General features: G+C 48.4%; 2 protein-coding genes across 4 annotated transcripts; one reads left to right on the plus strand and one right to left on the minus strand.

The window, feature by feature from the left end:
• Positions 1-13,857: 13,857 nt before the first annotated feature.
• PAGR1 (PAXIP1 associated glutamate rich protein 1) lies at positions 13,858-16,064 on the minus strand. 2 transcript variants are annotated; one of them, XM_075319604.1, is made up of 4 exons: positions 15,957-16,064; positions 15,386-15,807; positions 14,575-14,657; positions 13,858-14,377 (listed from the first exon to the last, which is right to left on the minus strand). In XM_075319604.1, exons 2-4 carry the CDS (start codon positions 15,805-15,807, stop codon positions 14,193-14,195), a joined length of 690 nt encoding a protein of 229 aa, XP_075175719.1. In that variant the 5' UTR covers positions 15,957-16,064; the 3' UTR covers positions 13,858-14,192. The 2 variants fall into 2 exon arrangements, with proteins under 2 accessions (XP_075175719.1, XP_075175718.1); XM_075319603.1 differs by having other exon boundaries at positions 15,917-16,049.
• Positions 16,065-16,424: 360 nt separating this feature from the next.
• KIF22 (kinesin family member 22) lies at positions 16,425-42,631 on the plus strand. 2 transcript variants are annotated; one of them, XM_075318559.1, is made up of 15 exons: positions 16,425-16,509; positions 34,523-34,601; positions 34,773-34,975; positions 35,073-35,200; positions 35,272-35,423; positions 35,498-35,707; positions 36,774-37,004; positions 37,187-37,340; positions 37,433-37,553; positions 37,633-37,801; positions 38,895-39,138; positions 39,253-39,308; positions 39,445-39,642; positions 40,126-40,185; positions 40,316-42,631. In XM_075318559.1, the coding sequence occupies exons 3-15, from the start codon at positions 34,785-34,787 to the stop codon at positions 40,343-40,345; spliced, it is 1,944 nt and encodes a 647-aa protein (XP_075174674.1). In that variant the 5' UTR covers positions 16,425-16,509; positions 34,523-34,601; positions 34,773-34,784; the 3' UTR covers positions 40,346-42,631. The 2 variants fall into 2 exon arrangements, with proteins under 2 accessions (XP_075174674.1, XP_075174675.1); XM_075318560.1 differs by having other exon boundaries at positions 38,895-39,084.
• The last annotated feature ends 29,149 nt before the right edge of the window (positions 42,632-71,780 follow it).

The following is a 71,780-nucleotide window of genomic DNA, read 5'->3' on the forward strand; positions in this document are numbered from 1 at the left end:
GACTAGGATTGCAGACTATGCTGCAGTCCAGATACTGTAAACAGCAGTTTAGGACAGAGCTGATGGGCCCGACAAGACCGGTACCCACAGCTCCTCCCAAAGGGAGGAGCTGTGGGTACCGGTCTTGTCGGGCCCATCAGCTCTGTCCTAAACTGCTGTTTACAGTATCTGGACTGCAGCATAGTCTGCATAGTCAGCATAGTCTGCAATCCTAGTCAGGAACCAACAGATTTTAATATACTATATGTTGTCCTGGTCGTCTCACAATGCACCTGGTGGTGGTGGTATAGGTCAGTGGAGTACAGGGATATATAGGGACAGCCACCCGGAGCGGGGAGTGTTCAAAACTTTACAACACTCTCCGCAAGTAGGCAGGAGGAGTTGAGGAGTATTGTAGTCCCTCCTAGTTCACTGAGAGCCATTAAACTATCAACTATCTATCTTTGCACGCTCCCTCTGCTCTCCACTAGGCCGTATTTGATCACTGTGTTTTCGTGTCTATGTCAGATATTTGGTGTCGTATATTTTTCTACCATTAATTTGAATAATAAATTATTTTTATAGAGGTGTGTTTAAGTGGTTTTCGCAATTCCATAATTGGCCTGACTATAAGAGGGGCGCTAGAGAGCGCGTCACGTGCTCGGTCTGTCGGGTGGTGGAAAGGTGGGCTGTAACTTCCACTTCCTACCCCCCGTTTCGTGACAGAGATGTGAAAAAATGTTTGTCTCAAATGGAGGCCCAATGGATATGGCGCCTTGATACGGTGCGTCCATATGGATTAAATGAAGTCCTAAGTTTTGTTCCCTTCCTTGGAGGTGTTCTTGGTGAAGTCCTATCCTTCTTTCTTTTAGTGTGTTGTTTTTGTGTGTTTTTAATTCATTATTATTGTTTTTATTCAGTACTAATATTTTTTCTTTTGTATTTTAGTGTCCTATATATTGCATATGTCTGATGACTTTGATCATTCGGAGGTTTTCAGAGGGGGAACCTTGCATTTATGAACTTCTTACATTTTGATGTTTTTCGTTGTCTGTGTTATGTTTGTGTTTTATCTTTTCTATTTATGGTGTCTTGTACACTTTAGACACAATATTTAGGGTTTTCACACATGCAGTTTTAATTTTACTAGGCATATGTACACTCACATATATGACTACTTGGTGGTCTTACAATAATAAATTATATAAATTAATTTGTTATTTTTTTCAAACAGGGTATATATATATATATATATATATATATATATATATATTACTAGCTGTACTACCCGGCTTCGCCCGGGTTAATAACTGCTGTTAACAAAATAGAATGTATTAACAAAAATGTATTCTGCACACAAACACCACAAAACAAATAGATAGAAATGTAATTATAATGTCTGTCTCCCCCTCTGTATATATCTGTCTCTTTCCCTGTCTGTCTCAATCTCTTTTCCTGTCTGTCTGTCTCTTTCCCTGTCTGTCTCTTTCCCTGTCTTTGTCTGTCTCTTTCCCTGTCTGTCTCTGTCTCTTTCTCCGTATGTCTCAATCTCTTTCCCTGTCTGTCTGTTTCTTTCCTTGTCTGTCTGTCACTTTCCCTGTCTGTCTCTTTACCTGTCTTTGTCTGTCTCTTTCCCTGTCTGTCTCTTTCCCTGTCTGTCTCTGACTGTCTGTCTCTTTCTCCGTCTGTCTCAATCTCTTTCCCTGTCTGTCTCTTTCCTTGTTTGTCTGTCTCTTTCCCTGTCTGTCTCTTTCCCTGTCTCTTTGTCTGTCTCTTACCCTGTCTCTCTTTCTCTGTCTGTTTCCCTGTGTCTGTCTCTTTACCTGTGTTTGTCTCTTAACCTGTCTCTCTCTTTCCCTGTCTCTTTCCCTGTCAGTCTGTCTCTTTGTCTGTCTCTTTGTGTCTGTCTCTTACCCTATGTCTGTTTCTTTCCCTGTCTGTCTCTTTACCTTTCCCTGTCTGTCTCTTTGTCTGTCTCTTTACCTGTCTTTGTCTGTTTCTTACCCTGTCTCTCTTTCCCTGCCTGTCTGTTTCCCTATGTCTGTCTCTTTGTCTGTCTCTTTACCTGTGTTTGTCTCTTAACCTGTCTCTCTCTTTCCCTGTCTCTTTCCCTGTCAGTCTGTCTCTTTGTCTGTCTCTCTGTGTCTGTCTCTTTCCCTGGCTGCATTGTGACATGCCAACATTCAATATAAGGGCGTGGCTGCGCATTCTTCTGAAGTTCTGGCTGCACTGTGGCTCCCAGCTCCATACGCTTTAATGGAGGCAGGTTTTTTGGTGAATAACTGTAAAGCGCGGGGTTAAAATTTCCCCTCAAAACATAGCCTATGACGCTCTCGGGGTCCAGAAGTGTGAGTGTGCAAAATTTTGTGGCTGTAGCTGCGACGGTGCAGATGCCAATCCCGGACACACACACACACACACATTCATATATTAGATAGATATATCTATTTTTTTTCACTTCAATTAATTATCTCTATCACATGTAGATCTATCTCGATTTTTTTATACATATATACACATTTATTTATATTAGGTGTATGTAAAAAATTCTCTTACTTTGAGGGATATAGTATTTTTGTATTTTTCATGATGCACTTTGTTTATATTATTGTAATTTGCTTTCACATATTGGATTTCATAATAATGATAGTTTAAATGTTTTATTAATACATTTTTTTACAAATATCATATACAGTGCCTACAAGTAGTATTCAACCCCCTGCAGATTTAGCAGGTTTGATAAGATGCAAACTTCAAACAAGAGCAGGATTTATTAACAGATGCATAAATCTTACAAACCAACAAGTTTTGTTGCTCAGTTAAATTTTAATAAATTTTCAACATAAAAGTGTGGGTCAATTATTATTCAACCCCTAGGTTTAATATTTTGTGGAATAACCCTTGTCTGCAATTACAGCTAATAATCGTCTTTTATAAGACCTGATCAGGCCGGCACAGGTCTCTGGAGTTATCTTGGCCCACTCCTCCATGCAGATCTTCTCCAAGTTATCTAGGTTCTTTGGGTGTCTCATGTGGACTTTATTAAGTGGAGGGGATGGGGATGCACAGCAAAAGATGAGAGCATATGAGTGCAGCCCTATGTGTAAAATAGCATATCAGACAAAAAGAAGGGAAAAGTGCACATAATATGGGCGCACATCAAAATCATACAGCGTTTAATATATAATATATTTTATTGGATCAAAAAGGGACAAGGACATGATATAAAAAACCTTTAAAATACACACATAACATATGACCTCACTAGTACTCCAATTCAATTATGGGCCATTATTGACATAATAATTAACCCCTTCACGACCTTGGACGGATCTATCCGTCCAGGATCGTGTCCCGTTAAGCCCCGCCCCCTGCCGCGGGCAGGCGGCGTGGATCGGCACACATATCAGCTGTTTTCAACAGCTGACATGTGTGCCTGCTAGCCGCGGGTGGAATCGCTTCCACCCGCGGCCATTAACCCCTTAAATCTTGCTGCCAAAGTCTGGCAGCAAGATTTAAATGCGCGCGGCCATGTTTGTTACTCACCGCCGCCCCCACCGGAAGTCACGTGTGTTATCACGTGACTATCGGTGGTTGCCATCGTAGCACAGGGTCATGTGATGACGCCTGCTGCTACGATGTTTCACTTTCATTTTCCCTCGGCCGAGAGCAGAGGGAAAACCAAAGTGACTGAATCTGCTGATTACAGCGGTATTGCTGTGATCAGCAGATAGCGATCAGCAATCGGATTGCTGATCGCTATAGCCCCCTAGGGGGACTAGTAAAATAAAAAAAAAAAGTAAAAAAAAAAGTTTTAAAAAATAAAAAAAAAACAAAAAACCTAAAAGTTCAAATCACCCCCCTTTCCCCCCATTGAAAATTAAAGGGTTAAAAAATAAATAAATATACACATATTTGGTATCGCCGCGTTCAGAAATGCCCGATCTATCAAAATATAAAATCAATTAATCTGATTGGTAAACGGCGTAGTCGCAAAAAAATTCCAAACGCCAAAATTACGTTTTTTGGTCGCCGCAAGTTTTACGCAAAATGCAATAACAGGCGATCAAAACGTAGCATCTGCGCAAACATGGTACCATTATAAACGTCAGCTCGAGACGCAAAAAATAAGCCATCACTGAGGCATAGATCCTTAAAAATAAGAACGCTACGTGTTTCGGAAAATGGCGCAAAACGTGCGCCACTTTTATTGGACAAACTTGTGAATTTTTTTTAACCTCTTAGATACAAGTAAACCTATACATGTTTGGTGTCTACAAACTCGCACCGACCTGAGGCATCACATAGATACCTCAGTTTTACCATATAGTGAACACGGTGAATAAAATATCCCAAAAACTATTGTACGATCACACTTTTTTTGCAATTTTTCCGCACTTGGAATTTTTTTGCCGTTTTCCAGTACACTATATGGTAAAACTTATGGTTTCATTTAAAAGTACAACTCGTCCCGCAAAAAACAAGCCCTCATATGGCAAGATTGATGGAAAAATAAAAATGTTACGCCTCTCAGAAGAAGGGGAGCAAAAAACAAAAACGCAAAAACGGAAAGTGCCCGGGGGCTGAAGGGGTTAATCTATTGCTTGAGCATGACCGTGAATTATTCTCCAATATTAAAATGGAGATTAAGAATAAGGAGAGTGATCTGAACAAATTTGACAAGGTTTCACAGGTACAGCCATTTTTGACACAAATGAAGGATTCCTTGGACAAATATGAGGATGATGTTATACAGAGGAAAAAACATGAATTGAATAGGGATCGCAGTGATTTTGAGAAAGGGGTCGCTTATAAATGGAAACACCATGGCAACTCGAGACGGGGGGCACAATCTAACCCCAGGAATTTCACACCCCGCGACAATCTTACCAATGATCCCAGAACTAGCGAGGAATTTTTATCCAATACAAGCAGCGACGTAGACACCGGGTCAGAAGGGGCAGAAAGCACAAGAAATCTCAGAAAGAGAAACATCAAACCTCGAGCCCAGAACTCCTATCGACCGAACAGGAGTCACAGACGTCTATGACCATGACTTCTCCCAGTACCAGCACGGCTGTTCCTGCCATCTCTGATACAGGTAATATTGTTTCAGATGACTCGCTACAGATTATTAATTTGTCGGATCATAATCTGTCCACCTGTGAAATCTCGGTTTTACAGAGGGGACTAACCTTCGTGCCAATGAATACCCTTGATAAATTTACCTTCACTAAGGACTTATATTTATTTTGTAGGAATTTGGTGTTCAAAACCATGTACAAAAAGCCTGATATTATTGACCATCTCCCTGAAACAGATCGTCAGACCTTCTATGATCTTCTTGACCTTCTTCGTGAGAGCGAGAATCCCATGGGCAGGAGGCCATTCCCACTGAAACGTAAGTCTACAGCCACACCACCGCTATCCCTGGCCCCTGCCATTAAGACATTTTTTGAGGTAGTCAAATATGACATCTCCAGACTACCTGCTGATCCGGGCACTGGCCAGAATCTAAGCCCCCCCGAGAGAAAGGCCATACAACAACTCCACAGTAACACCAATTTTATTATTAAGGAAGCCGACAAAGGGGGTAACGTGGTTCTGTGGCCAGTGAACATGTATCTGGGGGAAGCCAAGAGGCAACTTGACAACACAAGGTTTTATTTGAAGATCCCCTCTGACCCGACCCCGATTTTCTCCAAAAAGCTAAAAACTCTTTTGGACAGGGCGTGCACCTTGGGTGTTATAACAATCAAAGAGAAACAATTTATGTGGGTTGAGCAACCTGTGACCCCCACATTTGATGTTACCCAAGGTGCATAAGAGTGTCGACACGCCCCCTGGTCGACCTATTGTGTCGAGCATAGGTAGTCTTTGTGAGATGGTAGGGACTTATTTGGACTTCTTTTTGCAAACGATGGTGCTGAAGCTGCCCTCACACCTGCAGGACTCTACAGAATTCATCAAATGTAGTACATCTATTATGATTCCATCCGGGTCCCTTTTGGTAACCTGTGACGTAGAGGCTCTGTACTCGAACATCGCGCACCAAGATGGCATCCGAGCACTAACGTATTTTTTGGATGCACAAACTAACTCCGACAGAATGCATGATTCCTTTCTGTTGGATCTCTGTTCCTTTGCCCTCAACCACAACTATTTTTTGTTTGACCGTCAATACTATAGACAAACATCCGGCGTGGCCATGGGGGCGCGCTTCGCACCATCCTATGCGAATTTATTTTTAGGATGGTGGGAGGCAACTGTTGTCTATCCCTCCGGACTCTATGAACGGTTTGTCACTCATTGGAGAAGGTTTATTGATGATGTGATATTCATCTGGACTGGTCCTGAGGAATTATGTCATGATTTTCTAAGATCTTTAAATGATAATGGCATTAATATCTTCCTCACATATACTATTTCATCATCTACAGCCACCTTCCTGGACCTCTCAGTCAGAATTAAGGATGGACGTCTTGAAACTGAGCTATATCGGAAACCCACGGCCACGAATAGTTTACTCAGCTTCGACAGCTTCCATCCTTTCCACACCAGAAGAGGAGTGCCGATCGGTCAGTTCTTAAGGGTACGTAGGAACTGTACCTTGCCTGAGGACTTCTGTGTACAAGCCAATGACTTAACTCACCGTTTCAGAAATCGCGGGTATCCTCGCAGCATCATCTCCAAGGCTTTCAGGAGGGCGAGAAACGAAACCCAGCAATCTCTTATCAAAAAGCAAACTGTGAAGGGAGATCAGCCACTCCGTCTGGTTACGAATTATAACAATCAATGGAAGCAAGTACAACAGATCCTGTCAAAACACTGGACGATTCTCACCTCGGATCCTCAAATTTCATCATTGGTGAGTGATACCCCACTCCTTACGGCACGACGTGCACCACGACTCAGAGATATGCTCACCAGCAGCCACTTCCGTAGGCCTACGGTTAAGCTGCGGAGAGGCATTATTCTGAAGGGTTCGTTCCCTTGTGGCACCTGTAGCGTTTGCCCCCATATGCATCCCACTAGGGAGCGCCTCGTGAATCCCCTTGATGCAAAACAACATAATTTATATGCTTATATCAACTGCAAAACTATTAATGTCATCTACGCTATTATTTGTGACTGTCCTAAGGTGTACGTAGGTCAGACGTCTCAGGAGCTTAGAAAGCGAACTCAAAAACACATTTCCACCATCAATTTGGCAGCCATTGATCTCAAGAAAGGTAAGACCCTCACTTCGATAGCATCCCATTTCTTGAGATTTCACTCTGGCTCCAGCAGAAACCTGCAGGTAGTGGGTTTGGAGAGGGTCCATGAAACTGGCAGAGGTGGCTCCCTTCACAAAGCCCTTCTTCGAGCAGAGTCAAGATGGATATTCCATCTCGACTCACTCACTCCCCATGGGCTAAACGAGGAACTACTGTATACTGGCTTCTTGGGTTAGGTGTGATGTGCTTGCTCCCGGGGTTTTGGCTTACGGTTTTGCTTTCAATTGTTGTTCCTCTGCAGCCCATTATCCAGTGGCATTGAACCAAGACTTTGCGCTAGGAATCCCCTTCAAAAGGAAGATGATGGTAAAAGAGGATAGAAGGGAGAAGATAAAGTAAAGAAAAGATCAAAGAAAAGGAAAAAAGAAGATACCAGGCCAGAATCCTCCTACAGATCTTTTGATGAACTTAAGGGGTTGATATCCGCTGGGACTTTTTTCATGACTTTGGGTGCCGTGTTAAGGTTTTTTACACATTTGGATTTCCGTCTCCACAGAACTCCTCATGGGGTGCATGATTTGTGTTCTCTACTTTGCATCCAACATTATCTGATTAGGCTGCGTCGATGCATTGTGGTTTCCACCCTTTTATTCCGTATTTTGCAGAGATACGGGAAGAGTCCATCTGTACCTGAACTTTATCCTATTCTATACCGCTCTCTCTGACTTATGGGGATGGTGCGTAAACTAGGGACCATTAATCATTTAACTCCTTATATGATGGCACATGATTAATCTTCGGATAAGTACAATTGGCTTTCCGGTGCTGTATGGGGATTATGCTGCATTGTTTTGTGATCGCTGGATCTGTACCCTATAAATTTATTTTCATCTAATGGTGATGCTAGTGCTTTATACTTGAGCCCTCTCAAAATGATGCAGACTCGATTCTAATCCTATATGCATCATCGCCGCTCCATAGGCGTTCACTATTTGTTCATTTAAACATTACTGTTGCTATACTCCATTGAAATTTGCAGTATGTGCTGTTTATACTTTTGAGCACCGACATGCCGCTCCATTTACTATATACTCTTATACAGCTAACTTGTGTTTCTAGGTCTTAGCCATAGCCTGTGTTCAGGCTGTCATTTTGTTCCACCTATGTGAATGTCCACCCATGCGATTTTCTGCTCATTCGAATTGGGGTGATGGTTCCCTTTTCTGCAGTATTTGTGCATACGTAACCGTGTGTCCCATCTCTCTATATGCCGTGTTCGATATGCGTGACCGCCTGTGCTGTTGTGAGGGACGCCTCCTTCCATGCACGGCTCACGCATGCGCCGTACTATTTGTTTACAAATCATACTTCCTGGCTTTGTGCACGTGGCTACTGGCGTCGTCACGTGCACACTTAGACTTCCGGTTTCATCGGCGCAAGTGCTATTATGTATTGTGCGACCCCACATCTCCCTACAAGGTAAACGCTATGGCTTCTAGCGTATTGAGGCAGCTGCTACCACTTAAACGTCAACTGGCAAGTAATTATCTAATTGCTATTTACGTATATATATGTGTGCTTTGGGTCTTTTGTTTTATACTTCCCCTGACGAAGCTGCTAGTCAGCGCAACGCGTTGGGCTTTTTGCTGACCTCACTTTACTCCTCTGCATAACCTGTGCATGCTACCTTCTGACCACACCGGGCCCGGCTGGTAATCACACCTGTTTCACCCTCACATTGTTTGAGTGGTCAATGGGTATGTTCTTGTGATCCTCTCTCATTTCAGGAGTATCCCCTCCCATGTGCCTGACCTTAGGCACTTTGTGTGTGTGGGGGATCTCCAGTATTTTGATATATATCTACATCGGTATAAGTGGATCTTGGCATTATCTACCGCAGATTGCCATGGTGCAAGGATGACGGGCTTGCCTTGCATGTGGTTGCTTCAGATATAGTTCCTGGCTGGGGCTTGCTGTTTTATATGATTATCTTTGATGTCCAGGCTATTTATATCTACTTATATAACTGCTTTCAGCTCATCTATTGTCTGGCCACCCCTGATGTATAACATCATCTCACACCACTGCTGATGTGGCTCTCACCACCACCTGACACACAGCGCTAGGTAGATATGTGGATGGGCCGTACCTGTATATTATTTACATAGGCACGGTTTCTGGTCAAGTTACATCCTTTGTACTATTACTTTGAGGTCCTCATTTGTTAACATTCCGATATTATTCACTACATTGGGTGTTTGGCCTCGAATAGCTATTAAGAATGGTCATTTGCATGCAATATATTGTTTATTTATTGATAGAGCTATTTTTTGTCGATCTGTACTAAATCCTATTTACTACAATTGGAGTACTAGTGAGGTCATAAGTTATGTGTGTATTTTAAAGGTTTTTTATATCATGTCCTTGTCCCTTTTTGATCCAATAAAATATATTAAACGCTGTATGATTTTGATGTGCGCCCATATTATGTGCACTTTTCCCTTCTTTTTGTCTCATGTGGACTTTAATCTTGAGCTCCTTCCACAAGTTTTCAATTGGGTTAAGGTCAGGAGACTGACTACGCCACTGCAACACCTTGATTTTTTCCCTCTTGAACCAGGCCTTGGTTTTCTTGGCTGTGTGCTTTGGGTCGTTGTCTTGTTGGAAGATGAAATGACAACCCATCTTAAGATCCTTGATGCAGGAGCGGAGGTTCTTGGCAAAAATCTCCAGGTAGGCCGTGCTATCCATCTTCCCATGGATGCGGACCAGATGGCCAGGCCCCTTGGCTGAGAAACAGCCCCACAGCATGATGCTGCCACCACCATGCTTGACTGTAGGGATGGTATTCTTGGGGTCGTATGCAGTGCCATCCAGTCTCCAAACGTCACGTGTGTGGTTGGCACCAAAGATCTCGATCTTGGTCTCATCAGACCAGAGAACCTTGAACCAGTCTGTCTGAGTCCTCCAAGTGATCATGAGCAAACTGTAGATGAGCCTTGACATGACGCTTTGAAAGTAAAGGTACCTTACGGGCTCGTCTGGAACGGAGACCATTGCGGTGGAGTACTTTACTTATGGTATTGACTGAAACCAATGTCCCCACTGCCATGAGATCTTTCCGGAGCTCCTTCCTTGTTGTCCTTGGGTTAGCCTTGACTCTTCGGACAAGCCTGGCCTCGGCACGGGTGGAAACTTTCAAAGGCTGTCCAGGCCGTGGAAGGCTAACAGTAGTTCCATAAGCCTTCCACTTCCGGATGATGCTCCCAACAGTGGAGACAGGTAGGCCCAACTCCTTGGAAAGGGTTTTGTACCCCTTGCCAGCCTTGTGACCCTCCACGATCTTGTCTCTGATGGCCTTGGAATGCTCCTTTGTCTTTCCCATGTTGACCAAGTATGAGTGCTGTTCACAAGTTTGGGGAGGGTCTTAATTAGTCAGAAAAGACTGGAAAAAGAGATAATTAATCCAAACATGTGAAGCTCATTGTTCTTTGTGCCTGAAATACTTCTTAATACTTTAGGGGAACCAAACAGAATTCTGGTGGTTTGAGGGGTTGAATAATAAATGACCTCTGAATAAACTTTTCACAATTTAAAAAAAAAAAAAAAAAAAAAAAGAAATAACATTCTTTTTTGCTGCATTTCACACTTCCAGGCTGATCTACAGTCCAAATGTCACAATGCCAAGTTATTCCGAATGTGTAAACCTGCTAAATCTGCAGGGGGTTGAATACTACTTGTAGGCACTGTAAACACTATATATTATTATATATTAATATTTCATAAATCTTGCACGTCACTTTATAGCATTTTTTGCTATACAAATATATATATATATTTTCACTTTAATTGTTTCCATCACATGTCGATCTATCTCGATTTTTTTATACATATACACACATTTATTCATATTAGGTGTATGAAAAAAAAAATCTACTTTGAGGGATATTATTTTTATATTTTTCATGATGCACTTTGTTTACATTATTGTGATTCCTTTTCACATATTGGATGTTATGATAGTTAAATTAATGTTTTATTAATATATATATTTTTTTACACATTATATAAATACAATATATATATATATATATATATATATATATATATACTAATTTTTCATATATTTTGCACATCACTTTATAGCATTTTTGCCAATATGGTTCTTACTATATTACTCACTTCACATTTTCACGTTTTTTACTTTGATTTTGCATATTTGTTTTGTACACTTGTGTGTAGATGTAGATTTTTATACATCTTTCCGATTATATTTCTATTTATATATGTGGTGGTTTATATATGTGTGTATATGTATGTATAGTCAATAATCTATATGTGGTCTATTTATGTCCTCTCCGTATGTTATTATTATTTATTATTATAGCGCCATCAATTTTCACACAGAGTATATATATATAATATAAATTTATTTTTTTTTTCACTTCAATGAATTATCTCTATCACATGTAGATCTATCTCGATTTTTTTATACATTTTTTATACATATATACAAGTTTATTTATATTAGGTGTATATAACTGGTGATCGCTACAAGCACACTGCTAATGTTATCTTTTTGGGATGCGGCTTTTTTTTTAAATATAGACACTAATAATTTTTTTGTATATATTATTTTTTGTATGCATTAATGTGTGTATACACTATTTCCGATATACTTGCGGTGTTTCCCGAACTCACGGTTCCTCTTCTCTGCCGGTCAGCATCATGCTCTTTGATTCTTGAGCTATTGCACTCATGCAGGCGGGACGTTACCTCGGCGCGTGCGGTGGCGGGCATGCCTCTCCGTGTGACGAATTCCGGGTGCGTCGGGATTCTGATTCTGACCGCAGCGTGGTGCATTGCCCCGGTGACCGCAATTTCCGACATCACGGCGGTTTGTTGAGACAGCTGATTGGCTGTGTCTCATATAAAGAGACACGTTGGCCACACTAATAACCACACCCCTTCTGAAGAAGCGGTGGCGAAACGTACGTCAAGGGGGGTCCCTGCGGTAAATATAACTAATACTATTGTTCCATGTGACCACATGTGGTGGCGACTTAATCCCTCTTTGTATTGTCTTAGGCTTTAATTACTCTATCTTTGGCTGTGGTCTCTTGATCTATACTCCATGTGGAGCGAGACTTCATCTGTGAGGACCCTGTTAGTATTTAAATTTCCCTGACTTTCCATGCTTTTTTACTAAAGATTGGGTATCTATTGCCACCTTGTGGACTCTAAGTGTATTACACCTCATATGCAACCATGTCTTTGATTATTTATGGACAATATTTATTAAAGTGAATTTTTCTATTATCACTACTGCATGGACCAAGGTATTTCTTGTGTCCACTTTTCCTCTGGTTTTTAACCCCTTTTTTATTGTTATACTTCAATAAAGATATCTATTTTATGTGAATATATTTGTGGAATCTTTCTATGTAGGTTCTATTGGGGCCTAAGCTCCCTCATACTGACCTAAGGTTGGGTTACCTCCTGACACTAGCATATGTCTGTCCCCTGCACTCCCGAACATCCCTAAGCGGGTCCTTTCCCCCCCCCCCCGCCGCCATCACTTACCTAGTCCCTGGCTGTCCCTCCACTCACTCTGGCAAGGCTGGTGAGTGCACTAGACTTCCCCACTGTAGTAATAAAACACAGGGGAAGGAAGACAGAGGGGGACATAGATAGGATACAACAAACATATTTGCACCAGGGCTGCAGATGGCGCAGCTCCAACAGAAGATCTGCAGCAGCAAATTACCAACAGCTCCTAGACACCTCTTCCCTATAGAGCGGTCAGAACAGAATTAATCTATTACTGACAACAAAGCAGGGGTCATGTGACTATTTAAAGGAAAGGGGAATGGTCACCAACAAGCTGCAGCTGAGAAGAACTAACCAGGAGCTAGCAAGGAAAGGGTTATTAACTCTTGCTTCACTAACTTGATTACAAGCCAGATGGTCCCTCTTCTTGATAACAAGCCGGCGTCATTAACCCTTGCTGCACCAACCGAAAGCAAAAATAATTAAAAACACCAAACAATAAAAAGCACAGAACCCAGCTCTGTCACAAGTCTCTCAAGGCCGGGAGACACTTGTGGCAGCTCCTCGATAACAAGCTGGATGGTCCCTTCTCCTCGATGACAAGCTGGATGGTCCCTTCTCCTCGATGACAAGCTGGACGGTCCCTTCTCCTCGATGACAAGCTGGACGGTCCCTTCTCCTCGATGACAAGCTGGACGGTCCCTTCTCCTCGATGACAAGCTGGATGGTCCCTGTCCTCGATAAGTTGGATGGTCCCTCTCCTCGAGTCCACAGGACACCTCTGTGGTTTCTATAAAGATATTCACATTTTGATTTGACCACAGAACAGTTTTCCATTTTGCCTCCTCCCATTATAAATGATTTTCGGCACACAGAGGACAGCAGCGTTTTTGGATTGTGTTGATATTTTTTTTCTTCTTTACATGCTGGAGCAACACACACACACTCCTGTCCCAAGACCACCACATCCATCACTAAAGTGGTGCAGATCCCAGCCATTAACAATGCTGAGCCGCTGAGTGGGCGGGGCTGTGGGATGATTGACAGTTCTGCCACAATCCTGCTCACACGATTCGAGACCGATCACCCTAAACAGAAATTAAAAATCACATTTTAAAGAGGAAAAGTCCATTTATTTACACAATAAGAGAATAAAACTGAGGGGGCAGAGCGCGGCTTCCGACACAGTCGTCATCTCCGGCCGTCCTGAATTGTGGAACTATAAGTCCCAGGTGTCCGGCCAGTGAAGGCATGCTGAAGTCTTTGTCACTTTTTGTAAGAAATTCATGAGTGAAATGGTTAAATACATAAAGCAGCCGGCGGTGGCGTCAGAGGGTGAGCGACCAGAGAACTGCAGCATGAAAGGGTCCACAAGGTGGCGCTGTATAAAGCCACCAGTCGATGCTGCGCTCAGTCCTGCTGCGGGTATAGTCCAGCTGTTGGCGCTCAGTACTTTCGCTGGCGGGGAAAGATAGCGGACGAGCGTTTTGGGGTAGGCACAGAGTCCGGGTCCATGTCGAACAGATCACGGCCGGTCTTCAGGATCTGCTCCTCGATCTTCTTATGTCGCTTCATGTCGGAGAGGACCTTGTCCATCCGCGCCTCTCTCTTCTGACTGCGGCCTGAGCTCCCTGGAAAGCAGAAGTTAAAGAGTAAAAATACATAAGGGTCGCACATCACTACATGCCTGATCATAACACGCCACATACACCAGAAGCCCACGCTGTGCTCCGACGAGCCCTCCTGTCTGATCAGAGGCCAGGCTGCCACTTCCCCACCATGCTTTACACTGCAGTCCTGTCACACAGTTCCCCTCCTCATCACTCACCGGGCGTTCGCCTCCTGTCAATTAATGAGTTTTTCGGAGTGACCGGTTCATCATCGAAGTCGAACTCTGTGGGGATGGGCGGCCTGCGGGGAAAAAACAAGAGGTCAGGGGTGACATGCAGGAGGAGCCGGCTTTTTTCCTGATGCCTCTTGCTCTACATACGACGTTTTAATTCCTTATATTTTTTAGGGAAAGCAGCGATGATAGATATTTCCAGTATTTTCCCATCGGTTTTTACGTTATATTTTGAGAGATTTGAATTTCTAGGACGCGATTAGAAATTTACATTTTTCAGGTCTTTACTTTAGAATGTGAAGAAAATAAAACTAATAAAGACCTGCGATTTCCTTGCAGTATATGGTATAGAGGACGTTCCCCTAGGCTAAGCTGCACAGGAGGACCAAGATGGCGGCCACCGGAGGACCAAGATGGCGGCCACTGGAGGACCAAGATGGCGGCCACTGGAGGACCAAGATGGCGGCCACTGGAGGACCAAGATGGCGGCCACTGGAGGACCAAGATGGCGGCCACTGGAGGACCAAGATGGCGGCCACCGGAGGACTGTCAGACGGCCCTGACTGCCATGGTAACCCCTCAGTTGTCAGTGAAGGACTCTGCCAGGGTCATGGTTATTGCTCAGCTGTGCCCGGTGAGGTGCAGACTGAGCTCCTGATCCCGCAGTGACCAATGAAGACGTAGTCACAGGGCGGTGACGGTGTGTGTGTGTGTGTGTGTGTGTGTGTGTGTGTGTGTGTGTGCGGTGGAAGATGTGGGGGCTATGTGCTGCTCCCGGCCGACTCCGGTCACTCACGTGTCGTCCTCCTCCTCCTCTTCCTCCTGCTCTTGGTCGGACTCCTCGTCCTGGGTGTCCGGCTCGGGGGTGGGCGGCCGGCGGAGCAGCAGGTCCACCTGCAGGGGCAGCGTCTTCTCGCTGGCGATGAGCTCGTACAGGCGCTTGATCTCCTCGGGCGCCGGCGTCCATCCGTCCGTCTCGTCCAGGTCGTCGTCGCTGCACGGGATGCACCAGTCCTCGTCCTCCTCGTCGTCGTCCTCCTCCCGCTGCTGCTGGTCTCCATCCTCCTCCTCCTCGTCGTCTTCAGCTTTCTCTCCTTCGTCCTCCTCCTTCGGTTCCTCCTCGGCCTCTCCCGCCTCCTCCTCCTCGTCTTCCTTCACAGCCAGAGACTCCATGCCGGACGTCACCTTCTCCTCGCTGTCCCCGGGAGCCTCCTCCATCTATGTACAGAGCAGAGACCACACATTAATAATGACAGACAAATGGCGCGGGTCAGGAGACCTCACAGGAATATTCCGCCTAGAGACAGATCTATGGTCAGATAATAACCATTATAAGCCGATAATGCGCTCCTGCTGACGTCACTCACATCACTCCCTGTCACTGATGTCCCGGCTGATCACAGACAGGAGGAGGCCGCCATCTTATCCCGGCTCTGTTTACCCCGCCAGGAGCACGTGACGTCACATCCGGTCTCCTCCCCCACACCGTGGCGCTCTTCCGATGAACCTGCGGCGGCCATCTTTACTCTTGCCCGAAGCTCCTGTAGAGAAGACATCTAACGACTCTGGTGAAATTCTCGGCGTCTAACGGCAAAGTGAAATATTAAAGAATAATAAAGCAAATCCGACTACCTCCAGGTAATTATAGCCGCCAGTCAGTGCCCACAGTAAACATGGCGCACCAGTCATGTGACCTTTGCAGACTCGGCTTAGGGTTTTTTGAATCAGCCAATGAGGAGTGGTTTGCGTTTCATGCCTCTCGTTCGGCACAGAGTTCAGCGTCACGTGACGCGAAGAGGGCTTCCCATTGGCTGTTAATGAAGGCGGCCGCCAAATACGAAATAGAGATCGAGTAACTGATGGTTTCCAGTGAAGTAGCTGAGGCCTGAAGCGGAGGAAGCGACGGAACCGGGGAGAGAGGTGAGGGGGAGCGAGAGGCGGCCGGAACCGGGGGAGAGGGAAAGCGAGAGGTGAGCGGTGAGGGGGAGCGACGGCCTGCAGCGGGGAGAGCGGTGAGGGGAGGCCGGGTAATCTGCAGTATATTCTGCGTTCCGGCGCTGTTCTCTGCGGTGCACGGGGCTTCTTGTCGCCGCGGCTCTTCCTTATTCTATAGTTTGTCGTATTCTGCCCCTTCTTGGAGGAGGCTGTTGCTAGGCGACCACCTAAATTCAGCCCCTGCAGAGACCAGAAGGGGTCAAGCGCAGAGCCGCTATCAGCACAAGACGTATAATGTGAGGGAAGGCATGATGTAGGGGCTCAGCCCCTGATTCCACCGCGGTCACTTACTGAGCTGCTTGCTGCAGTTTTCATAGTCAGTTTGTTCTCTGAATGCTGAGCCCTGTATAACCTCCCCCACACCACTGGCAGCTTTCTGCCTATACACAGTGTACACAGCTGTCCATCAGTGCTGGGGGTGTGCTTGGACCAGGAGGCACAAGACACCTAGTCCTGAAGTGATAAGCTTCTGATGATAAAACGCTGATTATACTGAAACAATAGCATCTCTGGAATCGGGGTCTCGCACCACAGCCTGCTGATCTGTGCGGGCATTATCAGCAGTGCGAGTTCTGTTTACTCAGCATAATGTGCTGCCGAGCTGCACAAAATATTGCACAAAACTGGCGATCATCAGCCTTTTTATACTCCTTGAGGCACAGGGACGCAGCGCCACTTCTGTGTTCCTCCTGTTCTCAGAGCAGAATTGCATGCTGTTGTGATATTGGCCTTTTCAGTGATGCACTGAGGACGGGAGAAGCCGGTGCACTCTTCTGGGTGTTAGGCTGTGTGCCCATGTGTGTGCGCTCTGCACCGCAGCGTAACGTCGCTGCATGTGCGCAGCTGAAAAGCTCCGTTCTGAAGCTTTGGTGACTGCAGATTTCGTGCGCTCTGCATGCTGTCTCTCCCTATAGACAGAATGGAGACAGCATGCAGAGCGCACCAAAGAAGGTACATGTTGCTTTTTAGAACGCAGCGATTTGGCAGCATGGAAAACTGCGTTCTAATACGCCACGTGGGCATGGATTATGCACAATCTCCATAGATTGTGCTGGGGACGCAGGATGCATGCAGTGTGGGGCAGATCGCAGCATAACTGCATGCAATACGCACATGTGGGCACAGAGCCTGACAATGTATTGAGCGGAGGCCGCTTTGCCTCGGTGCGCACACGCTGCGGTTAGGATTCGGGCAGCGTTCGATCTGGCTGAGTGAGCGCTGGGGACCCGGAGGAGCGCGAGTCTCCATTAGTGACAGCCTTGTCTCTTGTGCACATGGCTTTCTCCACAATCTCAGACCCTTGTGGTCTCTGCTGTAGACGGACCATGTTCATTGTCTTTGTAATTTTACATTGAGGAACATTTTTCTTTTTTTTTTTTTTTTTTTTAGCCGCCGTTGTTCTCAGATCGGTGACGTCCGACCATCTTTGCTTGTGAGAGACTCTGCCTCTCTCCTGTGCTTTGTTCACCGTCATGTCACTTAGTTGTACATTGACCGTCAGGCTTTTTAGCTTTAGGGCCACTTACTTTTCCAACCTTTTGTTTTCATGTTAATGGATTGCTTTAACCCCTTAGTGACGGAGCCATTTTTCACCTTCATGACCAGGCCAAATTTATTTTCATTCTGACCAGGGTCACTTTGTAGTAATAACTCTGGAACGATTCAATGGATCCCAGTGATTCTGAGATTTTTTTATGTCACATTATACTTTGTGCAGGGCATTGTGAGCGATGGTAAGCCAAACCTCCGACTCCCACATATATTGCTTATAGCTAAGGGTACTTTCACACATCCGGATTTTTGCTCTGCGGCACAATACGGCGTTCTGCAGAAAAACCGCAACCGGCTTTTGTAACGCCGATTGCGGTTTTTTTTGCATTGACTTACATTAGTGCCGCATTGTGCCGTAGGGGCTTGCGTTCGGTCCGGTTTTTGCCGCATGCGGCAGATTTAGCCGATGCGGCGGCCGGATCGAACGTACCCTGCAACGTTTTTTGCTCCGGCAAAAAACACCGCATCGCGCCGCATCCGGCCGCTGCGGCGCATTTTTCAATGCATCCCTATGGAGGCCGGATGCGGCGCGATGCGGAAAAAACCGCATCCGGTCGCCGCATGCGGTATTTTCCACTGCGCATGCTCAGTAGCATGCCGCAACCGGAAAAAACCGGACCGGCCGCATGTAAAAACTGATGCAAAGGATGCGGTGTTTTCACCGCATCCGTTGCATAGTTTTCACAGCCGGATTGAGCCGCAGGGCTCAAACCGGATGTGTGAAAGTAGCCTAAGTGAGAAATGTATTGTACAACGTGAACATCAGACAATCATTTTTATGATACAATCATCAAGATATATATGTAATACACTATGTAATATATATTTATATATATATATATATATATATATATATATATATATATATATATAATTTACAATTTATTACAGTTTTTTGTGTTCTAAAGATGTATCCAATAACTATACTTTATGTTCTATCTAAATATCTTGATTATTGTATCATAAAAATGATGAAACGTCCGATGTTCACGTTGTACAATACATTTTTCACTTAACATTTAGTATATTGCTTATATTTATGTTGTTGTTACACTATGTAAGTGGCAAAAACAGTTTATTACATAGTGTTATATAGTGTATTATAGTGTTAGTTAGTTTTATATATATATAATATATATATATATATATATATATAACTAACTATGTAATAAACTAAGTGGCAAAAAAACAGTTTTCAACAAAAACATAGTAAATACCATTTGTGCAGTCCATGAATTTGTTGTAAGAGATAGAATTGCCTCCATCAGATCGTCCTGCGCAGATGACCTCAAATCTGACCTAATAATAATAAGGCTGGAGAACGACCTCTCTATAGTGACTGGGTCTGGAGGCAAAACCGTAACCACATGGGAACATCTCTAATAATTTCCGGGTATAAAGGAATGGCCTCATGCACAGTCAGTTTTGATGAACGGTTGAATTTTTATATTATTTGAGAGCAGGTGAAAATTTTTACTGACATCTGGCCAATCTGCCGCTAGAGGAGACGCAGTGACATCTGGACAATCTGCCGCTATAGGAGACGCAGTGACATCTGGCCAATCTGCCGCTATAGGAGATGCAGTGACATCTGGCCAATCTGCTGCTATAGGAGACGGAGTGACATCTGGCCAATCTGCCGCTATAGGAGACGCAGTGACATCTGGCCAATCTGCCGCTATAGGAGACGCAGTGACATCTGGCCAATCTGCCGCTATAGGAGACGCAGTGACATCTGGCCAATCTGCCGCTATAGGAGACGCAGTGACATCTGGCCAATCTGCCGCTATAGGAGACGCGGTGACATCTGGCCAATCTGCCGCTATAGGAGATGCAGTGACATCTGGCCAATCTGCTGCTATAGGAGACGGAGTGACATCTGGCCAATCTGCCGCTATAGGAGACGCAGTGACATCTGGCCAATCTGCCGCTATAGGAGACGCAGTGACATCTTTTTCCTTGCGGCGACGCTTTGCTGCTCCATGTCATACAAATACTTGTAAAAGTTAAACTCCTCATCTGATGAGGATGAAGATACGGCAGCAGTAGCACTGTCAGGCCCCAAGTCCTCTTGCGCCTGGCAGTCCTGTAGCCGCTCATCCTAACTGCTACCTCAGTCAGAGCTTCTTTTCTTTAGTAAGCTGTTGATCACCAAGCAGTATACGATGACTTGGGTCCACATAAACAGCTGCCAGAAGAATGTTATTTCCAATAGCTGTGTCTCTCTCCGTTTCATTGAAGCAGAAATGCCATCTGCGATTAAACCTCCTCTTTGGGACAGGCAAAATAGCAAGTTCTTCCACTCCCTTATGAAAATGCCAGGAGTTAAATCCTCAGCTTGTAATTTTTTTAGTCACAGTAAATGGGTGATTAAGCAATTCCTGCAATTCAGCCACCTGTGTCCATTGACCTTCATTTAGAGTTGCCTGAGGGTTCACCATATCTATAAGAAACGGTTTTAGTTCATGCAATCGCTCAGTCATTAAACAAGTGCTGCCTCACCGAGTGACTTGATCAACAATTGCCCCTTTCCCAGCACGTCTCTTCAAGATGGAATCAATTTTAGGGGTTCTGGCAGCAATAACCAATTTCCTCACTTTTCCAATCAGATTTCCAGCATGTCCGCCCAGTTCCACACATCCGGCTTTTCGCTGGTTTGGCGGATAGGGCGCATTCCAGTACAGTACGATACAGTACACTGGCAGCGCCGCAACTTCCAGGCTGCAGTCACATGACAGCATGTGACCGGCGTTTGTCGCGCTGCCACTGTACTGTATACACTGTACTGGAGTGCGCCGCATCCGCCAAACCGGCGAAAAGCTGGATGTGTGAAACCGGGGTCCCTCTTGCAGACTCGTATTGCCAGCTGCAGCGTGTGCACAAGACAGCGCATGTGATGAATAGGAAAGTGTTCTGAAGCAGCTTCAACAAGAGCTAATCCTAAAGTATCATTTTGCTGTTCTTCTGTTGTAATATCTGCTTGTTCCTCAGTTACATGAGCAGCGCTGTGGCTCCATCTCACACATACTGAATCCTAATTACCTTCTAGCTGTTGTTCATTCCTCTCATTCATCAGTGTAATTGTACTTACAGTCATATGAAAAAGTTTGGGCACCCCTATTAATGTTACCCTTTTTTCTTTATAACAATTTGGGTTTTTGCTATTTCAGTGTCATATCTAATAACTGATGGACTGAGGAATATTTCTGGATTGAAATGAGGTTTATTGTACTAACAGAAAATGTGCAATCCGCATTTAAACAAAATTTGACAGGTGCATAAGTATGGGCACCTCAACATAAAAGTGACATTAATATTTTGTAGATCCTCCTTTTGCAGAAATCACAGCCTCTAGTGGCTTCCTGTAGCTGTTAATGAGCTCCTGGATCCTGGATGAAGGTAGATTTGACCATTCCTGGTTACAAAACAATTCCAGTTCAGTTAAGTTTGATGGTCGCCGAGCATGGACAGCCGCTTCACATCATCCCACAGATGTTCAATGATATTCAGGTCTGGGGACTGGGATGGCCATTCCAGAACATTGTAATTGTTCCTCTGCATGAATGCCTGAGTAGATTTGGAGCGGTGTTTTGGATCATTGTCTTGCTGAAATATCCATTTCCTGCGTAACTTCAGCTTCGTCACTGATTCTTGCACATTATTGTCAAGAATCTGCTGATACTGAGTTGAATCCATGCGATCCTCAACTTTAACAAGATTCCCGGTGCCGGCATTGGCCACACAGCCCCAAAGCATGATGGAACCTCCGCCAAATTTTACTGTGGGTAGCCAGTGCTTTTCTTGGAATGCCGTGTTTTTTTGCCTCCATGCATAACGCCTTTTTGTATGACCAAACAAGTCAATCTTTGTTTCATCAGTCCACAGGACCTTCTTCCAAAATGTAACTGCCTTGTCCAAATGTGCCTTTGCATACCTCAGGCGACTGTTTGTGGCGTGCTTGCAGAAACAGCTTCTTTCGCATCACTCTCCCATACAGCTTCTCCTTGTGCAACATGCGCTGTATTGTTGACCGATGCACAGTGACACCATCTGCAGCAAGATGAAGCTGCAGGTCTTTGGAGGTGGTCTGTGGATTGTCCTTGACTGTTCTCACCATTCTTCTTCTCTGCCTTTCTGATATTTTTCTTGGCCTGCCACTTCTGGGCTTAACAAGAACTGTACCTGTGTTCTTCCATTTCCTTACTATGTTCCTCACAGTGGAAACTGACAGTGTAAATCTCTGAGACAACTTTTTGTACCTTCCCCTGAACAACTATGCTGAATAATCTTTGTTTTCAGATCATGTGAGAGTTGTTTTGAGCAGGGCTGTGGAGTCGGTAAGCCAAACCTTCGACTCAGACTCCGACTCCGACTCCTCAAATTCTCTTGCACCGACTCCGGCTCCGGCTCCGACTCCGACTCCGGCTCCTACATATATTGCTTATAGTTAGGTGAAAAATTTATTGTAGTACATGAATATGTGTATGTGAACATTAGACATTTAATAATTTTTATGATACAATAATCAAGATATTTGGATAGAACATAAAATATATTTATTGGATACAACTTTAGAACACAAAAAACTGTAATAAATTGTAAATATGTAATACACTATGTAATATACAGTAGATTACATATATATCTTGTGTGTGTATATACACTGTGTATATATATATAATATTACATATTTACAATTTATTAGTTTTTTGTGTTCTAAAGTTGTATCCAATAAATATTTTATGTTCTATCCAAATATCTTGATTATTGTATCATAAAAACAATTAAATGTCTGATGTTCACATTGTACTACAATAAATTTTTCACTTAAATATAAGCATTATACTAAATGTTATTATTTAGTAAAATATTCAGCACATTCTGCATTGCACTCCTGTCCCCAATTTATTATATATTTTAGGAGTCGGTGCATTTTATACCGACTCCGACTCCACCAAAATGAGCTCCGACTCCGACTCCACGACTCCGACTCCACAGCCCTGGTTTTGAGGAGCCCATGATGCCACTCTTCATAGGAGATTCAAATAGGAGAACAACTTGCAAGTGGCCACCTTAAATACCTTTTTTCAAATTTAGTTTAAATGCGGATTGCACATTTTCTTCAGCGCTCTATTGGGAGACCCAGACGATTGGGGTATAGCTACTGCCCTCTGGAGGCCACACAAAGCACTACATTAAAAGTGCAAGGCCCCTCCCCCTCTGGCTATACCCCCCCCCGTGGTATCACGGGTTCTCCAGTTTTAGCTTTGTGTGCGAAGGAGGTCAGACATTCCATGCATAGCTCCACAGATTTTAGTCAGCAGTAGCTGCTGACTATTTCGGATGGAAGAAAAGAGGACACATATAGTGTCCCCAGCATGCTCCCTTCTCACCCCTGGATGGTGTTGTAAGGTTGAGGTACCTATTGCTGGTACAGGGCTGGAGCCTGACATGCTGTTTTCCTTCCACATCCCCTGGTAGGGCTCTGTGGAAGTGGGATCCTGCCGGCCTCAAAGCTCTGACGCCGGGCTCCATCCACAGACCCATTAGAACCTGATGGAGACGGAGCAGGAGTACGATCAGGGACAGGCCCTGCATCATACAGGTACTCTGTGTCCCCGGCAGGCACAGACACACTCCGGGCTGGCTGGGTGTTGTAGTGCGCCGGGGACCGCAACGTTGGAGCTAGTGTCCCTACAGATTACTGGGGGATTTTTTGTGTATGGGAACGCAGCGCCGACCCCCTCTGGACCGGGCGGCGCTGCTGTGACTTGTGGTGCGCCGGGGATCCGCCGTCCGCGCTTTTACGGCGGCGGCGGTTATAAATTGAGTCCCCGGCTTTTTGGGCCTAGGACGCCGGCAGCTCCGATTCGTTCCCGCCCCCACCCTGTCATTCAGGGTAGGGGAGAGACGCTGTTCGCTAGCAGCGACGAGGGCTGGAGCCTGATTTACATGCTCCAGCCCTCACACTAGGCACAGAGGGAAGCAGGCTTCCCGCTCTTAGCCAGGAACGCCCAGGGCCCGCCCCCCTTCTCTCTCAGGACGCCGGCAGCCATTACATGCAGTCTGGCTGGAGGAAGGACGCAAGGCTCTGGGAGACCTGGACTAGGGGCTATCTGGCGACCACACACCCGCTTTTTAAGCGGGCGGTAAGCGATTTTTCTGTGCTGGTCCCTCTAGTGCCTCACGGTGTATCGGTGTACTGTGTAGGATATAGAGATATTGTATTTCTTGCACTGTGAGGTCGCTTCTGGCTGCATCTCCCAGATCACTCTGTGGAAGCAACAACATGCCATCCTCAAAACGCAAGGCTGCCAAGGCTAGGGCTGTGTATACTGCGTGTGCTGCATGTGGGGCTAATCTACCAGCAGGCTCTGATGACCCCCATTGTGTGCAATGCTCCGACCCGGTGCTGCTTCGCCAGCCGGAGTCAGGAGGGAGAGTGACCCAGGCTGAGACGCCTGTAAGTCCTGCCCCGGTGACAGGGACAGACTTTGCAGTTTTTGCTGATAATATGTCTGTCTCTATGGCAAAAATCCTTGAAACCTTGCAATCTATGCATGGGGCTCAGTCTCTGGGCACGGCGAGGCCTCTGTCCTCAGGTCCCCCTCACTTGGAATTAATCCAGCCCACAGGGGGGTCCCCGGCTTCACAGGCCGAGGATTATGACTCAGATGATAGCCCCAGCCACCCTAAGCGAGCTCGCTGGGAAAGACCCTCGATGTCATCACACTGCTCAGGGTCTCAGCGCAATCAGTCTCCCTGTGATGTGTCTGATGAGAGTGATCAGGAATCCATTCCTGGAACCCCTCTCAACCTGGATACCCCTGATGGGGATGCCATGGTAAACGACCTTATCTCAGCCATCAATAGGCTGTTGGATATTTCTCCCCCAGCCCCTTCAGCAGAAGAGGCGGCTGCGGAGCAGGAGAAGTTTCGTTTCCTTTATCCCAAGCGTAAATTGAGTGCTTTGTTGGATCACGCTGACTTCAGAGAATCAATCCAGAAGCACGACGCTCACCCAGAAAGGCGTTTCTCTAAACGATCTAAAGATACGCGTTTCCCTTTCCCCCCTGAGGTGGTCAAGCGCTGGACCCAGTGTCCAAAGGTAGACCCCCCGATTTCCAAACTCGCAGCTAGGTCCATAGTTGCAGTGGAGGATGGCGCTTCACTTAAAGATGCCAATGACAGACAGATGGACCTTTGGTTAAAATCTGTCTATGAAGCTATCGGCGCGTCGTTTGCTCCGGCATTCGCAGCCGTATGGGCACTCCAGGCTATTTCAGCTGGCTTAGCAAAAGTGGATGCTATCATACATCCAGCAGTGCCGCGAGTGGCGCACCTTACCACGCAGATGTCGGCGTTTGCGTCTTACGCTATCAATGCGGTCCTAGAATCTACCAGTCGCACCTCAATGGCGTCCGCCAATTCGGTAGTTTTGCGCAGAGCCTTGTGGTTAAAGGACTGGAAAACAGATGCTGGTTCCAAAAAAATGTTTAACCAGTTTGCCTTTATCTAGAGATAGACTGTTTGGCGAGCCATTGGCTGATATCATTAAGCAGTCCAAGGGTAAAGACTCCTCTTTACCACAACCCAGAACAACCAAACCTCAGCAGAAAAAGTGGCAGCAGAGGTTTCAGTCCTTTCGAGGTTCGGGCAAGACACCATTTACCTCGTACAAAGGGACTCAGAGGACGCAAAGAAACTCAGATTCCTGGCGGGCTCACACGCGCCCCAAGAAAGCAAATGGAGGTACCGCTTCCAAAGCGGCTACCTCATGACTTCCAGCCCCCTCCCTCCGCATCGCCGGTCGGGGGCAGGCTCTCCCGCTTTTCCGGCATTTGGATGTCACAGGTCAAAGACCGGTGGGTGACGGACATTTTGTCTTGCGGGTACAGAATCGAGTTCAATTCTCGTCCTCCAGCTCGGTTCTTCAGAACCTCCCCACATCCAGACCGAGCAGATGCTCTGCTGCAGGCGGTGGGCTCCCTAAGAGCGGAAGGAGTGGTGATCCCAGTCCCTCCTCAGGAACAAGGGCAAGGGTTTTACTCCAATCTCTTTGTGGTTCCAAAAAAGGACGGCTCGTTCCGTCCTGTTCTGGACCTAAAACGGCTCAACAAACATGTGCACGCCAGGAAGTTCCGGATGGAAACCCTGCGTTCTGTCATTGCCTCAATGTCCAGAGGAGACTTCCTTGCCTCAATAGACATCAAAGATGCTTATCTCCACGTGCCAATTGCTACAGAACATCAACGTTTTCTACGTTTTGTGATAGGAGACGACCATTTTCAGTTCGTAGCTCTGCCATTTGGTCTGGCGACAGCCCCACGGGTCTTCACCAAGGTCATGGCGGCGGTGGTAGCAGTCTTGCACTCTCAGGGACACTCGGTGATCCCTTACCTAGACGATTTATTGGTCAAAGCTCCCTCTCAAGAGGCATGTCAGCACAGCCTGAATGCTACGCTGGAGACCCTACAGTCTTTCGGGTGGATCATCAACTTTCCAAAGTCGATCCTATCACCGACTCAATCACTAACGTATCTTGGCATGGAGTTTCATACTCTAGCAGCGATAGTGAAGCTTCCGCTGAACAAGCAGCGGTCCCTACAGACAGGGGTGCAATCTCTTCTGCAGGGCCAGTTGCATCCCTTGCGGCGCCTCATGCATTTCCTAGGGAAGATGGTGGCAGCCATGGAAGCAGTTCCCTTTGCGCAGTTTCATCTGCGCCCACTTCAATGGGACATTCTCCGCCAATGGGACGGGAAGTCAACGTCCCTGGACAGGAAAGTCTCGCTTTCCCAGATGGCCAAGGACTCCCTACAATGGTGGCTCCTTCCCACCTCATTGTCTCAGGGAAGATCCTTCCTGCCCCCATCCTGGGCAGTAGTCACGACAGATGCGAGTCTGTCAGGGTGGGGAGCAGTGTTTCTCCACCACAGGGCTCAGGGGACGTGGACTCCGCAGGAGTCCATCCTTCAGATCAATGTTCTGGAGATCAGAGCAGTGTATCTTGCTCTACTGGCCTTCCAACAGTGGCTGGAAGGAAAGCAGATCCGAATCCAATCGGACAACTCCACAGCGGTGGCATACATCAACCACCAAGGAGGGACGCGCAGTCGGCAAGCCTTCCAAGAAGTCCGGCGCATTCTAATGTGGGTGGAGGACAGAGCATCCACCATATCCGCGGTTCACATCCCAGGCGTAGAAAACTGGGAAGCAGACTTCCTCAGTCGCCAGGGCATGGACGCAGGGGAATGGTCCCTTCACCCGGACGTGTTTCAGGAAATCTGTCGCCGCTGGGGAGTGCCGGACGTCGACCTAATGGCATCCCGGCACAACAACAAGGTCCCGGCATTCATGGCGAGGTCGCGCGATCAAAGAGCTCTGGCGGCAGACGCCTTGGTTCAAGATTGGTCGCAGTTTCAGCTCCCATACGTGTTTCCGCCTCTGGCGCTCTTGCCCAGAGTGCTACGCAAGATCAGATCCGAGTGCAGCCGCATCATACTCGTCGCTCCAGACTGGCCGAGGAGGTCGTGGTATCCGGATCTGTGGCATCTCACGATCGGTCGACCGTGGTCACTGCCAGACCGACCAGACTTACTGTCCCAAGGGCCGTTTTTCCATCAGAATTCTGCGGCCCTGAACCTGACTGTGTGGCCATTGAGTCCTGGATCCTAGCATCTGCAGGATTATCTCAAGGAGTCGTTGCCACAATGAGACAAGCTAGAAAGTCGAATTCGGCTAAGATCTACCACAGAACGTGGAAGATTTTCTTATCCTGGTGCTCTGCTCAGGGAGTGTCTCCCTGGCCATTTGCATTGCCCAAGTTTCTTTCCTTCCTGCAATCGGGGTTAGAAAAGGGCTTGTCGCTCAGCTCCCTTAAAGGGCAAGTTTCGGCACTATCCGTGTTTTTTCAGAAGCGTCTAGCACGTCTTTCTAAGGTGCGCACGTTCCTGCAGGGGGTCTGTCATATTGTGCCCCCGTACAAGCGGCCGTTAGATCCATGGGATCTGAACAGGGTACTAGTTGCTCTCCAGAAGCCGCCCTTCGAGCCTCTGAAGGAAGTTTCCTTTTCTCGGCTGTCACAGAAAGTGGCGTTTCTTGTTGCGATCACATCGCTTCGGCGAGTGTCTGAGCTGGCAGCTCTGTCATCCAAGGCTCCTTTCCTGGTGTTCCACCAGGACAAGGTAGTGCTGCGCCCTATTCCGGAGTTTCTCCCTAAGGTCGTATCCTCTTTTCATCTTAATCAGGATATATCCTTGCCTTCTTTTTGTCCTCATCCGGTTCACCGGTATGAAAAGGACTTACGTTTGCTAGATCTGGTGAGAGCACTCAGAATCTACATTTCCCGCACGGCGCCCATGCGCCGTGCCGATGCACTTTTTGTCCTTGTCGCTGGTCCGCGCAAGGGATTGCAGGCTTCTAAAGCCACCCTGGCTCGATGGATCAAAGAACCAATTCTAGAGGCCTACCGTTCTGCGGGGCTTCCGGTTCCTTCAGGGCTAAAAGCCCACTCAACCAGAGCCGTGGGTGCGTCCTGGGCATTACGTCACCAGGCTTCGGCTCAACAGGTGTGCCAGGCAGCTACCTGGTCCAGTCTGCACACTTTCACAAAGCATTATCAGGTGCATACCTATGCTTCGGCGGATGCCAGCTTAGGTAGAAGAGTCCTGCAGGCGGTGGTTTCCTCCTCGTAGGGGAGGGCTGTTTTGCAGCTCTAACATGAGGTATTTCTTTACCCACCCAGGGACAGCTTTTGGACGTCCCAATCGTCTGGGTCTCCCAATAGAGCGCCGAAGAAGAAGGGAATTTTGTTACTTACCGTAAATTCCTTTTCTTCTAGCTCTTATTGGGAGACCCAGCACCCGCCCTGTTGTCCTTCGGGATGTTTTTTTGTTGTTTGCGGGTACACATGTTGTTCATGTTGAACGGTTTTTCAGTTCTCCGATGTTATTCGGAGTTAATTTGTTTAAACCAGTTATTGGCTTCCTCCTTCTTGCTTTGGCACTAAAACTGGAGAACCCGTGATACCACGGGGGGGTATAGCCAGAGGGGGAGGGGCCTTGCACTTTTAATGTAGTGCTTTGTGTGGCCTCCAGAGGGCAGTAGCTATACCCCAATCGTCTGGGTCTCCCAATAAGAGCTAGAAGAAAAGGAATTTACGGTAAGTAACAAAATTCCCTTCTTCTGTTAGTGCAATAAACCTCATTTCAATCCAGAAATATTACTGAGTCCATCAGTTATTAGATATATGAAACTGAAATAGCAAAAACCCAAATTGTTATAAAGAAAAAGGTTACCATTAATAGGGGTGCCCAAACTTTCTCATATGACTGTATGTTTGAAGCATTGCTCGTTACAGTGGCAAGAACCTGTTCTTTTTTGCGTTCCTAATCTTGCAGAACGTTTTCCACCAAGACCTGGAGAAACTGGCTGCTGTGATGAGCTTTACTATCTTTGACTGCCAGTGTCTTACTAAAGGCCGCTTTACACGCTGCGTTATCTGTACCGATATCGCTAGCGTGGGTACCCGCCCCCATCTGTTGTGCGACACGGGCAAATCGCTGCCCGTGCCGCACAACATCGCCCAGACCCGTCACACTACGTACCTGCCCGGCGATGTCGCTGTGACCGGTGAACTGCCTCCTTTCTAAGGGGGCGGTTCGTTCAGTGTCACAGCGACGTCACAGCTGTCACTTAACCGCCGCCCAATAGCAAAGGGGTGGAGATGAGCGGGACGTAACATCCCGCCCACCTCCTTCCTTCGCATAGCGGCCGGGAGGCAGGTAAGGGGAGCTTCCTCGTTCCTGCGGTGTCACACGGAGCGATGTGTGCTGCCACAGGAACGACGAACAACTACGTTACTGCTGCGGCAACGATATTAGAGAATGGACCCCCATGTCACCGATGAGCGATTTTGCACGTTTTTGTGACGATTCAAAATCGCTCATAGGTGTCACATGCAACGGCATCGCTAAAGCGACCGGATGTGCGTCACAAATTCCGTGACCCCAACGACTCCGCATTATCGATGTCGTAGTGTGTAAAGCCCCCTTTACAATTTCTTTCTTGTCACAAACATATCGAACATTGATGGCAAAATAATTCCGTGAGATGTAGTGACTCTGGAAATAATGCAGTGAGATGCAGTGACTCTGGAAATAATGCAGTGAGATGCAGTGACTCTGGAAATAATGCAGTGAGATGCAGTGACTATGGAAATAATTCAGTGAGATGCAGTGACTCTGGAAAGAATTCCGTGAGATGCAGTGACTCTGGAAAGAATTCCGTGAGATGCAGTGACTCTGGAAATAATGCAGTGAGATGCAGTGACTCTGGAAATAATGCAGTGAGATGCAGTGACTATGGAAATAATTCAGTGAGATGCAGTGACTCTGGAAATAATGCAGTGAGATGCAGTGACTCTGGAAATAATGCAGTGAGATGCAGTGACTCTGGAAATAATGCAGTGAGATGCAGTGACTCTGGAAATAATGCAGTGAGATGCAGTGACTCTGGACATAATGCAGTGACTCTGGACATAATGCAGTGACTCTGGACATAATGCAGTGACTCTGGACATAATGCAGTGACTCTGGACATAATGCAGTGACTCTGGACATAATGCAGTGACTCTGGACATAATGCAGTGACTCTGGACATAATGCAGTGACTCTGGACATAATGCAGTGAGATGCAGTGACTCTGGACATAATGCAGTGAGATGCAGTGACTCCGCCATCCAGCAAAGGCAATGGGTGAAAAGAGGACATTCAGCGTGTTGTGCGGCTCCTCGCACAGAATGAGCAGTTTGTGGCGTTTTTCTAATCGGCTTTTGCTATTGAAATCATTATTTATGAGCTCAGAAACCTGTCCGCTGATGCGGCTTTATAAAGCTGATCTGCTTTTGCAGCTGAAAAATGTATCCTCAAAAAACGCAGCAAAAACTGTGTGTGAATGCAGCCTTAGATCAGGAACAGAACAGACATTTATAGGACATTTCAGAACTTTCCCAAATTCCTATGAAAAAATATTCCGCACATTCTGCACTGACCGCTGGAGACAATTTATTATATGTTTTAGGAGTCGGTGCATTTTATACTGACTCCACCAAAATGAGCTCCGACTCCGCAGCCCTGGGTATTACACAGGATTTGATAACAGTAGGTCGCCATATTGCAAATATTCATAATGGGTTTTTTTCTCCCCCACAATTGCTGCTTTCTCCTTTCTCCTTTTTTTTTTTTTTTCGTTTTGCAAGGGGCAAAATGGAAATGTGGACTTCACAGTTTGTTACCCACTTTCTTATCAGCGCGGTGATACCCCACATGTGGCCAAAAAGTTCTGCTTGCACCCACGGCCAGGCTTGGAAGTGAAGGAGCAATATTGGAATTTTTGAAAGCAAATTTAGCTGAAATAGATTGCGGGCACCTTGTCGCATTGGCAGAGCCCCTGAGGAACCTGAACAGCAGAAACCCCCCACAAGTGTCACAGTTTTGAAAACTAGACCCTCAAGGAATTTATGTAGCAGTGTGTTGAGCTATTTTAACTCCTAAATTCTTAACCTTTTTAAAATGTGAAAATATTTATTTTTTTTTTCCCTCTAAAATGTTTTTACTCCCAGATTTGTAATTTTGACAGTGGATAATAGGAGAAAACCCATAATTTGTGTACAATTTCTCACAGACACAGCGATACCCCATACATGGTTAAAAACTGATATCTGGGCACCAGTCGGGGCTTGGAGAGCGAAGAGCGCTACTTGATTTTTGGAACATAAATGTGGAGGTGTTGCATTTGCGGAGCCCCTGAGGTGCCCAAAATGTAGAAACCCCCACATGTGACCCCCATTAAACAAACTAAACCCTATAATGAATCCTCCAATGGTGTGGGGATTTTATTAGATTGGGCTGCGAAAATTAAGTTGGATTATACTTGAGTTTCAGAAGTTTAATTCACACAAAGGCTTTTCTATTTTTACACAAAAATGTATTTTTGCCCTGTTTTTGAGAGCTGAAACTTTTTTTTTATTTCCGAATGAGCCGTATGAGAACTTGCATTTTAAAGGATTGTTTGGTGGATTGTTTATTTTTTTTATTTTCATGACTTTTTTTTTTATCGCTTTTTATTCACTTCTTGTGTAAATGATGAAAAAATGACACTTTGGGCTTTTTTATTTTTACGATGTTCGGCATAAGGAATAAATTGTGACTGTTTTATAGATCGGGTCGTTGCGGATGCGGCGATACCTATTGACTTTTCTTTGTTTTCACACACAAGCTGCGTTTTTAGTGGGGAAATGAGATTTTGTCATTTTTGGGCAGTTTTTTTCTTTTTATACATATATTTACTGTATTACTTTCTCAGTCTTCCTGTGGGACATGAATATTTTTCCCTTTGCTCGCTGCTCTTGTTCTGCAGCACATCAGACCTGTCAGTGTCTCATTAACTGTGCCTGTTAGACTCTGCCTATTATAGCAGGATCTAACAGGCCACCGTACCCTGGGGTCTTCAGATGACCTGAGGGTACCATAGTAACGATCGGTACCCACAATTACTATCGTGGGAAACTGATCCTGCCAAAGGAGGGCTTTTAATTTCCTTTTAACCTTTTAGATACCACTGTTGCGACTGACAGCAGTGATTTCGATGTTAATCGGCCCAGATCGGTTCCAAAACTGGTCGGGGCCGACATCCACTTATGTCAGTCGTCATATAAAGCTGTCGCCTGAACTAATTTTGCCAGCGGGGCAACACTATTCACTTATTCCACAGCGCCATCAACAAGCCCCGAATGACGACCATTAAAAAGGGTATCGTCAGTCGTTAAGGGGTTAGACAGCGTGAAAATAAGCAAGTGTGGAATTGACTTGCTTCTTCAATCTGCTGTCATTCTCCAGCTGTGAGAGCTTTTATCTTTCATAGTCTACAGCTCGTTTCCATGGTGCTCGATCGCTGCCATAGTTACATTTCAGGAGAGGTGATAACTCCTAACATCCCAGTTTTCTGTTCCAGCCCAGTGATCTCTGTACAGCAGCTATCTGCTCACCTCTGCTCCTGACTGGACTCTTATCAGCCCTGCATAATCACAGGATCATTTTTACACCCTCGGTGATAATTAGAGCAAATCACTATGACTCCTGATCTCTGTGGCTTGTATCATTTGGATCCCATCTCTGCTCTTTGGGTGGATCCCGTCTCTGCTCTTTGGGTGGATCCCGTCTCTGCTCTTTGGGTGGATCCCGTCTCTGCTCTTTGGGTGGATCCCGTCTCTGCTCTTTGGGTGGATCCCGTCTCTGCTCTTTGGGTGGATCCCGTCTCTGCTCTTTGGGTGGATCCCGTCTCTGCTCTTTGGGTGGATCCCGTCTCTGCTCTTTGGGTGGATCCCGTCTCTGCTCTTTGGGTGGATCCCGTCTCTGCTCTTTGGGTGGATCCCGTCTCTGCTCTTTGGGTGGATGCCGTCTCTGCTCTTTGGGTGGATGCCGTCTCTGCTCTTTGGGTGGATGCCGTCTCTGCTCTTTGGGTGGATGCCGTCTCTGCTCTTTGGGTGGATGCCGTCTCTGCTCTTTGGGTGGATGCCGTCTCTGCTCTTTGGGTGGATGCCGTCTCGGCTCTTTGGGTGGATGCCGTCTCGGCTCTTTGGGTGGATGCCGTCTCGGCTCTTTGGGTGGGTGCCGTCTCGGCTCTTTGGGTGGGTGCCGTCTCGGCTCTTTGGGTGGGTGCCGTCTCGGCTCTTTGGGTGGGTGCCGTCTCGGCTCTTTGGGTGGGTGCCGTCTCGGCTCTTTGGGTGGGTGCCGTCTCGGCTCTTTGGGTGGGTGCCGTCTCGGCTCTTTGGGTGGATGCCGTCTCGGCTCTTTGGGCGGGTGCCGTCTCGGCTCTTATCGGGGCGGGGTGCCGTCTCGGCTCTTATCGGGGCGGGGTGCCGTCTCGGCTCTTATCGGGGCGGGGTGCCGTCTCGGCTCTTATCGGGGCGGGGTGCCGTCTCGGCTCTTATCGGGGCGGGGTGCCGTCTCGGCTCTTATCGGGGCGGGGTGCCGTCTCGGCTCTTATCGGGGCGGGGTGCCGTCTCGGCTCTTATCGGGGCGGGGTGCCGTCTCGGCTCTTATCGGGGCGGGGTGCCGTCTCGGCTCTTATCGGGGCGGGGTGCCGTCTCGGCTCTTATCGGGGCGGGGTGCCGTCTCGGCTCTTATCGGGGCGGGGTGCCGTCTCGGCTCTTATCGGGGCGGGGTGCCGTCTCGGCTCTTATCGGGGCGGGGTGCCGTGGGTTTCTCTTCGTGCCTATGATAGTTCTTCTTGTCAGGCACATCGCTAGTGTTATAGCGGTATTATTAGTGACTGTCCCTCTGCATACTGTCGTTCTCCTCACTCTGCGGTTGCCGTTTTTCAGGTCCTTTTATCAGATTTGGGGACCTGGTATCGGAGAGGAGAAGGGATCGGTCAGTGCGGCCTCGACGCGTCCTCTACAGGTGAGCTTGGGAAGCTGTCACAGGTCCTAAAGTCTAATCTTTCGGTTCTGGGGAGGGGTGACAGGTGAGGGGGGGCCCCCCCGGTGACAGGTGAGGGGACCCCCCCGGTGACAGGTGAGGGGACCCCCCCCAAGGATTTATTTGATGTGCGTTTATTTGTCATTAATCAAGGCTGGAATAAAGATGGCGAAGAGGGTGAGCGTCATGGACAGTCAAGGGGTGAATAAGAAGCCCTCGCCTTCCCGCGTGCGGGTGTCGGTGCGGCTCCGGCCGTACATGGAGAAGGCGGAGGAGAAGGCCTGTGTCCGGGGCCTGGACTCGCAGTCACTGGTGATCGTGAACTGGAGGAACCAGTTGGAAACCATGCAGTACCAGTGAGTGACCAGTAATGTGCCGTCTGCTGCAAATGTCGCCAATGACCGGACACAACCGGGGACTGTCACAGACTTTCCCTCTTCTTCTGCTCCTCAGGTTTGACGCTTTCTATGGGAACAAGGCCACGCAGCGCGAGATCTACACCGGCTCCGTGTATCCCATCCTTCCTCACTTGTTGGTAGGACAGAACGCCAGTGTTTTTGCCTATGGGCCGACAGGAGCAGGTACGTAGTGTCCTGGGAGGTTGGGGGGTTATATAGCCCCTGGACTCCGTGTAACGAGCTGTCCTCTCCAGGTAAGACCCACACCATGCTGGGGAACCCGCAGCAGCCGGGCATCATCCCGCGAGCTGTCAGAGACCTGCTGCAGATGACTCGCGGGACGGAGGAGGAGGAGAACTGGAGCTTCTCCATCACTATGTCCTACGTGGAGATTTATCAGGAGAAGGTGGGTGACGACCTACGGCGCCGCTCGAGACGGACCATATCCCCCCGATGTGGTGTTAACCCTTCCCTTCTCAGGTGATGGATCTGCTGGAGCCCAAGAACAAGGATCTTCCAATCCGAGAAGACAAAGACCACAACATCCTCATCCCGGGAGTGACCCATAAGACCATCACCTCCTTCTCAGACTTTGATGAATATTTCATTCCCGCCAGTCAGAATCGGACCGTCGCCAGCACCAAACTGAACGACCGGTCCAGCCGCAGCCATGCCGTGCTCCTCATCAAGGTGAGGGGGGGGATGATCTGGTAAATCACTCCGGGGGGGTCTGGCAGTAGGAAACTATACACTTGTCTCCCTGCCATTACTAGTAGGTGCCACCTCATTACCAACATGAGAGGTGACCAGGTGAGGCTCTTGTAGTCGCAGCCATGTCCAGCTCCTGCAGTAATGATTACCTCTGACATGTAGGGTCTGGAAAGCTGGGGGTCCGCCCATACAAGTCCTGTACAGGGTCACAGTTGTCACTTTTGGCTAGTGAGCAGACCAGTTGTTTTTACACTGCGGGTTCTGCTCCAGGCCCCCCGCACAGAGCAGGCTCCTCAACCCCCCCCACCCCCCTCCCCTCCTCAGAGCGGACATATTCCTCTCGCACAGAGCGGCCGCCCCACCCAAACACGGCCCGCTCCTCCCACCGCACAGAGCGGATGCGCCCCCCCTACAGAGCGGGCTCTCCCCCGCACAGAGCAGCCTCCCCCCCACACCCTCCTACAGAGCGGGCTCTCCCCCGCATAGAGCGGCCTCCCCCCCCCCCCCCCCCCCCCACCCTCCTACAGAGCGGGCTCTCCCCCTGCACAGAGTGGACGACCCCTCCACCCCCCTACAGAGCGGGTTCTCCTCCCCCCCACCTGTACAGTGGACGAACACCCACCCCCCACCCCCCTGCGCAGAGCGGACACCCTTTTCCCCCCAGAGCGGAGCCCCCACCCACCGAGCGGCTACCCCTGCACGTCTCTACGGGCTGCACGAGGGCGAGCGCTGGTGATGGTATTATAGCACATTAGCTTTGGAGTCTGCAGGAGCGTCCCCGTGCTCCTTCCTCTGGGTGTAGACGCCACTTATGAGTGTGCAGATTTTCCAGCTCGTCGTTGACTAATTGAGCAGGGCCATGGCGGCTGAGGTGGGTTACTGAGCCCAGTAGGGGGCGCCACTGGTCTGTGACGGGGATTCCTGCTGGCTTTTGCTCATTTTTAGGCGTTACGGTGGTGTCACGTTTTGGATTACAAGGATTTCCGGATCTCGTCAGTCTCACACTTTCTACGTGGACGTTGAACGTTTCATTCCTGTTCCTCAGGTGCAGAAGAGTCAGCAGATTCCTCCGTTCCGGCAGCTGACCGGAAAGCTTTACCTCATAGACCTGGCCGGATCGGAGGACAACCGGCGCACCGGAAACAAAGGCATCCGCCTGAAGGAGAGCGGCGCAATCAACTCCTCCCTGTTTACCCTCAGTAAGGTAGTGGACGCCTTAAATCAGGGGCTGCCCAGAATCCCCTACAGAGACAGCAAGCTGACCCGGCTCCTGCAGGTGAGGCATGGTGGGCCCGGTCTCCCGTTATATAGGGGTTATGATGCCTTGTAAAGCTGGGGTCTCCTGTGCTGCTCCGTGGCACCCGCCGTCCGGACCTTACAGTCCCCGTGGCCGGTCTCCTCAGTGCCGCCGGGCCCTTGGGTCATTATCACACGTCTGATGATGCTGGTTTCTTCCAGGACTCGCTCGGAGGTTCTGCCCACAGCGTAATGATTGCAAACATCGCCCCGGAGCAGCATTATTACTTTGACACTCTCACTGCCCTCAACTTCGCTGCCAAGTCTAAGCAGATCATCAACAAACCCTTCATCCAGGAGACCACCCAAGCACCAGGTAGAGGGGTCTCCTCCAGGCTGACACGGGGTGTAAGGGTGGCAGAAGATCTGCTGAGAAATGTCCTCTCACTCCTTCCTTTCCTTTCTCAGTTCAGCCCACCATAAAGAGACCTCGGGATGACCTGGAGAATATGGTGCCACCGCGACACCTTAAAAAAGTCAAGACTGAGTCCATAGAAGAGTCTCCGAACTTGTCCAAGGAAGCAGCCAAGTGCGATTCTCACCTGTGGGGTCTGTCTCTGCTGTGGGTTATTGTCGGGCTTGTGAGACCTTTTCTGCTTTGTTTACAGGAGTAAACTCCAGATCGCCGACTTAGACCCTGCGGTGGTGGAACGGCTGCTCAAACTGGACCGGATCCTGATGGAGAAGGGAAAAATGGAAACCCAGCTACTGAGCACCCCCAAACGTGAGCGTATGGCCCTCCTGAAGAAATGGGAAGAGAGCCAGATGGAGATCGAGGTGAGACAGCGGCGGTCCATGATGTGCGGTGCAGCAGTGATCTGTATTCTGCGCTGCTCCATTGAAACTACAATTCCCAGCATGCACTGTCAGAAATTGCTAGGAGGAGTTTTACAAGTGGGGTGGTGATGATAGCGTATCCCTGATTATCCAGGGGTGCGATGTTGATTGACATATGTCTTACCACACCAAAGTGACAGGGCAGATACGCCATTACTTACGTAGCACTCACTGAATACAGTTTTATGGTAAAACAATAATGCAACAATTTATGAAGATTGCATCAGGATAATGTTCTGTTATGGAATGGCAGAAACAATATAATAATATTCATTTATATAGCGCTGTTAATTCCACAGCGCTTTACATAGAATAGCAACACTGTCCCCGTTGGGGCTCACAATCTAGGTTCCCTATCAGTATATATTTTTGGAGTGTGGGAGGAAACCGGAGAACCAGGAGGAAACCCACGCAAACCCTGTTCTATTGATTAATGTAAATCATAGTATATAGAGAAATAGGCATCAATACATTACCAAGTATTGTAGCATCACTTCTGAACTGGAGCGACCTCAGTGTCAGCGAGAAGGAGAATACTCTGGTTTTATCATCACAGAAGAAGTGCATCCACTATACCTTCTGGAACGTCCCTGAGCAGAGTCCCCTATTTTTATACATAGCTCCCACGTCCTCCTCCATCACAGCTGCGCAGCATGTGTAAGCCAGATCATCAGTATCTTGCAGTTGCGCAGTATGTTGTTTTTCACAAAGTTTATGATCACAGCACAGTGCTGCAAGGTTACTAATTACATTTCAAAGCTCTCCAATAGTTTTTTTTTCACAAAGTTAACTCTGCATGATCACGGCATAACGCTCTAAGATTGTAGCATATGGACAGCATGACCTCCATAATCACCTATTCTGAAGACTGGATACCCATCTTAACCCAGTCACACACTCATACTTGTCTCATTCGTATCACAACATCGCTGTATCATAAGGCAACGGTCCAGCCGGCAGTGTCCATGTACAGAGGATCAGGATGCTCATTGCCGCCGAGGACTGAAGTAGAGTAATATCCCTTCCTTTTCAGAGGCTGAAGGAGAAGCAGAAGGAGCTGGAGGAGAAGGCCCTGGCGGCTGAGGCTCGTGTGAAGTCAAACAGCTCAGACGTTGACCTGTCCGATTCCAGCGTCAGCGAGAACACTTTCCGGGTGCCGCTCAGGAATCACGCCACATCCACTGCCAAAGGGAAGAGGGTGCTCCGCGTGCAGCCCCTGCAGGGTGAGAGTCTCCAACAACTGGCAGCTGAGGGCGAGCTCTCCGGCACGGGACTGGGTAGGGGTCAGAAGCTCATCTGTCAGTGACTGGGGCTGTGGGGAAGAGTGTCTTCTGTCCTACACTATGGCCGGTGTCATGTCTGGACTCATGTCTGGTTTATGTTTGGTCCAGGTCTCAACCAAAACGTCAAACAAGTGGGAATCCCAGTGGTTGAGAAGAAAATGCGGGTGAGTGTGTAACTAATGCCTGTAATGCTGATGCGGTCACCTGCTCACGGCATTTCCACCGCGCCATCTCCCGCTAGCGAATGGCGGGTTTTTCTTGGGTTGTATTTGTTGACTTTCTTTATTGTCTTGTCTACAGAAGGGCCACGACGGCTGCGAGAACGCGCTCAGCTGGGAGATAAACGTCAGGACGGATCTGCTGGAGAACGGCCGAGAGAAGATCCTGAGCCTCCTCAATACCGGATCCTTAAAGGAGCTGAAGTCTCTACAGAAGATCGGGGACAAGAAGGCCAAACTCATTGTGGGCTGGAGGGAGGTCAACGGCCCGTTCACCAATGTAAGTGTAACACGCCCTATCGAGTGGGTGGTTGTACATTAACGGGTTATAGCAGATTTCAGTTCTGCACTCTGACAAGCTACAGATGCTGTTCTGGTGATGCATATGGCAGAAGATAATCCTCTGCCACGTGCATCAATAGAGCAGCATTTGCAGTTTCACATCACTGATTGATCAGCAGCAGGTAACAAACACTGGCTAGTAATTATGGAGGATGCAGGAGAGTTGAGCTTTGCTAGCAACCAGCTAACAATAATGGAAGACCACGCTGCAGTTACTGTCTGTTGTTTTTTCGGTAACCAGGGTCTGTCTTGGACTCTTCCACCAAACATTTGGTCACCCACACAGTCACCCTCTATATTTAGGGCTGTGCTTCCGTCTGCTGACCCTCGCCCCCTGTATGGAGGGAGACTGCGGCACCTTTCCTCCTTTCTGTAGGTCTTGCTGTTAGGCGTAGGTTAAGACGTGATTTCTGTGTTTCAGGTGGAGGACCTGGCCTCTATGGAAGGGATGTCTACCAAACAAGTCACCTCCTTCTTAAAGGTAGGACTCCAGACGCTCTGTACATGGGGCGATCACACATAGAAACCATTGTCTCATAAGACGGGGGTTACGCTTGTGACGTGGGGGGGATTATAAGACAGACCTGATACTGATGGTGGTCTCCCCACAGGCCAATATCCTGAGCATCGCAGCCAGCTGAAGATGCTCCCAGGACCCCGCACTTCTCACCGAGAAGCCTTCACTTCATGGATTCTGTGAAACCTTTAAATCTCCTGCTCGATGCCCATTTCCTTGCCCACACCGGCCCGGGGGTAAACTGTGCGTCTGTGGAGTACGTGACGCCCTCCATCACCTCTAGTTTGGACTCCTTACCCCTACATCACTGCGAGGAGGAGGAGGCGGCTGCAGGAGCCGCCATGTTTTATGATTTTTGTAATAGTGTGATATTTTTTTTATTTGTGAATCCATACAGTGCGTCCCCTGACCCTACACCCGGCATCATACAGGGGTGTTTGTAGGGTTCCCATAAATAATGAATGCAGCAGACACCCCATGTAACCACTCGTGTATATAATAAGAATTACTTTAAAGAGACAGTGACCGCTCCGCGCAGGAGGTGATTGATCCGCCCCGCTCCGCGCAGGAGGTGATTGATCCGCCCCGCTCCGCGCAGGAGGTGATTGATCCGCCCCGCTCCGCGCAGGAGGTGATTGATCCGCCCCGCTCCGCGCAGGAGGTGATTGATCCGCCCCGCTCCGCGCAGGAGGTGATTGATCCGCCCCGCTCCGCGCAGGAGGTGATTGATCCGCCCCGCTCCGCGCAGGAGGTGATTGATCCGCCCCGCTCCGCGCAGGAGGTGATTGATCCGCCCCGCTCCGCGCAGGAGGTGATTGATCCGCCCCGCTCCGCGCAGGAGGTGATTGATCCGCCCCGCTCCGCGCAGGAGGTGATTGATCCGCCCCGCTCCGCGCAGGAGGTGATTGATCCGCCCCGCTCCGCGCAGGAGGTGATTGATCCGCTCCGCGCAGGAGGTGATTGATCCGCCCCGCTCCGCGCAGGAGGTGATTGATCCGCCCCGCTCCGCGCAGGAGGTGATTGATCCGCCCCGCTCCGCGCAGGAGGTGATTGATCCGCCCCGCTCCGCGCAGGAGGTGATTGATCCGCCCCGCTCCGCGCAGGAGGTGATTGATCCGCCCCGCTCCGCGCAGGAGGTGATTGATCCGCCCCGCTCCGCGCAGGAGGTGATTGATCCGCCCCGCTCCGCGCAGGAGGTGATTGATCCGCCCCGCTCCGCGCAGGAGGTGATTATCAGGACGTCCATAGTGTGGGATAATTTATTTGCTCTTCTCTGCGGATCCTCCATATATAACGTCCTGTTACCAGACCCTCTGTCAGAAGGGGCCGCTCCGGAGAGCAGTCGTGACGTCCATGTCTTACTTAGTTTTACCCTATGTTCCAGATGTGTAATAATGAATCAGGTCTGTTATTATTCAGCTGGAATTTTGTATTAATAAAATTTGTCTTTTTATATATATAGAAATCTTCTGATGTCTCCAAAAGTGATGAAAGTACGCGGCCCGATAATAGCTGACCAGGAGCCATGTAACAACACTGCCCCCTGATAATATCCGACCAGGAGCCATGTAAAAACACTGCCCCCTGATAATATCCGACCAGGAGCCATGTAACGGCACTGCCCCGATAATAGCCGACCAGGAGCCATGTAACGACACGGCCCCGATAATAGCCGACCAGGAGCCATGTAACGACACGGCCCCGATAATAGCCGACCAGGAGCCATGTAACGACACGGCCCCGATAATAGCCGACCAAGCGCATGTAACGACACTGCCCCGATAATAGCCGACCAGGAGCCATGTAACGACACGGCCCCGATAATAGCCGACCAGGAGCCATGTAACGACACGGCCCCGATAATAGCCGACCAGGAGCCATGTAACGACACGGCCCCGATAATAGCCGACCAAGCGCATGTAACGACACGGCCCCGATAATATCTGACTAGGAGTCATGTAACTCAAAAAAAGGTCCAGGGAGCCTCTGTTAGGAGTCTCGACACGGAAAATAGCTAGATATCCCTCCCTGAGATCAGTGATTGTTTTGTTTTGCAGGAGCCATGTAACGACACGGCCACGATAATATACAACCAGAAGCGATAACGACACATCTTTTTTATTATATCCGACCAGGAGCCATGTAACGACACGGCCCGATAATATCAGACCAGGAGCTATATACAATGTACAGAGCCCCGGGTGCGGTGCCGGTAGCACACCTCAACACCTCACACCGCGGTTCTGGTCCACCACACGGGGTTACTTTCCTGCTTTTAATTATAGTTGCAATCACAATTCTTCCACCGCATTGTAAATCCGCTTTACTGGTAAATGTACAAACTTTCTGCAATAAACCAATGAATGTAATAAGCTGCTCCCGGTTGTCACTGGAGACTGCACCGGAGGGAAGAAGTCACAGGATTTAAAGCCCCCCCCCCCCCCACTATACCACTATACCACACTCTCTCCAGTGATTTTTTTTTTTTTTTTTCTTTTCCTTCTCTTCCCCCCCCACCCACCCCCTCTCCCTGGGTCAGAGATCCTAGGTGAGACCTTCTGTAGGGACCCAGAAGATACTGTAGGAGGGAGTCTCCTGGTGAGGATGTCCTCCATTTTGGCTTCTTGCTGCTGGAGTGACGCTCTAGGAAACCTTCCTTACAGCCCCCCGGTGGTCTAGTTGTGGTGTTCTCTGTGATTGAGGGAGTCAGTGGTGCTATCATGGGGCGCTTGTCTGTGGCTCGCTGTGGTGTGATGGCGCGGAGCACGTGCGATGGGCACATGTTGGCTCTTCACATGGATGACTTTGATTCTGACCACGGTTCCCCCGACGGGTGGAAGGGAAAGGATGGAGGATTCTCTCTTCAGTTACTGTTCCGGATCATACTGAAGAGGCAATAAAAGCAGATTCCCAACATGACTGGACCCCAAAAAATGTAAACCCATTAGGCAAGCAGCAGCGCACTCCTGTACGTGCTGACATCCGGAAGCTTCCGGCAGCGCGGCACAAACATGAGACCGGATCTTTCATCCCTAGAGGCCTAAACTGACCGCTTCCTTCCCGTATGGACTGGTAGACAATGCGTGAGGAGCATGGTCCGGCTGCTAAAGTGGCCACACGTACCTTTCTCCCCTTTTTAAAGGGACTGTATCGTCTAATTTTTTATTTTTTTTTTTTGTAGGCCAAATCTGCAAACAATATTATTAGAATTGTATAACAACTATTTTCTTAATGTAATTCAACTTTTAAATATGTAAAAAAAAAAATTTTTTATTAAAAATACTTATAATTGCCAATAGGGGGAGCATCTTCCTGTGTACACATCCAAAAGCTATAGTAATCCTTAGTAGAATTACGATAGCTGCAAATGTGGGCGGTCACTAGATGACACGCCTATTCTCCTCCCCTTATGGGTGTTACACTGCACCCAAAGGGGAGGAGGTGTATTTCATAGTAATGTGTCGCCATTTTCTGGGTGACTGTATATGAATTGTACAGTCCACCCGGAAGTAAAGTGGAAACACATTTTAGTCAGAAAGGAGCAGCAGCATCGTACAGTGCCCTGGAGAAGGAGCAGCAGCATCGTACAGTGCCCTGGAGGAGGAGCAGCAGCATCGTACAGTGCCCTGGAGGAGGAGCAGCAGCATCGTACAGTGCCCTGGAGGAGGAGCAGCAGCATCGTACGGTGCCCTGGAGAAGGAGCAGCAGCATCGTACAGTGCCCTGGAGGAGGAGCAGCAGCATCGTACAGTGCCCTGGAGGAGGAGCAGCAGCATCGTACAGTGCCCTGGAGGAGGAGCAGCAGCATCGTACAGTGCCCTGGAGAAGGAGCAGCAGCATCGTACGGTGCCCTGGAGGAGGAGCAGCAGCATCGTACGGTGCCCTGGAGGAAGAGCAGCAGCATCGTACGGTGCCCTGGAGGAGGAGCAGCAGCATCGTACAGTGCCCTGGAGGAAGAGCAGCAGCATCGTACGGTGCCCTGGAGGAGGAGCAGCAGCATCGTACGGTGCCCTGGAGGAGGAGCAGCAGCATCGTACGGTGCCCCTGGAGGAGGAGCAGCAGCATCGTACGGTGCCCTGGAGGAGGAGCAGCAGCATCGTACGGTGCCCTGGAGGAGGAGCAGCAGCATCGTACGGTGCCCTGGAGGAGGAGCAGCAGCATCGTACGGTGCCCTGGAGAAGGAGCAGCAGCATCGTACGGTGCCCTGGAGAAGGAGCAGCAGCATCGTACGGTGCCCTGGAGGAGGAGCAGCAGCATCGTACGGTGCCCTGGAGGAGGAGCAGCAGCATCGTACGGTGCCCTGGAGGAGGAGCAGCAGCATCGTACGGTGCCCTGGAGGAGGAGCAGCAGCATCGTACGGTGCCCTGGAGGAGGAGCAGCAGCATCGTACGGTGCCCTGGAGGAGGAGCAGCAGCATCGTACGGTGCCCTGGAGAAGGAGCAGCAGCATCGTACGGTGCCCTGGAGAAGGAGCAGCAGCATCGTACGGTGCCCTGGAGAAGGAGCAGCAGCATCGTACGGTGCCCTGGAGGAGGAGCAGCAGCATCGTACGGTGCCCTGGAGAAGGAGCAGCAGCATCGTACGGTGCCCTGGAGGAGGAGCAGCAGCATCGTACGGTGCCCTGGAGGAGGAGCAGCAGCATCGTACGGTGCCCTGGAGGAGGAGCAGCAGCATCGTACGGTGCCCTGGAGAAGGAGCAGCAGCATCGTACGGTGCCCTGGAGGAGGAGCAGCAGCATCGTACGGTGCCCTGGAGAAGGAGCAGCAGCATCGTACGGTGCCCTGGAGGAGGAGCAGCAGCATCGTACGGTGCCCTGGAGAAGGAGCAGCAGCATCGTACGGTGCCCTGGAGGAGGAGCAGCAGCATCGTACGGTGCCCTGGAGAAGGAGCAGCAGCATCGTACGGTGCCCTGGAGGAGGAGCAGCAGCATCGTACGGTGCCCTGGAGGAGGAGCAGCAGCATCGTACGGTGCCCTGGAGGAGGAGCAGCAGCATCGTACGGTGCCCTGGAGGAGGAGCAGCAGCATCGTACGGTGCCCTGGAGGAGGAGCAGCAGCATCGTACGGTGCCCTGGAGGAGGAGCAGCAGCATCGTACAGTGCCCTGGAGAAGGAGCAGCCTTACTGCAGCCGGTCCCTGAAGATCAGCGTTCACAGGAACGTGGAGAGGACTCAACCATTAGTAAGTATATACACACACACACTGACTGTTACACATATATACACTGACTGTTCTGAGCGCATACACACACACATACATACATATATATATACACACACACACACGCACGCGCCGCGCGCACACACACTATATATATATATATATATATATATATATACATACATACATACATACATACATACATACATACATACATACATACACACACACACACACACACACACACACACACACACACACACACACACACACATATATATATATACACATACATACTGCGGTAATGGAATCCTCCCCGGTACCGCCACTGCTCGTTCAGTCTCCGGTGCGGCGGCAGGTCTGCTCCCGCGCGTGAGATGGAAGTAGCAGTGAAAACGAAAGTAAACAATAGAGTGGAAAAAAAACCCATACTCACGTGTCTGCAGACTCCCGGTGCCATGCCCGCTCCCAGCTCCTCATCCGGTAACGCTGCATCGGCTGTGTCCTCTCAGGCACGTTTGATGGCGGCAGGACCTGGCGGTGGATCACCTGATGTGGTCACCTGACCCATCAGCTGATCGCAAGTCTTTTTGCCGCCCGGCTATCAGCTGATGCGTCCGGAGACTTCTTCAGCTGATCACCAGCAGCTCCTGCAGCGGTCGACAGGAGTCGGCAGGGACGTGTGTAGGGTTTGTTTTTTTTTTTTTTTTTCCTTCACAGATTCATCAGCCGATTGTATAATCGGCTTTTATACAATCAGCTGATGTGTGATGTGATTCAGGCACTGGCCGGTTTGCCGGATCCAGCGCTCTCCTGTAGAGGCATTACAGTACAGTGACAGCGCTGTAACTTCCGGGTCACATGCGCCGGTCACATGACAGCATGTGACCGGCGCTTGTTGCGCTGTCACTGTACTGTAGTCACTGTATGGGAGAGCGGCAGATCCGGCAAACCGGCGAAAAGCCGGATGTGTGAAACCGGCCGAACCTGACACATCTGATTGCTTTGCCTTCCAGCAAACTGATCAGATGATATTGGACGGCATGGGACCCTTGACCCAGGATTACTGCGGAGGGGGGTTCTTTATTTCATTAAAGATGGAGTCACTAATTGTGTTGTGTTTTATTTCTAATAAAAATATTTTTCTGTGTTTGTTGTTTTTTTTTTATGTTTACTAGAAATTCATGGTGGCCATGTCGAATATAGGCGTCACACCATGAATTTTGGGCTTAGGGCGAGCTGATAATATAAAGCTAGCCCTAACCCCATTATTACCCAGCTAGCCAACTGTCACCAGGGCAGCTAGAAGAGTTGGATACAGCGCCAGAAGATGGCTCTTCTATAAAAGCGCCATTTTCTGGAGTGGCTGCGGACTGCAATTCGCAGTGGGGGTGCCCAGAAAGCATAGGCACCCTGCACTGCGGATTACAAAACACAGCTGCCTAGTTGTACCTGGCTGGACTCAAAAATTGGGCGAAGCCCACGTCTTTTTTTTTTTTAATTATTTCATGAAAGTCATGAAATAATTTTAAAAAAATGGGCTTCGCTATATTTTTGGCTCACAACCGGGTACAAATAGGCAGCTGGGAGTTGGGGGCAGCCCGTACCTGCCTGCTGTACCCGGCTAGCATACAAAAATATGGCGAAGCCCACGTCATTTTTTTGGGTGGATAAAAAGTCCTGTATACAGTCCTGGATGGATCATGCTGAGCCTTGTAATTCTGCAGCTTCTGTCTGCTCTCCTGCATACACTATTAGATGTAATATGCTGAGCCTTGTAGTTCTGCTCCCCCTGACTCTCCCTCCAGCATGGAGTCCTGGATGGAGCATGCTGAGCCTTGTAGTTCTGCAGCTGCTGTCTGCTCTCCTGCATACACTAGTGGAGAATGAAGAATATTGAAGAAGGAAATGACATCAGACCTTTTTTCTTTTTTTGATTTTTTAAACCATCTTCAATGGCATTGTTCAATGATAAAACCGCATAAAAAAAACAGTGAGAAAAAAACGTGTTAAAACATCATGCATTGTTGCCGCGATTTATGTCAACAGGTGTTTTGTTTTGCTAAAAAAAAATCAATGGTGGCTCAGTAGTTGGCACTATATGGTGGCTCAGTAGTTGGCACTGTACGGTGGCTCAGTAGTTGGCACTGTACGGTGGCTCAGTAGTTGGCACTGTACGGTGGCTCAGTAGTTGGCACTGTACGGTGGCTCAGTAGTTGGCACTGTACGGTGGCTCAGTAGTTGGCACTGTACGGTGGCTCAGTAGTTGGCACTGTACGGTGGCTCAGTAGTTGGCACTGTACGGTGGCTCAGTAGTTCGCACTACGTTGGCTCTGTAGTTAGCACTATATGATGGATATGGGTAGGATTAGATACACAGCTGTGCAGACACTATCACACAGGAGAGAAATACACAACTCAGCACACAGTATCACACATGAGGATTAGATACAGCTCAGCAGACAGTATCACACAGGAGAGGATTAGATACACAGCTCAGCAGACAGTATCACACAGGGTAGGATTAGATACACAGCTCAGCACACAGTATCACACAGGGTAGGATTAGATACACAGCTCAGCACACAGTATCACACAGGAGAGGATTAGATACACGGCTCAGCAGACAGTATCACACAGGGGAGGATTAGATACACGGCTCAGCATCCAGTATCACACAGGGGAGGATTAGATACACGGCTCAGCATCCAGTATCACACAGGGGAGGATTAGATACACGGCTCAGCAGCCAGTATCACACAGGGGAGGATTAGATACACTGCTCAGCAGCCAGTATCACACAGGGGAGGATTAGATACACAGCTCAGCATCACACGGGAGGATTAGATACACAGCTCAGCACAGTATCACACAGGGGAGGATTAGATACACAGCTCAGCACAGTATCACACAGGAGAGGATTAGATAAACAGCTCAGCAGACAGTATCACACAGGAGAGGATTAGATACACAGCTCAGCACAGTATCACACAGGGGAGGATTAGATACACAGCTCAGCACAGTATCACACAGGGGAGGATTAGATTCACAGCTCAGCACAGTATCACACAGGGGAGGATTAGATACACAGCTCAGCAGACAGTATCACACAGGAGAGGATTAGATACACAGCTCAAGACAGTATCACACAGGGGAGGATTAGATACACAGCTCAGCACATTATCACACAGGGGAGGATTAGATACACAGCTCAAGACAGTATCACACAGGAGAGGATTAGATACACAGCTCAGCACAGTATCACACAGGGGAGGATTAGATACACAGCTCAGCACAGTATCACACAGGGGAGGATTAGATAAACAACCATGCAGACAGTATCACACAGGAGAGGATTAGATACACAGCTCAGCACAGTATCACACAGGGTAGCAAGCGGAAGGGTTGACACACACAAACACACACACGTGGACGGGGCTGTTGACAGCTGGGGGAGGGGGTTTCATTACAGACGGTAACGGCAGGGGGCTGATGAGAGCACAGGGAGGACACACACACCGGAGGCTGCCAGAACGGGGCTGGGGACAGCGGAGGGACGTGATTTAATAACAGACGGTAATGGGCGGGGGCTGGTGAGAACAGAGGGAGGGAGGGTTGTGTGATCGGTAACGGGGGGAGGGGAGGCGTCCCGGACTTACATCCCGGCGGTTGACAGGTGTAAAGTGGCGCAAAGAGCGTGGATTGAATCTCCACAAAAATGGCGCTGAAATATTCCCATTGCTGTAATATGGACAGCCCAGGGGGCGCGTCCAGGTCACAGCACACACCCACTGTAACGCTACACATAGGGTCGGATAGCGACCACTATTCTCTATGCACAGGGGCTGCCAGAAAGGAGTGTGTAACTGTCGTTACACAGCAAATCCAGCATGGCCCCCAGTGCATACAGTAACATTACAATTACATAAAAACTAAATAAGCTGTGAATTTCATTTTGAATTACAAATACTTCATTTCAGAATCACTTATTTTAATAAAAAAATTAAAAAAACGCGATACAGTCCCTTTAATGTTTTGTTGGTTTTTTTATCAAGAGGGTGTAGCTAATGAGGTTCTCTGGGGCGCGGGGGCGTGTCTTTATGCTGCTCTGGGGGGCGTGTCTTTATGCTGCTCTGGGGGCGTGCCTTTATGCTGCTCTGGGGGGCGTGCCTTTATGCTGCTTTGGGGGGGGAGGGGGGGCGTGCCTTTATGCTGCTTTGGGGGGGAGGGGGGGCGTGCCTTTATGCTGCTTTGGGGGGGAGGGGGGGCGTGCCTTTATGCTGCTCTGGGGCGGAGGGGGGGCATGCCTTTATGCTGCTCTGGGGGGGAGGGGGGGGCGTGCCTTTATGCTGCTGTGGAGGGGGGGGCGTGCCTTTCCTTGGCTCTGTGGGTGTGTATGTGATACTGCATAATTACTGACCCACGCCAACTTGGAAAACTCATAAAAAAAAAAATAACCAAGCCCCAAGTCTCTGGATTATGGAAAAAAAAAAATGAATACTCGAGCAAAAACTGCGCACTATTCCCCTGATGACTGCGGCAAAACTGCTGATATTTTTGTTCTTGTGTCATCAGATTATTGCAAAAAGATTGTGTATATCAGTAACTAGCTGTAGTGCCCAGGATAGTAACTGCCAGAGTTTGCCTGTATCAGTCTCTCTTTCTCTCTTTCTCTCTCTGTCTCTCTATCCATCTCTGCACAGACATCTTATTACCTCACACATTAGCTTCTTGTACTAACAATTTTTATTTTGTTCCTATAGCAACCACTCACAGTTGCTATTAATAACCTAACAGCTCGCAGCTCCATTGACTTTAATGGAGGTAAACTTTTTGGAGAGTAACTGTAAAGCACGCAGTTAAATTTTCAAGTCCAATCATAGTCTATAGCGGGCTGTACACGCAATGACATCGCTAACGAGATGTCGTTGGGGGTCACAGATTTCGTGACGCACATCCGGTCTCGTTAGCGACGTTGTTGCGTGTGAAATGCAGTAACAACTGTTAACTATCAAAAATACTCACCTGATCGTTGACGCGTCGTTCCTATCCCATTTATCGTTGCTGTAGCAGGTCATTCTTCGTTCCTGCAGCAGCACTCATCACTACATGTGACACCGCAGGAACATCTTATCTGCGTCCCCTGGCAATGAGGAAGGAAGGAGGTGGGCGGGATGTTCCGGCCGCTCCTCTCCGCCCCTCCTCTGCTATTGGGCGGCCGCTTAGTGACGTCACTGTGACGCCGCACGACCCGCCCCCTTAGAAAGGAGGCGGTTCGCCGGTCACAGCAATGTCGCAGGGCAGGTAAGTGCGTGTGACGGGTCCTAGTGATGTTGTGCTCTACAGGCAGCGATTTGCCCGTGACGCACAACAGACGGGGTCGGGTACGCTCGCTAGGGATGTCGCTGTGCGTAAAGCCCGCTTATGACGTTCCCTGGGTCACCGGGGCGTCTGTGCAAAATTTTGTGATTGTAAATGCAACGGTGCGGGTTCCTTTAGCGGACAGACTTACATACATATACTCAGCTTTATAGATTAGATAATCCAAATGTTCAGTGGTCCGGATAATGGTTGGAAGGACGGCACTATGATCAGTGCAGGGCAAAACTGCGGGCGCTTCATCGAAGAAGCATTGCTTTGTGGGCAAATTTCTAACTGTAACACCCAACTCCACCACTAGAGGGCATCTCCGCACCACCGCTGCCTACAGCACCGCCAGAGCACGCTTACTAATGCCCAAATCCCCGATTTCTTACAAGAAATAGAATTAAAGGAAAAGCGCAAATGTGATGAGTGACGCGGAACCCAGCATGATAGGATTAGATACACGGCTCAGCAGACAGTATCACACAGGAGAGGATTAGATACACGGCTCAGCACACAGTATCACACAGGAGAGGATTAGATACACAGCTCAGCAGCCAGTATCACACAGGAGAGTATTAGATACACAGCTCAGCAGACAGTATCACACAGGAGAGTATTAGATACACAGCTCAGCACACAGTATCACACAGGAGAGTATTAGATACACAGCTCAGCACACAGTATCACACAGGAGAGGATTAGATACACAGCTCAGCAGCCAGTATCACACAGGAGAGTATTAGATACACAGCTCAGCAGCCAGTATCACACAGGAGAGTATTAGATACACAGCTCAGCAGACAGTATCACACAGGAGAGGATTAGATACACAGCTCAGCAGACAGTATCACACAGGAGAGTATTAGATACACAGCTCAGCAGACAGTATCACACAGGAGAGTATTAGATACACAGCTCAGCAGACAGTATCACACAGGAGAGTATTAGATACACAGCTCAGCACACAGTATCACACAGGAGAGGATTAGATACACAGCTCAGCAGACAGTATCACACAGGACAGGATTAGATACACAGCTCAGCAGACAGTATCACACAGGAGAGTATTAGATACACAGCTCAGCAGACAGTATCACACAGGAGAGTATTAGATACACAGCTCAGCACACAGTATCACACAGGAGAGGATTAGATACACGGCTCAGCAGACAGTATCACACAGGAGAGTATTAGATACACAGCTCAGCACACAGTATCACACAGGAGAGGATTAGATACACAGCTCAGCAGCCAGTATCACACAGGAGAGTATTAGATACACAGCTCAGCAGACAGTATCACACAGGAGAGGATTAGATACACAGCTCAGCAGCAGGGCTGTGGAGTCGGAGTCGTGGAGTCGGAGTCGGAGCTCATTTTGGTGGAGTCGGAGTCGGTATAAAATGCACCGACTCCGACTCCTAAAATATATAATAAATTGGGGACAGGAGTGCAATGCAGAATGTGCTGAATATTTTACTAAATAATAACATTTAGTATAATGCTTATATTTAAGTGAAAAATTTATTGTAGTACAATGTGAACATCAGACATTTAATTGTTTTTATGATACAATAATCAAGATATTTGGATAGAACATAAAATATTTATTGGAATACAACTTTAGAACACAAAAAACTAATAAATTGTAAATATGTAATATATATATATATATACAGTGTATATACACACACAAGATATATATGTAATCTACTGTATATTACATAGTGTATTACATATTTACAATTTATTACAGTTTTTTGTGTTCTAAAGTTGTATTCCAATAAATATATTTTATGTTCTATCCAAATATCTTGATTATTGTATCATAAAAATTATTAAATGTCTGATGTTCACATACACATATTCATGTACTACAATAAATTTTTCACCTAACTAAGCAATATATGTCTGAGTCTGAGTCTGAGTCTGAGTCTGAGTCTGAGTCTGAGTCTGAGTCTGAGTCTGAGTCTGAGTCTGAGTCTGAGTCTGAGTCTGAGTCTGAGTCTGAGTCTGAGTCTGAGTCTGAGTCTGAGTCTGAGTCTGAGTCTGAGTCTGAGTCTGAGTCTGAGTCTGAGTCTGAGTCTGAGTCTGAGTCTGAGTCTGAGGTTTGGCTTACCGACTCCACAGCCCTGCTCAGCAGACAGTATCACACAGGGTAGGATTAGATACACGGCTCAGCAGACTGTATCACACAGGAGAGGATTAGATGCACGGCTCAGCAGACTGTATCACACAGGACAGGATTAGATGCACGGCTCGGTAGCACTTCCCTTTTGCATTATTCAGGCTGTATGTGTCTGGTCACTGCTGCGGTGTCGTTCCTGTGACATTGTTTGTAACTTTCTCGCCTTTCTCCCTGTAACGAGGAGGGTTTCTCAGACGTCTCGGGGAATGAGCAGCCTCTCTGCTGAGCGTCCATTAATGCTGCGGATCGGAGGAGAGCGGTCACGAGCCTTTACTGTGCAACGTTTCCATGGATGAGTAAAGTAACTATAACTGGCTGCCCGGGTTGTGTTCTGTTTGGGCCGGCTTGGTTGCCATTACATGGGCATTGGCCAGTATCCGGGCCCCTTGTGTGAAGCAGCACCGTAGCCCTTGTAGGTAAATGGAGGCAAGAAAACCTCCCCTTGTGGATTATGTCCTGTGTAACTTCTATTAAAGGGATGTGTGGCATTGTGCGACAGGCCGGCACCAATACACTGCTGAACCAGGGCTGGAGTCGGGTGTGGATTATGTCCTGTATAACTTCTATTAAAGGGATGTGTGGCATTGCGTGACAGGCCGGCACCAATACATTGCTGAACCAGGGCTGGAGTCGGGTGTGGATTTTACAATAAAATATTTTTGTGTGTTTTATTTTTACTGGGTTAGTAATGGGAGTGTCTGATAGACGCGTCTTCATTGCTAACCCCTGGGCTTGATGCTAGCTGTCAATTGACAGCTGACATTAACCCCAAAAACCATTACCCCGTTTGCCATCGCACTAGTGCAATCGGGAAGACAGCGACAGGATTGAAGTATCTAATGGATGCGCCTCTTATGGGGCGGCTGCGGGCTGCTATTTTTAAGGCTGAGAAGGGCCAATAACCACGGACCTTACCACCCTGTAAGTAAACTCACAACGTATGTATTTTTTGTAAATTGCAGATTAACTGCATCTAATGCAAGTCTAAAGGTAAACTGTGGACAGAAGACTCAGCGTCTCCACAAGAGAAACTGACAGCCCTGAAACAGGCTCGAGCACCCGCAATATTCAATGATCGAGTTCTTGCGCAATAGAGTATTGGTGAGGGCGCTCAATCATCACTACTGAGGAAGACTATTAGTAGATGATTGCAGGGTTCTTCTCTTCGTGGCACCTCGCCAGTTTTGGGAGTCTTCTGAAGAGGTGGCCATGTCAATGTCTACAATCCAGAGACGACTATATGAATGTAAAACCAGAGGATTTATATCGAGTTGCAAACTGCTGATACCATCCAAGACCGGAGAGACCAGACTAGTCTAGAAAAGCCTCTCTGTGGTCAGAAGGACCCTCGATGAAGACACAAGGGATGGGCCCATTGACTGAAGCATGGCACCTCCTCTGTCACATATAATGGAGGCAGTGTGTCACGCTGTACAAAGGGCTGGTAAGACGTAGTACAGTGTATTTCCCACTAGGTGGCAACAGAGTAATGGAGAGTCTAACACAAACAGAATGGAGGCTGAAGTACAGCAGAGTAACTACAGCAGGCAGTTCACTGGTGAACCACAAGGGGGCAATAGAGTAGTCAAGCAGTCAGGGTCTAGCCAAGAGGGTCAAGTCACTGCAAAGGGAGGATCAAGATCAGGTCAGAAAATAGAACAGAGGTCGGATGCCGGGAGATCAGGTATGCAGAGGGGAATACAAAGGGCACGGGGAACAGAAGACAAGACCAGAGGGGACAAACACGGGAAGGAGGATGAACCAGCATGGGTAAATAAATGACAGGAGAGGGAAGTCAGGGACTGGGACAGACGGACGAACAGGGGAGGGTACAGGTCAAGGCACGGTATCAAGGAGTCAGATCAAACAGGAAATCTCTCCAGAGCCAGTCACAGGCTGCAGAGCAAAACTATAACCAGCACTGGAATGCAGGTGCAGCGCCCAGATATAGTGTCTCCTGAAACCGGAATGAAGCCGATGGGAGTTAACCCCTGACATGGGAATACCGGTCCTTGGTCATGACTCAACAGGAATGGAGGCAGTGCGGAGCCAGCAACGATAACCAAGAGTGACTGAGGATGGAGGAGCAGGATGAGAAGTGTGGAGATGGACCCTATGCCCCGCTCTTGATTAGTCTCACGATGCATAAGTGATAGAAAGGAAAAAATACTGCAAAAGTAACAAGAGGTTGTGAAGACAAAGTTGTTGGGCGAGGCCGATGCTCCAGACCTGAACCTGACTGAGCACGGATATAAAACTGGAGGCAGAAACCCCCCCCAGACATGAGCAATTGAAGAGCTGGAAAACTGATGTCAACGGGTTCAAGGCTTTCATTTCTGGCTGCAAAGTCTTACCCTCCAAATATGAATACACCTCATACCTAGAATTACCGTTTTGTCTAATTATTTTGCACCATGTGAGAATAGATGGACGATGGAGAAGTGACAGAGGGAAGTTTTCTAAGACTCTATTTCTAAAGCTGTTATGGAGATGAATTTCTCACCAGATGTCAGTAACAACCCATCCAATCCACACAGGCAAAGAAATCACAATATAGATGTTGATAAATTAAGTTGTGTCATAATGAGAAATGTCAATCAGCGAAGAATAGGTTAACTATGTACTGCCTCTACTTCATCCATCTTACAGCCATTTCATCCAGGCAGTACAGAGTTAACCCATTCTTCTCTGATCAACAATTCCTATTCTCTGTGGTCTGCAGCAGCGTATTCTTGTGTTGAGTGGTTGTGTGACACAACCCATACGGAGAAATTCTCCCTGTCTCCTACACTTTGGTTCTCTGGATAAGATGCTATTTGCGCTATTGTTTTCCCCAGGTCTTTTTCTTACCTAATGAGAACTGAAACAGGGAAAAAGTATTGAACACTTGTAGTAAGAGGTGCAAAAAGCCCTGGAAAGTCCTGACACCAGCTGAAATCTATCAGTAATTAGAAATCCTAACACTTAGTGAAAAATAATATCAGCTGGTTCAACTGACGGCCGATAAAAAGGTGTCTCATTACCAAGGTGCCACACAAGAAACATCTCATGATGGGTAAAACTAGTGAGCTGTCTCAAGACCTTTACAACCTTATCATTACAAAACATATTTGAGGGCATTGGATACAGAAAAATGTCTAAATTACTGAATGTCCCAGTGAGCTCTGTGGGGCCATAATCTGGAAGTGGAAAGAACATCATTTCACAAAAAAAGTCAACAACCAGATGCTCCCTGCAAGATTTCAGAGGAGTGAAAAGAATGATCCGAATATTGCTCAAGGGTCAAGGACCACCTGTGAAGAGCGACGGAAAGACCTGGAATCAGCAGGTACAATTGTTTCATAGAAAACAAAGTGATGCGCTCCCCCTACATGGCCTGTATGCACGCTCCTGTATGCATGCTCCTGTATGCACGCTCACCACACAGGACTCCAGTACAGAACAAAAAGCAGGTTCAAGAGCGTTTAAAATTTGCTCAACAACATTTAGACAAGTCTGGGATACTAACAGAATATAGTCTGGTCAGAGTAGACCAAAACTGAACACTTTGGAGGCCATAATACACATCATGTTTGGAGGCCAAAAGGCAAATCACCTAAAAACACCAACAACAGTGAAGTGTGGAGGTGGGAACATCATGGTGTGTGGCTGTTTTTCAGTATTCGGCACTAGCAAACTCCATATAATTGAAGAAAGAAAGAATTAACAAATGTACTGAGACATTCATGATAAAAATCTGCTGCCATCTACCAGGATGATGAAGATGAAATGAGGGTTGACATTTCAGCAAGACAATGATACTAAACACACGGCCAAGGAGAAAGACAATAAATCAGCTAGAATGGTTGAGCCGATCACCGGCGCTGAATCAAGTAGAATATGTCTGGAAGGAACAAAAGCTCAGAGATCATAGAAGAAGCCGGGACCTGCAGGATGTGAGGAGTGTGTGTGAAAGAATGGACCAAAATCCACCTGAGCAATGCAGGTGACTAGTGTCTCCATACAGGATGTGAGGAGTGTGTGCGGAAGAATGGTCCAAAATCCACCTGAGCAATGCAGGTGACTAGTGTCTCCATACAGGATGTGAGGAGTGTGTGCGGAAGAATGGTCCAAAATCCACCTGAGCAATGCAGGTGACTAGTGTCTCCATACAGGATGTGAGGAGTGTGTGCGGAAGAATGGTCCAAAATCCACCTGAGCAATGCAGGTGACTAGTGTCTCCATACAGGATGTGAGGAGTGTGTGCGGAAGAATGGGCCAAAATCCACCTGAGCAATGCAGGTGACTAGTGTCTCCATACAGGATGTGAGGAGTGTGTGCGGAAGAATGGTCCAAAATCCACCTGAGCAATGCAGGCGACTAGTGTCTCCATACAGAATGTGAGGAGTGTGTGCGGAAGAATGGGCCAAAATCCACCTGAGCAATGCAGGTGACTAGTGTCTCCATACAGGATGTGAGGAGTGTGTGCGGAAGAATGGGCCAAAATCCACCTGAGCAATGCAGGCGACTACTGTCTCCATACAGGATGTGAGGAGTGTGTGTGAAAGAATGGACCAAAATCCACCTGAGCAATGCAGGTGACTAGTGTCTCCATACAGGATGTGAGGAGTGTGTGCGGAAGAATGGTCCAAAATCCACCTGAGCAATGCAGGCGACTAGTGTCTCCATACAGGATGTGAGGAGTGTGTGCGGAAGAATGGACCAAAATCCACCTGAGCAATGCAGGTGACTAGTGTCTCCATACAGGATGTGAGGAGTGTGTGCGGAAGAATGGGCCAAAATCCACCTGAGCAATGCAGGTGACTAGTGTCTCCATACAGGATGTGAGGAGTGTGTGCGGAAGAATGGTCCAAAATCCACCTGAGCAATGCAGGTGACTAGTGTCTCCATACAGGATGTGAGGAGTGTGTGTGGAAGAATGGGCCAAAATCCACCTGAGCAATGCAGGTGACTAGTGTCTCCATACAGGATGTGAGGAGCGAGTGCGGAAGAATGGGCCAAAATCCACCTGAGCAATGCAGGCGACTAGTGGCTCCATACAGGATGTGAGGAGTGTGTGCGGAAGAATGGGCCAAATTCCCACCTGAGCAATGCAAGCGACTAGTGTCTCCATACAGGATGTGAGGAGTGTGTGCAGAAGAATGGGCCAAAATCCACCTGAGCAATGCAGGCGACTAGTGTCTCCATACAGGATGTGAGGAGTGTGTGCGGAAGAATGGACCAAAATCCACCTGAGTAATGCAGGCGACTAGTGTCTCCATACAGGATGTGAGGAGTGTGTGTGCAGAAGAATGGGCCAAAATCCACCTGAGCAATGCAGGTGACTAGTGTCTCCATACAGGATGTGAGGAGTGTGTGCGAAAGAATGGGCCAAAATCCACCTGAGCAATGCAGGCGACCAGTGTCTCCATACAGGATGTGAGGAGTGTGTGCGGAAGAATGGCCAAAATCCACCTGAGCAATGCAGGAGACTAGTGTCTCCATACAGGATGTGAGGAGTGTATGTGGAAGAATGGGCCAAAATCCACCTGAGCAATGCAGGCGACTAGTGTCTCCATACAGAATGTGAGGAGTGTGTGTGGAAGAATGGACCAAAATCCACCTGAGCAATGCAGGTGACTAGTGTCTCCATACAGAATGTGAGGAGTGTGTGTGGAAGAATGGACCAAAATCCACCTGAGCAATGCAGGCGACTAGTGTCTCCATACAGGATGTGAGGAGTGTGTGCGGAAGAATGGGCCAAAATCCACCTGAGCAATGCAGGCGACTACTGTCTCCATACAGGATGTGAGGAGTGTGTGCGGAAGAATGGGCCAAAATCCACCTGAGCAATGCAGGCGACTAGTGTCTCCATACAGGATGTGAGGAGTGTGTGTGGAAGAATGGGCCAAAATCCACCTGAGCAATGCAGGTGACTAGTGTCTCCATACAGGATGTGAGGAGTGTGTGTGAAAGAATGGGCCAAAATCCACCTGAGCAATGCAGGTGACTAGTGTCTCCATACAGGATGTGAGAAGTGTGTGCGGAAGAATGGGCCAAAATCCACCTGAGCAATGCAGGTGACTAGTGTCTCCATACAGGATGTGAGGAGTGTGTGCGGAAGAATGGGCCAAAATTCACCTGAGTAATGCAGGGATTAGTGTCTCCATACAGGATGTGAGGAGTGTGTGCGGAAGAATGGGCCAAAATCCACCTGAGCAATGCAGGTGACTAGTGTCTCCATACAGGATGTGAGGGGTGTGCGGAGGAAGAATGGGCCAAAATCCACCTGAGCAATGCAGGCGACTAGTGTCTCCATACAGGATGTGAGGAGTGTGTGTGGAAGAATGGACCAAAATCCACCTGAGCAATGCAGGCGACTAGTGTCTCCATACAGAATGTGAGGAGTGTGTGCGGAAGAATGGGCCAAAATCCACCTGAGCAATGCAGGCGACTAGTGTCTCCATACAGGATGTGAGGAGCGAGTGCGGAAGAATGGGCCAAAATCCACCTGAGCAATGCAGGGGACTAGTGTCTCCATACAGGATGTGAGGAGTGTGTGTGTAAGAATGGGACAAAATCCACCGGAGCAATGCAGGGGACTAGTGTCTCCATACAGGATGTGAGGAGTGTGTGTGGAAGAATGGACCAAAATCCACCTGAGCAATGCAGGGGACTAGTGTCTCCATACAGGATGTGAGGAGTGTGTGTGGAAGAATGGACCAAAATCCACCTGAGCAATGCAGGCGACTAGTGTCTCCATACAGGATGTGAGTGTGTGTGCGGATGTATGGGCCAAAATCCACCTGAGCAATGCAGGCGACTAGTGTCTCCATACAGGATGTGAGGAGTGTGTGTGGAAGAATGGACCAAAATCCACCTGAGCAATGCAGGTGACTAGTGTCTCCATACAGGATGTGAGGAGTGTGTGCGGAAGAATGGCCAAAATCCACCTGAGCAATGCAGGCGACCAGTGTCTCCATACAGGATGTGAGGAGTGTGTGTGGAAGAATGGCCAAAATCCACCTGAGCAATGCAGGCGACCAGTGTCTCCATACAGGATGTGAGGAGTGTGTGTGGAAGAATGGGCCAAAATCCACCTGAGCAATGCAGGTGACTAGTGTCTCCATACAGGATGTGAGGAGCGAGTGCGGAAGAATGGGCCAAAATCCACCTGAACAATGCAGGCGACTAGTGGCTCCATACAGGATGTGAGGAGTGTGTGCGGAAGAATGGGCCAAATTCCCACCTGAGCAATGCAAGCGACTAGTGTCTCCATACAGGATGTGAGGAGTGTGTGCAGAAGAATGGGCCAAAATCCACCTGAGCAATGCAGGCGACTAGTGTCTCCATACAGGATGTGAGGAGTGTGTGCGGAAGAATGGACCAAAATCCACCTGAGTAATGCAGGCGACTAGTGTCTCCATACAGGATGTGAGGAGTGTGTGTGCAGAAGAATGGGCCAAAATCCACCTGAGCAATGCAGGTGACTAGTGTCTCCATACAGGATGTGAGGAGTGTGCGCGAAAGAATGGGCCAAAATCCACCTGAGCAATGCAGGCGACCAGTGTCTCCATACAGGATGTGAGGAGTGTGTGCGGAAGAATGGCCAAAATCCACCTGAGCAATGCAGGAGACTAGTGTCTCCATACAGGATGTGAGGAGTGTATGTGGAAGAATGGGCCAAAATCCACCTGAGCAATGCAGGCGACTAGTGTCTCCATACAGGATGTGAGGAGTGTGTGTGGAAGAATGGGCCAAAATCCACCTGAGCAATGCAGGAGACTAGTGTCTCCATACAGGATGTGAGGAGTGTATGTGGAAGAATGGGCCAAAATCCACCTGAGCAATGCAGGCGACTAGTGTCTCCATACAGGATGTGAGGAGTGTGTGTGGAAGAATGGGCCAAAATCCACCTGAGCAATGCAGGAGACTAGTGTCTCCATACAGGATGTGAGGAGTGTATGTGGAAGAATGGGCCAAAATCCACCTGAGCAATGCAGGCGACTAGTGTCTCCATACAGAATGTGAGGAGTGTGTGTGGAAGAATGGACCAAAATCCACCTGAGCAATGCAGGTGACTAGTGTCTCCATACAGAATGTGAGGAGTGTGTGTGGAAGAATGGACCAAAATCCACCTGAGCAATGCAGGCGACTAGTGTCTCCATACAGGATGTGAGGAGTGTGTGCGGAAGAATGGACCAAAATCCACCTGAGCAATGCAGGTGACTAGTGTCTCCATACAGGATGTGAGGAGTGTGTGCGGAAGAATGGGCCAAAATCCACCTGAGCAATGCAGGCGACTACTGTCTCCATACAGGATGTGAGGAGTGTGTGCGGAAGAATGGGCCAAAATCCACCTGAGCAATGCAGGTGACTAGTGTCTCCATACAGGATGTGAGGAGTGTGTGTGAAAGAATGGGCCAAAATCCACCTGAGCAATGCAGGTGACTAGTGTCTCCATACAGGATGTGAGGAGTGTGTGCGGAAGAATGGGCCAAAATTCACCTGAGTAATGCAGGGACTAGTGTCTCCATACAGGATGTGAGGAGTGTGTGCGGAAGAATGGGCCAAAATCCACCTGAGCAATGCAGGTGACTAGTGTCTCCATACAGGATGTGAGGGGTGTGCGGAGGAAGAATGGGCCAAAATCCACCTGAGCAATGCAGGCGACTAGTGTCTCCATACAGGATGTGAGGAGTGTGTGCGGAAGAATGGGCCAAAATCCACCTGAGCAATGCAGGCGACTAGTGTTTCCATACAGGATGTGAGGAGCGAGTGCGGAAGAATGGGCCAAAATCCACCTGAGCAATGCAGGGGACTAGTGTCTCCATACAGGATGTGAGGAGTGTGTGTGTAAGAATGGGACAAAATCCACCGGAGCAATGCAGGGGACTAGTGTCTCTATACAGGATGTGAGGAGTGTGTGTGGAAGAATGGACCAAAATCCACCTGAGCAATGCAGGGGACTAGTGTCTCCATACAGGATGTGAGGAGTGTGTGTGGAAGAATGGACCAAAATCCACCTGAGCAATGCAGGCGACTAGTGTCTCCATACAGGATGTGAGTGTGTGTGCGGATGTATGGGCCAAAATCCACCTGAGCAATGCAGGCGACTAGTGTCTCCATACAGGATGTGAGGAGTGTGTGCGGAAGAATGGGCCAAAATCCACCTGAGCAATGCAGGCGACTAGTGTCTCCATACAGGATGTGAGGAGTGTGTGTGTAAGAATGGGACAAAATCCACCGGAGCAATGCAGGGGACTAGTGTCTCCATACAGGATGTGAGGAGTGTGTGTGGAAGAATGGACCAAAATCCACCTGAGCAATGCAGGGGACTAGTGTCTCCATACAGGATGTGAGGAGTGTGTGTGGAAGAATGGACCAAAATCCACCTGAGCAATGCAGGGGACTAGTGTCTCCATACAGGATGTGAGGAGTGTGTGTGGAAGAATGGACCAAAATCCACCTGAGCAATGCAGGCGACTAGTGTCTCCATACAGGATGTGAGTGTGTGTGCGGATGTATGGGCCAAAATCCACCTGAGCAATGCAGGCGACTAGTGTCTCCATACAGGATGTGAGTGTGTGTGCGGATGTATGGGCCAAAATCCACCTGAGCAATGCAGGCGACTAGTGTCTCCATACAGGATGTGAGGAGTGTGTGCGGAAGAATGGGCCAAAATCCACCTGAGCAATGCAGGTGACTAGTGTCTCCATACAGGATGTGAGGAGTGTGTGCGGAAGAATGGGCCAAAATTCACCTGAGTAATGCAGGGACTAGTGTCTCCATACAGGATGTGAGGAGTGTGTGCGGAAGAATGGGCCAAAATCCACCTGAGCAATGCAGGTGACTAGTGTCTCCATACAGGATGTGAGGGGTGTGCGGAGGAAGAATGGGCCAAAATCCACCTGAGCAATGCAGGAGACTAGTGTCTCCATACAGGATGTGAGGAGTGTGTGCGGAAGAATGGGCCAAAATCCACCTGAGCAATGCAGGCGACTAGTGTCTCCATACAGGATGTGAGGAGTGTGTGCGGAAGAATGGGCCAAAATCCACCTGAGCAATGCAGGTGACTAGTGTCTCCATACAGGATGTGAGGAGTGTGTGCGGAAGAATGGGCCAAAATTCACCTGAGTAATGCAGGGACTAGTGTCTCCATACAGGATGTGAGGAGTGTGTGCGGAAGAATGGGCCAAAATCCACCTGAGCAATGCAGGTGACTAGTGTCTCCATACAGGATGTGAGGGGTGTGCGGAGGAAGAATGGGCCAAAATCCACCTGAGCAATGCAGGCGACTAGTGTCTCCATACAGGATGTGAGGAGTGTGTGTGGAAGAATGGACCAAAATCCACCTGAGCAATGCAGGCAACTAGTGTCTCCATACAGAATGTGAGGAGTGTGTGCGGAAGAATGGGCCAAAATCCACCTGAGCAATGCAGGCGACTAGTGTCTCCATACAGGATGTGAGGAGCGAGTGCGGAAGAATGGGCCAAAATCCACCTGAGCAATGCAGGGGACTAGTGTCTCCATACAGGATGTGAGGAGTGTGTGTGTAAGAATGGGACAAAATCCACCGGAGCAATGCAGGGGACTAGTGTCTCCATACAGGATGTGAGGAGTGTGTGTGGAAGAATGGACCAAAATCCACCTGAGCAATGCAGGGGACTAGTGTCTCCATACAGGATGTGAGGAGTGTGTGCGGAAGAATGGGCCAAAATCCACCTGAGCAATGCAGGCGACTAGTGTCTCCATACAGGATGTGAGTGTGTGTGCGGATGTATGGGCCAAAATCCACCTGAGCAATGCAGGCGACTAGTGTCTCCATACAGGATGTGAGGAGTGTGTGTGTAAGAATGGGCCAAAATCCACCTGAGCAATGCAGGCGACTAGTGTCTCCATACAGGATGTGAGGAGTGTGTGCGGAAGAATGGTCCAAAATCCACCTGTGCAATGCAGGTGACTAGTGTCTCCATACAGGATGTGAGGAGTGTGTGTGTAAGAATGGGCCAAAATCCACCTGAGCAATGCAGGCGACTAGTGTCTCCATACAGGATGTGAGGAGTGTGTGCGGAAGAATGGTCCAAAATCCACCTGAGCAATGCAGGCGACTAGTGTCTCCATACAGGATGTGAGGAGTGTGTGCAGAAGAATGGTCCAAAATCCACCTGAGCAATGCAGGTGACTAGTGTCTCCATACAGGATGTGAGGAGTGTGTGCGGAAGAATGAGCCAAAATCCACCTGAGCAATGCAGGCGACTAGTGTCTCCATACAGGATGTGAGGAGTGTGTGTGTAAGAATGGGCCAAAATCCACCTGAGAAATGCAGGTGACTAGTGTCTCCATACAGAATGTGAGGAGTGTGTGCGGAAGAATGGACCAAAATCCACCTGAGCAATGCAGGGGACTAGTGTCTCCATACAGGATGTGAGGAGTGTGTGTGGAAGAATGGACCAAAATCCACCTGAGCAATGCAGGGGACTAGTGTCTCCATACAGGATGTGAGGAGTGTGTGTGGAAGAATGGACCAAAATCCACCTGAGCAATGCAGGCGACTAGTGTCTCCATACAGGATGTGAGTGTGTGTGCGGATGTATGGGCCAAAATCCACCTGAGCAATGCAGGCGACTAGTGTCTCCATACAGGATGTGAGTGTGTGTGCGGATGTATGGGCCAAAATCCACCTGAGCAATGCAGGCGACTAGTGTCTCCATACAGGATGTGAGGAGTGTGTGCGGAAGAATGGGCCAAAATCCACCTGAGCAATGCAGGTGACTAGTGTCTCCATACAGGATGTGAGGAGTGTGTGCGGAAGAATGGGCCAAAATTCACCTGAGCAATGCAGGTGACTAGTGTCTCCATACAGGATGTGAGGAGTGTGTGCGGAAGAATGGGCCAAAATTCACCTGAGCAATGCAGGGACTAGTGTCTCCATACAGGATGTGAGGAGTGTGTGCGGAAGAATGGGCCAAAATCCACCTGAGCAATGCAGGTGACTAGTGTCTCCATACAGGATGTGAGGGGTGTGCGGAGGAAGAATGGGCCAAAATCCACCTGAGCAATGCAGGAGACTAGTGTCTCCATACAGGATGTGAGGAGTGTGTGCGGAAGAATGGGCCAAAATCCACCTGAGCAATGCAGGCGACTAGTGTCTCCATACAGGATGTGAGGAGTGTGTGCGGAAGAATGGGCCAAAATCCACCTGAGCAATGCAGGTGACTAGTGTCTCCATACAGGATGTGAGGAGTGTGTGCGGAAGAATGGGCCAAAATTCACCTGAGTAATGCAGGGACTAGTGTCTCCATACAGGATGTGAGGAGTGTGTGCGGAAGAATGGGCCAAAATCCACCTGAGCAATGCAGGTGACTAGTGTCTCCATACAGGATGTGAGGGGTGTGCGGAGGAAGAATGGGCCAAAATCCACCTGAGCAATGCAGGAGACTAGTGTCTCCATACAGGATGTGAGGAGTGTGTGTGGAAGAATGGGCCAAACTCCACCTGAGCAATGCAGGCGACTAGTGTCTCCATACAGGATGTGAGGAGTGTGTGTGGAAGAATGGACCAAAATCCACCTGAGCAATGCAGGCAACTAGTGTCTCCATACAGAATGTGAGGAGTGTGTGCGGAAGAATGGGCCAAAATCCACCTGAGCAATGCAGGCGACTAGTGTCTCCATACAGGATGTGAGGAGCGAGTGCGGAAGAATGGGCCAAAATCCACCTGAGCAATGCAGGGGACTAGTGTCTCCATACAGGATGTGAGGAGTGTGTGTGTAAGAATGGGACAAAATCCACCGGAGCAATGCAGGGGACTAGTGTCTCCATACAGGATGTGAGGAGTGTGTGTGGAAGAATGGACCAAAATCCACCTGAGCAATGCAGGGGACTAGTGTCTCCATACAGGATGTGAGGAGTGTGTGTGGAAGAATGGACCAAAATCCACCTGAGCAATGCAGGGGACTAGTGTCTCCATACAGGATGTGAGGAGTGTGTGTGTAAGAATGGGACAAAATCCACCGGAGCAATGCAGGGGACTAGTGTCTCCATACAGGATGTGAGGAGTGTGTGTGGAAGAATGGACCAAAATCCACCTGAGCAATGCAGGCGACTAGTGTCTCCATACAGGATGTGAGTGTGTGTGCGGATGTATGGGCCAAAATCCACCTGAGCAATGCAGGCGACTAGTGTCTCCATACAGGATGTGAGTGTGTGTGCGGATGTATGGGCCAAAATCCACCTGAGCAATGCAGGCGACTAGTGTCTCCATACAGGATGTGAGGAGTGTGTGCGGAAGAATGGGCCAAAATCCACCTGAGCAATGCAGGTGACTAGTGTCTCCATACAGGATGTGAGGAGTGTGTGCGGAAGAATGGGCCAAAATTCACCTGAGTAATGCAGGGACTAGTGTCTCCATACAGGATGTGAGGAGTGTGTGCGGAAGAATGGGCCAAAATCCACCTGAGCAATGCAGGTGACTAGTGTCTCCATACAGGATGTGAGGGGTGTGCGGAGGAAGAATGGGCCAAAATCCACCTGAGCAATGCAGGCGACTAGTGTCTCCATACAGGATGTGAGGAGTGTGTGTGGAAGAATGGACCAAAATCCACCTGAGCAATGCAGGCAACTAGTGTCTCCATACAGAATGTGAGGAGTGTGTGCGGAAGAATGGGCCAAAATCCACCTGAGCAATGCAGGCGACTAGTGTCTCCATACAGGATGTGAGGAGCGAGTGCGGAAGAATGGGCCAAAATCCACCTGAGCAATGCAGGGGACTAGTGTCTCCATACAGGATGTGAGGAGTGTGTGTGTAAGAATGGGACAAAATCCACCGGAGCAATGCAGGGGACTAGTGTCTCCATACAGGATGTGAGGAGTGTGTGTGGAAGAATGGACCAAAATCCACCTGAGCAATGCAGGGGACTAGTGTCTCCATACAGGATGTGAGGAGTGTGTGCGGAAGAATGGGCCAAAATCCACCTGAGCAATGCAGGCGACTAGTGTCTCCATACAGGATGTGAGTGTGTGTGCGGATGTATGGGCCAAAATCCACCTGAGCAATGCAGGCGACTAGTGTCTCCATACAGGATGTGAGGAGTGTGTGTGTAAGAATGGGCCAAAATCCACCTGAGCAATGCAGGCGACTAGTGTCTCCATACAGGATGTGAGGAGTGTGTGCGGAAGAATGGTCCAAAATCCACCTGTGCAATGCAGGTGACTAGTGTCTCCATACAGGATGTGAGGAGTGTGTGTGTAAGAATGGGCCAAAATCCACCTGAGCAATGCAGGTGACTAGTGTCTCCATACAGGATGTGAGGAGTGTGTGCAGAAGAATGGTCCAAAATCCACCTGTGCAATGCAGGTGACTAGTGTCTCCATACAGGATGTGAGGAGTGTGTGTGTAAGAATGGGCCAAAATCCACCTGAGCAATGCAGGCGACTAGTGTCTCCATACAGGATGTGAGGAGTGTGTGCGGAAGAATGGTCCAAAATCCACCTGAGCAATGCAGGCGACTAGTGTCTCCATACAGGATGTGAGGAGTGTGTGCAGAAGAATGGTCCAAAATCCACCTGAGCAATGCAGGTGACTAGTGTCTCCATACAGGATGTGAGGAGTGTGTGCGGAAGAATGAGCCAAAATCCACCTGAGCAATGCAGGCGACTAGTGTCTCCATACAGGATGTGAGGAGTGTGTGTGTAAGAATGGGCCAAAATCCACCTGAGAAATGCAGGTGACTAGTGTCTCCATACAGAATGTGAGGAGTGTGTGCGGAAGAATGGACCAAAATCCACCTGAGCAATGCAGGCGACTAGTGTCTCCATACAGGATGTGAGGAGTGTGTGCAGAAGAATGGGCCAAAATCCACCTGAGCAATGCAGGCGACTAGTGTCTCCATACAGGATGTGAGGAGTGTGTGGAAGAATGGGCCAAATCCACCTGAGCAATGCAGGCGACTAGTGTCTCCATACAGGATGTGAGGAGTGTGTGCGGAAGAATGGGCCAAATCCACCTGAGCAATGCTGGTGACTAGTGTCTCCATACAGGATGTGAGGAGTGTGTGCGGAAGAATGGGCCAAAATCCACCTGAGCAATGCAGGTGACTAGAGTCTCCATACAGGATGTGAGGAGTGTGTGGAAGAATGGGCCAAATCCACCTGAGCAATGCAGGCGACTAGTGTCTCCATGCAGGATGTGAGGAGTGTGTGCGGAAGAATGGGCCAAAATCCACCTGAGCAATGCAGGCGACTAGTGTCTCCATACAGGATGTGAGGAGTGTGTGTGGAAGAATGGGCCAAAATCCACCTGAGCAATGCAGGCGACTAGTGTCTCCATACAGGATGTGAGGAGTGTGTGCGCGGAAGAATGGGCCAAAATCCACCTGAGCAATGCAGGCGACTAGTGTCTCCATACAGGATGTGAGGAGTGTGTGCGGAAGAATGGGCCAAAATCCACCTGAGCAATGCAGGTGACTAGTGTCTCCATACAGGATGTGAGGAGTGTTTGTGTGGAAGAATGGGCCAAAATCCACCTGAGTAATGCAGGTGACTAGTGTCTCCATACAGGATGTGAGGAGTGTGTGCGGAAGAATGGGCCAAAATCCACCTGAGCAATGCAGGTGACTAGTGTCTCCATACAGGATGTGAGGAGTGTGTGCGGAAGAATGGGCCAAAACCGACCTGAGCAATGCACGCGACTAGTGTCTCCATACAGGATGTGAGGCGTGTGTGCGGAAGAATGGACCAAAATCCACCTGAGCAATGCAGGCGACTAGTGTCTCCATACAGGATGTGAGGAGTGTGTGTGCGGAAGAATGGGCCAAAATCCACCTGAACAATGCAGGTGACTAGTGTCTCCATACAGGATGTGAGGAGTGTGTGCGGAAGAATGGGCCAAAATCCACCTGAGCAATGCAGGTGACTACTGTCTCCATACAGGATGTGAGGAGTGTGTGTGGAAGAATGGACCAAAATCCACCTGAGCAATGCAGGCGACTAGTGTCTCCATGCAGGATGTGAGGAGTGTGTGTGCGGAAGAATGGGCCAAAATCCACCTGAACAATGCAGGCGACTAGTGTCTCCATACAGAATGTGAGGAGTGTGTGCGGAAGAATGGGCCAAAATCCACCTGAGCAATGCAGGCGACTAGTGTCTCCATACAGGATGTGAGGAGCGAGTGCGGAAGAATGGGCCAAAATCCACCTGAGCAATGCAGACGACTAGTGTCTCCATACAGGATGTGAGGAGCGAGTGCGGAAGAATGGACCAGAATCCACCTGAGCAATGCAAGCGACTAGTGTCTCCATACAGGATGTGAGGAGTGTGTGCGGATGAATGGGCCAAATCCACCTGAGCAATGCAGGTGACTAGTGTCTCCATACAGGAGGCCTCTGGGAGCTTAACCACCAACAAAGAATTTTGTATGAAGCACTAAATTAATTTCAGAAAGCGCGATCAATACTTTTTCCCTGCGTCATTATTACACACTTAATCTATGGTTTGATTTCTTTGCCAGTGTAGATTGGATGGATTGTTACTGAAATCCAGTGAGAAATTCATGTCAATGGCAGCTTTAGAAATATATTTACTTAGAAAATTGGTGACGTGTTCAATACTTATTTCATCTGCTGTATATCTTCTCAAATTCCTTACATTAAAAGCTTGGTATCCAGAGGCAAAAGAATGTATCCACAAAAATGTATCCACAAAAACCACTTGTTCTTGCCTAATTGGAGTGTGCTGAGCTCAAATCTGAGATTAGTTTTTCTCTGTGAGCTACAGGGTTTTTTGCAATTTAATAAGATTTTAGGTTTTCATCTTATTGTAGAAATTTTCAACATTGAGTGTAACATAACGGAGTAGAATGTCTTCTTGGGCATCATCCTGTGAAATGTAATCATGTAATGCAGTAAATACACTAAAAGATACGATTGCATCAGAATTTGTCTATAATTTTGAAATAGAACATATTAAAACACTTATTTTAATCATAAAATTTGCGTAAAACTGATTTAAATTCTATTCAGAGAAAAATGTGCAATTGTAGCTCTTGCGTTTGTGCACTTGTTGAGGACAATCTTGTTTGATGCTCCAGCAGTCGTCTGCCATCAGATTTTTGTCCCATCGCCCCTGATAATGCTCCTCCATCGTCTTCAGATCTTCTCCCTGCTCATCACTAACAGCTCCAAGATTTTCGGGAAACTTATCATGGTGACTGTTTAGGAAGTGACTCTCATGTTACATCCAATGTCGCGGAAAGCCAACACCATCCTTTGGACCAGACGTTCATAGATTTCTGCTTTTTTTTTTTGTTGTCAAGGAAGTTCTTTGTAACTGCCACAAAAGACTGCCATGCTGCTGTCTCCTCCTTATTCATCTTCTCGGTATAAGGGCTTTGTCTAAGAATAAAGTTTTCAGTTTTTGCCCAGCGTCTGTCGTGAGAGGAAGAGTCATAATTAATTCAATTAATTGTTATTCTTTCTCGTTGTGCACACACGACATTATAATTTGGAACAGCAGTCAGAGCCAGAGTGACCGGTTGAGTCACGTCCTTAACAATGGTAACTGTTTAGTAAGTGACTCTTAACGCTCATGGTACATCCAACGTCGCGGAAAGCCAACAGCATCCTTTGAACCAGACGTTCATAGTTTTCTGCTTTTTTGTTGCTAAGGAAGTTCTTTGTAACTGCCACAAAAGACTGCCATGCTGCTTTCTCCTCCTTATTCATCTTCTTGGCAAATTCGGGTTCGAATTTGAGGTCCATCGAATACACCTGCTTTTCGAAAGACAAGGCAGGAAAAGCAGAAATAATATGTTGAAAGCTTTCACTTTCTCTATTCAAAGCCCGAACAAACTGCTTCATTAAGCCAAGTTTGATAAGAAGTGGGGGAAACATGATCCTGTCTTGATCAACTACAAGTTCACAATATTTGGCATCCTAAAGCCTGCTTTACACACTTCAATAGATCTTTCAATCCGTCGTCGGGGTCAAGTTGTAAGTGACGCACATCCGGCATCGTTCGTGACGTATTTGCGTGTGAAACCTACATGCGATCGATATTGAACGCAAATACGGTGATCGCATACACGTCGTTTATTCCTCATACATTGGTCGTTTGGTAGTACGAAACTAGTGAATTGTAACGTGTGACATCCCTCATACGATTTCGGTGTCTGATGCTATGTGCGCAGGTGTGCGCTCTGCACCGCAGCTTAAAAAAGGTCTGTTTCAGAGCGCAGCTGAAAAGCTGCGTTCTGAAGCGCCTCACAATGTCTGTCATGCACTAATAATCTCTGTCAGTCGGTCACTATCTCTGTCCCTCTCTCTCTGTCCATGTCAGTCTAACCCCCTCTCTCATATACTCACCGATCCCCGGCGCTGCACGGCGTTCACACTGCTCCGGCGGCTTTTACTGTTTTGAAAAAGCCGGCCGCCCATTAAACAATCTCGTATTCCCTGCTTTCCCCGCCCACCGGCGCCTATGATTGGTTACAGTGAGACACGCCCCCCACGCTGAGTGACAGGTGTCACACTGCACCCAATCACAGCAGCCGGTGGGCGTGTCTATACTGTGTAGTGAAATAAATTATTAAATAATTAAAAAAAACGGCGTGCGGTCCCCCCCAATTTTAAAACCAGCCAGATAAAGCCATATGGCTGAAGGCTGGTATTCTCAGGATGGGGAGCCCCACGTTATGGGGAGCCCCCCAGCCTAACAATATCAGCCAACAGCCGCCCAGAATTGCCGCATACATTATATGCGACAGTTCTGGGACTGTACCCGGCTCTTCCCGATTTGCCCTGGTGCGTTGGCAAATCGGGGTAATAAGGAGTTAATGGCAGCCCATAGCTGCCAATAAGTCCTAGATTAATC

The sequence above is a fragment of the Anomaloglossus baeobatrachus genome, chromosome 7 (assembly GCF_048569485.1).
Source record: "Anomaloglossus baeobatrachus isolate aAnoBae1 chromosome 7, aAnoBae1.hap1, whole genome shotgun sequence".
Taxonomy (NCBI): Eukaryota; Metazoa; Chordata; class Amphibia; order Anura; family Aromobatidae; genus Anomaloglossus; species Anomaloglossus baeobatrachus.

Excerpts from the sequence above, each read along its gene's own strand:
- PAGR1 (XM_075319603.1), bottom strand. Across the intron at positions 14,658-15,385 it reads GAGGAGGAGGAGGACGACAC|GCCGCCCATCCCCACAGAGT; the intron begins GTGAGTGACCGG and ends TTTTCCCCGCAG. Across the intron at positions 14,378-14,574 it reads TGACAGGAGGCGAACGCCCG|GGAGCTCAGGCCGCAGTCAG; the intron begins GTGAGTGATGAG and ends TCTGCTTTCCAG.
- KIF22 (XM_075318559.1), top strand. The coding sequence starts at position 34,785 with ATGGCGAAGAGGGTGAGCGTCATGGACAGTCAAGGGGTGAATAAGAAG. Across the intron at positions 35,424-35,497 it reads TGGAGATTTATCAGGAGAAG|GTGATGGATCTGCTGGAGCC; the intron begins GTGGGTGACGAC and ends TTCCCTTCTCAG. Across the intron at positions 39,139-39,252 it reads GCTCTCCGGCACGGGACTGG|GTCTCAACCAAAACGTCAAA; the intron begins GTAGGGGTCAGA and ends TGTTTGGTCCAG.